This window comes from Mustela putorius, unplaced genomic scaffold (assembly GCF_011764305.1).
Source record: "Mustela putorius furo isolate JIRA1106 unplaced genomic scaffold, ASM1176430v1.1 tig00000407_pilon_pilon_pilon, whole genome shotgun sequence".
In the NCBI taxonomy this organism is placed as follows: domain Eukaryota; kingdom Metazoa; phylum Chordata; class Mammalia; order Carnivora; family Mustelidae; genus Mustela; species Mustela putorius.
In genome coordinates, this window is record NW_025421373.1 from 23748258 (window position 1) to 23819017 (window position 70760).

At 48.0% G+C, this 70760-nt stretch overlaps 2 protein-coding genes and 1 long non-coding RNA gene across 5 annotated transcripts in view; 2 read left to right on the plus strand and 1 right to left on the minus strand.

Annotated features, from left to right (window-relative positions):
• Window positions 1-5687: 5687 nt before the first annotated feature.
• CCDC69 (coiled-coil domain containing 69) lies at window positions 5688-43272 on the minus strand. Of its 3 annotated transcripts, none has more exons than XM_004737789.3 (9): window positions 43065-43272; window positions 26086-26155; window positions 23458-23564; window positions 22857-22944; window positions 12237-12310; window positions 11149-11250; window positions 10526-10645; window positions 9523-9620; window positions 5688-8800 (listed from the first exon to the last, which is right to left on the minus strand). In XM_004737789.3, exons 1-9 carry the CDS (start codon window positions 43110-43112, stop codon window positions 8623-8625), a joined length of 885 nt encoding a protein of 294 aa, XP_004737846.1. In that variant the 5' UTR covers window positions 43113-43272; the 3' UTR covers window positions 5688-8622. The 3 variants fall into 3 exon arrangements, with proteins under 3 accessions (XP_004737846.1, XP_044935522.1, XP_044935524.1); XM_045079587.1 differs by lacking the exon at window positions 43065-43272 and adding an exon at window positions 31918-32091; XM_045079589.1 differs by lacking the exons at window positions 5688-8800; window positions 43065-43272 and adding exons at window positions 8814-9081; window positions 31918-32128.
• Window positions 43273-50801: 7529 nt separating this feature from the next.
• On the plus strand, window positions 50802-59349 carry LOC123391937. The gene is made up of 4 exons (XR_006606624.1): window positions 50802-51239; window positions 51352-51452; window positions 53671-53844; window positions 59105-59349. It is a non-coding gene; the product is annotated as an uncharacterized LOC123391937 (long non-coding RNA).
• A 2240-nt stretch (window positions 59350-61589) lies between these two features.
• Window positions 61590-70760, plus strand: part of GM2A (GM2 ganglioside activator) — a 13127-nt gene continuing 3956 nt past the window's right edge. The window contains exons 1-2 of the mRNA XM_004737788.3: window positions 61590-61892; window positions 67472-67633. Coding sequence (XP_004737845.1) covers window positions 61800-61892; window positions 67472-67633 — 255 coding nt within the window. The 5' untranslated portion in view covers window positions 61590-61799. The remainder of the gene's footprint in view (window positions 61893-67471; window positions 67634-70760) is intronic.

The following is a 70760-nucleotide window of genomic DNA, read 5'->3' on the forward strand; positions in this document are numbered from 1 at the left end:
GCATGTCCAACTCTCCAGATGGTCCACTGAGTGAAACTAGAAAGTCAAGCTTCCCTTTTAAATCGTCCAAGGCTCCTTGAAGTCATTTTGAATTTCCCTCTGCCTTCATTGGAACTCTTTGGATGAAAAGACGAATCCATTAGGATACATCACCTTTGACAAAGGAGAAGCCATCATCCAAGTCTCTCTCTTACCACAAACAGCCACCTCACTCCAGATGCTGGCCATTCTACCACAGCCTAGGCCCAGTGAAATAAAAACTGTTAGATGAAGAAACACATGTATGTTCAAAACACACCCGAGTCCATATCATGTTCCCTTTCGAATCCAAGGGACTGCCTAGGAGAGAGATATTCCACATACCTTTGTAAGCCAGAAATGAACAGAGAAAATGGGATCTCCTGCCACGGGCTCCCTGCAGGGAAGCTTGGGAACTCTGGCCCCCACTCTAGGTGGCTGACATCTGCTTCAATGTGACTTTGTGGCTCCACTGGAGACCAGAGAAAAGCCCAGTAGGTTTGGGGTGAAAGAGAACTTTTACCTCCCATCCTGGCACGGAGGTGACATTGCGTCTAATGGGCCTGCTGTTTTTCCTGAACGCGGATGTCCTGGGACAAGCTGCATGACTGACTCAGACGCCGATTTCCAAACTTCAGGTCTCGTGGAGCCAGAGTGAAGAAGGGTTGTCAGGCGGGGCTAAGCAGGCACCTCCCACCGACAGCCCGCACACCTGCTCCGAATCCTGGGAGAAGGAGAGACACATGCTTGTTTCTCAAGTGGTAATTAACTTTCTTCTAAAGCTGACGAATGCCTTTGTCCTTTTTGGGAGAAGCAAATATACTCTTCCAAACAAACACTCAACTCTTCGGTTCCAAATGCAACATGAGCTGGGTTTGGTTTCCTTCCAGCTCCAGACCCCCACCCGGAGGACTCTCCTGAACCATCCTGACAGCACATTACCAGCAAACCTGGGAAAATGGGGCACAGTGCTGAGTGAGGGTCCAGCTCCAGGGATTGTTACCACCACTCCTGAGCCTTGAGAAACAGAGACTATACAGCTCATCACTCCCTCCTGTAAAGACAAGCGCCAGAGCCTCACCTTTCAGGGTCTCTCACCCAGCACCTCACCACCGCACTCAGCCAACAGGCTGCCCTGACCCCTCTTCCCGTGTATCCCACTTCAGCTCGCCACTGCCTCCAGTGGTGGCAAGCGCATTACCATGCCTTCCAGGGACTCTCGCACCACAGCTCACCGCTCCCTCCAGTGGCGTGAACCGGCACTGCCCGGTCTTCCAAAGACTAAAGCAGCTCCCAATGTCTCCGCAGGTCTAAAGCCACACTGGCACTGTTCCTCCAGATTGGGGACGTCTGAGCCACACTCCAGGACTCCACCTGCCACCTGGGAGGAAACCGTGACGTTTGGAGCTGCGCAGAATTCTCAGAATGGAACAAACCCATATGTCTCCCTGAGGCCACCCTTACGGTCAACGGCCCTCCCTGGCCACAAACTTACAGCCTGACCTGCTTCCTGATGCCTGTCCCAACTCAGCCCCCTGGGGAGCCCTCCTCAGCGCTGGCAGATCAGACCCGCCCTGCCCCTAGGCCCTAACCCAAACCCTAGGTTGGGTTTTCATGCTTCCATCCCAGAGACCTGTCCGCCAAGCCCTCTAGATTGGGGACCCCTGAGCTGCACGCCAGGACTCTGCCTGCCACCCAGGAGGAAACTGTGCCATTCCAAACTGCGCAAAACCCTCAGAGTGGGAGAAACCGCATGCCTCACTGGGGCCACCCCACATCCGGTGGTCCCCCTGGACACAAAACCTGACATGCCTTCTGATCACTGTCCTCGACTCAGCCCCCCAGTAATCCAGCATCACCACTGGCAGATGTGGCCTGCCAAGGCCCTAGGCCCTAATCCTAAACCTAGCCTGGGTTTTCAAGATTCTGTCCCCAGACACCTGGTCCCTCCAGATTGGGGACCTCAGAACTTCTGGTCTAGGGACCAGATTGAGCCACACCCAGAACCCCGCCTACCACTGAGGAGGAACCTGTGCCACCCGGAGCTGCGCCAAACCCTCAGATCAGGAGAAACCTGCATGCTCCCATTGAGGCCACCCCACCTTCAGTGCCCCACCGGGCTGCAAACATGGAAGCTGACTGTCAGTCAGAGCCCCTCCCTCAACTCTGCCCCCAGAAAGCTCCCCTGTGCAGGGGCCCTCAGGGGGGCTGCATGGGCCTGGCCCGTGTTCCCTGATGCCCACAACACAACCTAGCGAGAAAGTGCTCTAACTGTGGGCGCCAACATGGGCCCAATCACTGCCCCACACCGGCTAATTCTCACGAGCTTTCTGCTCAAATTGATATGATTTGGGCAGAAACTCTTGGGAACTGGCCTGAACTCCCCCTGGAAGGGAGAAACCTGCATGGTCCCCTAAAGCCACATACACAATCAGTGGTCACCCCCCGCATCCCCACTACAAACCCAGATTCTGTTGTGCGGCGGGATGCATGCCCTCAACTCAGCCCCCTGGGGATTCCTCCTCAGCGCTGGCAAATCGGGCCTGCCAAGTCCCTAAGCCCTAACCCTAAGCCTAAACCAACATCGATTTGGGCAGAAAGCCCATGAAAAACTGGCCAGCGTTGGGCAGCGATTCCGGCCGTGCTGGTGCCCGCGGTCTAGAGCGCTTTCTCACTAGGTGCCCTTTGCAAACATCCGGTAACACAGGCTGGGTCCCCGTGGCTTATTTGAGGGCCCCCGCCCAGGGGAGATTTCTGGGGGCAGTGTGGAGGGAGGGGGTTCAACTGTCAGCCTCCGTGTTTGTGGCCCGGTGGGGCGCTGAAGGTGGGGGATGCCTCGGGGGAGGGTGTCATGCAGTTTTCTCCCACTCTGAGGGTTTTGTGCAGCTCCAAATGGCATGGATTTCTCCTGGGTGGCAGGTGGAGTCCTGGGGTGTGGCTCAGTGGTCTCCAATCTGGAGGGCTTGGGTGCCAGGTCTCTGGGGATGGAAGCCAGAAAACCCAACCTAGAGTTAGAATTCTAGGCTAGGGGCATGGCAGGACCAATGGGCTGGCACTGAGGCGGGCTCCCCAGGGGGCTGAGTGGAGGACAGTGGTGAGACGGGGCATCAGGCTCCAGCTTTGTGTCTGGGGGGGGGCACCAAATGTGTGGGTGGCCTCAGCGGGGCATGCCAGTTTCTCCCACTCTTAGGGTTTTGCGCAGCTCCAAAGGGTGTGAATTCCTTCTGGGTGGCAGCCAGAGTCCTGGGGTGTGGCTCAGGGGTCCCCAATCTGGAGAGCTTGAGGGCCAGGCCTCTGGGGCTGAAGCCTGAAAACCCAACCTAGGGTTAGGGCCTAGGGGCATGGCAGGCCCTATCTGCCAGCCCTGAGGCCAGCTCCCCAGGGGGGTGAGTAGAGGAAAGGGCTTGCTGGCCTTTTGAGGCGATTCTGGCCTGCCCTGAGGGACTTCATGCTGGTGGGTCATGGAGCCCCATTAAACAACGTGTCTAGGTCAAGCTCATTCTTCTTCCCCCCTCTTTTCTTCCCAGACCCAGAGCACCTCTTTGTCCCCCTCCCCTCCGAGGATTATTATGAGCTGGTCCAATTGTGCAGCCATCCGCCAGTCCTGCTTCCCTTCCAGGTGACCAACCCTCTGGCCCAGGGGACACTGCCTCAGCAGTTCCCACTGGAGGAAGTCCCAGTGGATGGAATGGGACTGACATCTCCTTCAATGTGGAGAAGGGCTTCACCATCCACTGGCCCCTAGCTTCCTCGGCTGGCTCCCTTTTCTGCTTGGCTGCCTCAGTGGCTTGAGACAAATCTCTACCAAGTAGATGCTGATCTACACCAACTGTGCACGGGCCTAGGGCCTGGGTGGGCAGGGCAAGGGAGGACATGGGGAGAAATGCCTCCTTTAGGGACCTCAGATTTGGGTTCTTTGGATTTTGGAACTCTAAACAACCAACCAACTTTCAACAACACACCCATGTAGTCAACTGTCTTGTCCAGCCAGCAAGCCAATCAGCTATTGAACAAACTTGCATCCGGAAGGCTGTCTATCCACTCATTCTCAGTCATGCCACACCATTCCATTATCCGCCTTCCTTCAAATCCATCACCCTATTCACCCATTCTCCATCAGATGACCTGTTCCATCAGCTACCCATCATCTATCAATTCAACCAACCCAACCATTCGTCCTCTATGAACACAACCATTCCACTCATTCATTTCATTCGGTCATTCCAACAATCAGTTCAACAGGTTTGTCCCCATTTCTCTCCCATCCTCTCCATAGCACATCCATCTTCCTCCCCCACACCACCGACCAAGTTTCAGCAACATCAGTCCAATGGGGAGAGAACTTCAGTGTGACCTGTATGTCTCTGGGTGAGCTGGAAATTGCTGTGGTCTTTGTCTGGGGGAATATCCAGGGCAGAGGGGAAGAAAAGGCTGCAGATGTGTGTCTGTGGTGATGGTGCATTGGCCAAGAGCACGAGAGTGAGGGTCGGGAGTGATCATGTCCAAGTGGAACCACTGCTGGACTGCTACTCTGAGTGACCTTGGGCCTCAGTGTCCTTGTTTAATTTATTGTATAAAATGTATAATGTGTTCCTTTGTTCATTTATCCAATAATAATTACTGAGCAGCCACCATAATCCAGACACTGTAGTTCGTGCAGAGACCACAAGGATGAGGCACAAAGAGCTCTGGCTTCTGCTGTCTGCAAGCATACAGTCTACCTGGGGAGGAAGAAGTGGGAAACGACCATGATCATGGAGAGAGGACTAAACATCCCTGATGTATCAAGGATACATCAAGGCAACGTCATAAGAGCTTCTTAAAACAGAGTGGTCAGGGAGTCTTCTCTGAGGTGACATTGAAGCTGAGATCAGACTGGCCCAAACGGCATGAACATGGGGCTGGGGCAAGTGCTTGGGCCTTATGCTCTGTGTGTGTAATAAGAGATGGATGAAATCCTTTAGTAACTGTTCCCCGGGCACCTGCCGTGGGTCAGACCTTCCTAAGATGTTGTTGGACAGGTGGCAGTGATGTTCCTTCCTCTCAAAGACCGTACCCCCATAACCCTCAAACATCTGGAGAGCAACTGGGTCACACAGTAGATCAACCAGCACTGACAACTTCAAGAATCCTTAAAAGGGCTTCTTAGAAGAGGGGCGCCTGGGTGGCTCAGTGGGTTAAAGCCTCTGCCTCGGCTCAGGTCATGATCCCAGGGTCCTGGGATCAAGTCCCACGTTGGGCTCTCTGCTCTGCAGGGAGCCTGCTTCCTCCTCTCTCTCTCTCTCTCTCTCTGCCTGCCTCTCTGCCTACTTGTGATCTCTGTCAAATAAATAAGTAAAATCTTAAAAAAAAAAAAAAAGGGCTTCTTAGAAGAGATGAAATTCAACCTGAGCCTTGGAGGGAGGGCTGGACCAACAAAGACACGGAGAAGGTGAGCTCTCCAGAGGCCTTAGGAGGGAAAGAGTGGGGGGTCATTCTTCCACTTGTCCAAAATGGAAACTGAGACCCAACAGTGGAAAAGAAAGCACAGATGGTTGGGAGACATGGCTTTGCTGTACTAGTCCTTCCCCAGATATGTTCCTTGGATACCAAAAAGTTCAGCCTCAAACCCCCCAAAAAGGTATTTTTTTTTTTTCTCTTACCTTGGAGACTCACAACTCACACGCACATGTGACAGACTCAGAGGTCTGAGTCTCTCCAATTTAATATTGCTTGACTCCGTGTTTCCCAAACAATTTTCATAATAGAACCCTTCCCCCTTGGGGAGGTAGCACCCATTAACAACCACACAAAACCAGAGTGCCTTACCGGGGGATGAGGGGGTTGCTGCTCCCCGTCAAGCTACTTCCTGCATCTCCTTCAGTTGGAGAGGAGACCCTAGCTTGTCCCCAGGGACTTGAGAAGCTCACATTTGCCACAAAGAACCTTTCCTTTCAGGTGCTCTGATCTGCGTGTGTGGATTGGATGAGTCCCTGTCCCTGCCCCTGAAGGGAGTAGGCCAGTGTTGTTCACCGAGAAAGCCGGGTGCAGCAGGAAGCAGGCAGCATCCTGTATGTGGAAGAGGCCCTGGGCTGGGCACCCTGGCATCTACACCTGCCAGCCCAACAACCTTTAGGGCACGGGGACTGCCACCATCTGTATCCGTGTGACCAGAAGCCCTCACGTCTCCCCTGCTCCTTCCTAGCTCCCCCCCCCCTAGCTGCAGGCGTGCCGGTGTGGAGCAGTGGGCCCAAACAGGGGTAGGTAACCATGTGAACCTTGGTATTTTTGATGCCAAGGAGTTGTTACTCCCAAAAGAGTGCAAAAAGAACCTTTGCACTCACACTTATACTCTGCCCGCATATCACTATTTCCACGCCTTCCATCAACCTCACAGCCTCCCTCCAAGCCCTGAGCTGTTCTGACGGCCAGCCTTCCCTCCAACATCAGCCCCCACTCCAAGGCTGGGCAGAGCTAGGGCCAGTGGGGTACAAGTCACTCAGGCCCAGGACATATCGTTCAATGGACCCTGGTTCCTCAGTGAGGAGTCCCCTCCTCTCTCAGAAAAACACAGGGGCCAAATAAACACAATGCCATGGTTTCCACAGCTTGTCTTCCCAGGGTGAGCGCGTGACCACAGTTCATCTCCTTGCCTCTGCCATAAGGCTACAGGAGGGAAGCCCTGCTCCCCACAACTTGCCGCTTTTCCAGCCTAGCCCTTCTCAATTAAAACGATGCTTTCTAAAGTGCATTCTGCAGTCTGAAGTGCTTAGGTTGGGGTAGGACGTTGGTCAAAGGAGTTTAGAAAATGCTGGATACTCTGCTTCCTTCTTGGAAATTTGCAGTTCACATTAGTGCATTAAGGGTTCTGAGAAGTCTTGCACTTTGCAGATCTGTTTAACTTGATGGAATCTAGAGTTTCTCAGATTACTTGGCTATCAATTCTTTCCTTGGTCATGCCTATTAATGTGCAACGAATTAGCGTATCCCAGACAAACTTTGGGGAAAGATGCATGAAGTACATGTGTACTTCACTCGAGAGCTGTTTCCAAGGCTCCCAGATATATAACCTGTTTGCCCACAGCCAGAGAAGCAGCTCAGCACTCCCTTAGCCCTACTAGGGGAGAAATGGAGAAAGAGAGTCACATCTGAATTCCAGAACAAGAAATGGCTGAAGACCAGGTCTGGGTTGATGGAGCTAACTTCAGTCCTACTGGACTAGCCTTTCTTACTTGCTGGTCTGGGATCTGGGGCTGGAGCCGGGGAATCTCAGGGAAGGTCCTCCAGTTCCTGTGATTCTCAGTTTGCTCTGCTGCTGAAGAGGGATGAGAACTGGCTTCGAGAATCTTAGGTAGCTGATAGGAGGGAGTGTATGTGAGAGCATTGAATTAAAATGCTCTGTGCAGGGGAGAGGTTCTCTGTACAGTGTCCAGCTGACCTGAAGCTTCCTGAGAAGAATATTAAATCCACAGACAGTCTGGGCTGCACAGGCCTGCCAAGGCTGGTTTCTCCAGCCACCCCTCTGCACTGATGGGGAAGCTGAGGGCCAGGCTCTGGGGTCCTGGCATCTGGCATCAGGCGTGGTAGAAGGAGTAAAGGTAGGGAGCAGGAGGAAGAGAGAAACCAGAAGTCGGCGGGGGTGGGGGGTGGGGGGGCAGGTAGAGGAAGGAGGAGAAGGTAAGTCACACGTCTGATTTTTCCAGAGCCTGAGGAGAAAAACAAGCACAGCGAGCTAAAAGCGGGATGACAGCCGAGGTCCTGGTCCTGGCTTTGTGGGCTCCACTCCCAGTGTGGTTTCCTCATCTCTCTAGGGATGAGGTTCTAGCTCTGGCAGCTAGGTGTCTCCAGACCCACGAGGTGGCCCTGAGACAGAGAGACCTGGAGGGCTGAGGGAGTGAGCCTTGCCTGGTCAGGGAGGAGGATCTCTGGCTTATCCCCTGGGCTGACCAGACTCTGGGACCAGAAGCAGTGGCTGACCCCAGGTCATGTCTAGCCCCTGCTTTGGCTGGTTCGGGCCGTGGCACCGCCAGCCCGATGGGCCTCCAGCAACCCCCTTTCCAGCTGCCCACCTTTCCCTGTTGATTCCCAGGGTCTGGCCCACTTCAAAGTCCGCTGTCCCCAGCCCCCTGTCTGACCTTCAAACCAACCTAGAATGGGACATTGTAGAGACTCAAGTATCATTCGTTCAGGTCCCCTGCCTGTTTTAGAGGACAGGTAAACTGAGGCTAAGGGAGGGTCTGAGCAGAGGTGAGAACATCTGGGGAAAGCTACCAAGTCAGGACCAGGGGGCTTGTCTCTTTGTCAGATGACCTCAGCAGCACTTCCCCTGGAAAAAGGTCAGGACGTCCCTGATTTGAACAGAGAGAATAGGGAGGGACGGAAGGACTCCTTTTGCTTGTTCCCCGGGGCCAACTCAGGGAAGGCGCATCTGGGGCCTTCCATCACCCCATGGGTGATCCTGCATGGCCCAGGCCCCCAGGCCTCAGGGCACACACCCTGGCTCCCACCTCACTCCTGCCCTCCGCCCTTCCTGGGACAAGACGAGAGGCTCCTGCTGTCTTCTTCAGTAAGTCCTCAAGAGGGAGCCATGACCACAGGCGTCATGGAGGGCCCAGGCCCCGGGCCCTAGCTGGCGAGGAAGGAGACCTCCGTGGGGGTGACAGAGGCCAGGGGGAAGGCAGGGGAGGCGTCCGTCCCGAGAACCCGGTACAGCAGCTCCTCCTTCTCCTGCTGGAGCTGTTGTCGCAACTGGGACTCCTTCTCCAGGGCCTCGCGGGCGAGAAGCAGGTCCTCCGAGAGCTGTCTGTGGGTGCAGACAGAGGCCCCTGTTGCCAATGGGAAACAGCCTGGCAGCGGCTGCACCAACCAGCCCATTCCTCTAGGGGGCCTTCCACAGAGGGGCCGCCTGCCCGCATCAGGACCCCCACCACCCTGTCGTCCCCCTGGACGGAAGAGGTCATTGGATCCCTTGACAGAGCAGAGTGGCCCTCACAGGTAGACAGCTCTGGGTTCGGATCTGCCCCACCACTTAGCTGTGTAACCCTGAACAAGTCCTTGACTCCTGCCAAGTTTCAGTTTCCTCATCTGTAAAAGGGGAGTGATAACAGGTGGACAGGCTCTTAGAGTAATTATGAGGCTTAGGTGAGATAATACGTAAACAATTCAATGAATTATGTCTGACACATGATTGTGGCTCTCATTTACCAAGCCTTTAGAATGGGTTCCTTCATTCGTATATACTTATCACCCCAGCTAGACATTTCCTGTCCCCTCTTCCTGTATTGGGCTTTGGAGTGGAGACGACTCAGCCAGGATGGGGACAGATATCAATCAGGACACTAAGACCAAGGTTCCTGGACAGAGCTGGTCTGCTGGGATTCTTGACTGTCAAGGAAAGAGGGAGCCACATTCCCCAGAAAGGCCTGGGCCTATCTGTCGGTCCATTTCCCAGACTCTCCAAGACCCTTCCAACCGGAGATGGTGACCAAATGGTGGCAAGGGGAGACGGGGGCAGGGGGCAGCTACCTTGACAGAACCATCTGGTTACGGGCCCGGACATGGAGGTCCTCGTTCTCCTGCTGCAGGGTGGAGATTTTTTCCTCCAACATCAGATTTTTTTCTTTCTGTAACAAATCAGATGGCACTCAGAAAGCCACTGACCTCACATGGCACAACGGATGCCATCACCTCCCTCTTATCTGTGGTCACTGAAAACACTGACTCAGTCTGGGCTCGATGTTACATTTTGTGAAGCAGTAAGATTACTTTAAAAAACACACCCGAGGAGTGAACACAGAGCTGCCAGTTTTTAATTTTGCCACGTGAGACGTAGCAAAAAAAAAATATAGCTCCTCCCATCTAATGTCTCCATCAGTGCATAAGGGAAGGGATATTTTTGGTTCTCCGAAGTCAGGATATAATCTATATAAATAAAATTACATGTGTCTGTTAGGCTAGTGCACAAAAATGGTTGAACAAAATTCACAGGGAGCGTCTGAGATGGTCTGATTAGAATACAGGTTGTGCGGCACCCACGATTAGGGAGATTTCTTCTGGAGTAACATAATCTCCCTCTGGATGCCGCCCTAGGTTCCTGGGGCCTCCCTTCTCCTGGAGACAAAGCCATCAGTGTGCTCAATGCCCATCACTCCCCAGGCCTGTCCTTGATGATTCTGGCCTCCTTTCTGTCTGATGGTTCAATCTTGCCTTCTTCCCCACCCCCTACCTGGCACGTAACACCTGCCAGCCTCTCCCAATTAGCCAGGGTACCCCTGGGGTCACCCAAGTTAGAGCAGCAGGAATAGCCCAGAAAAGCCCAGGGCCCATATGAGAAGGGGCCCATCCTTGACCCAGACCGGCTGCAGACCAGCCTCAGCTATCTCCAGGGCTGGCGTGGGTGGCAGGTCCACGATGGTATGGCTTATGCGGGAACCTCCTCAAAGGGCCTTCCCTCCACACCCTTTACAAAGAAAACGCTCAGAAAGGCCAAGCCTGAGGCTGCGTCGCCCCCCAGCTGCCAGGCACAGACCACTGTTTCCATGAGGATCAGCCGCTTGTCCAGCTCATGAATACGCTCGTTCTTCATCTCGATGACAAAGTGTAAACTCTCCAGCTCCTGCTCCCAGAACTGGCTGGGGCTCCCATAATCCTAGACATGGATGCAAAATCATCTCATCAGACCAGCAGGCAGGGAGAGAGGGGTACGGGCTACCTGCTACTCTCCCATTCTGCCTCCAAATCACTGTCTGCCTCTCCCCAGTCACCTCCTTTCCTTGGGGCTCACGGTAAGTGCTTAACATGCTCCATTTCCTTCCAGCCTAATAATACCCTCAGCCGCAAGCCCCGTTCCCACCTTAGATGAGGAACTGTAGTTCAGAGCAGTTAAGTTGCTCGTGCTAAGGGCTAGGTTCCCTCTTTGCACCTAGTTCCTTCCGAATCCAGAGCCCAAGCACGTCACGACCCCCATGCTTCTCTCTCAGCCTTACTTTTCCCCTCAGTGACGCGGAGACCCTCTTTCTTCCAGGTCCTTGTGAAAGTAAGAGTGTCAGGTCTAGCCCTGGCCTTGAAGAGGACTTGGATTTTCCCAGTGCCCAGACCCTGACCTCCCTGGAGATTCGAGAATGAAGAGCTGCCAGCTTAACTGCCACCTGCCTGGATGTGTTTCTTATAGTCTCGGCTCAAAATGGACTCTTCTACCCTCTTCATCTTGGCCTGGAAGACCTCCAGCTGTGAGGACAGTCCATCGATGGTCTCCTGGAGAAGGGAGTGGGAGGGAGATGGCCAAAGGCTGGTTCATAAAGGCTGGAGGTGGACTTCTCATCCCAGAGAGGGCACGGTTTGGGTTCTTCCATGAATCTTCACCCTGCCCTACCCACCAACGCAGGCTTGATTTGCTTCAACCGCTTCCTGAAACATACCAGCCCCATCTCTGCTCATAAAGCCTTTAAGGACTCCCAGTGCACTTGGGGACCATGTCCGGGTGTTCCAGGCTGGTGGTGTTAGCTCGACATTGAAAGCCCACCCAAGCTGGACTCTGCACTTCCTCAGTCTTCCCTCTCCATCCTCCCATTGCCAAGTATATTCTTGCCTCCTACATTCCCCTTCCAAGAGCTTCTCACATCCTAACCTTACCCGATACCTTCACAATAGAGCACACCTTTCATATGGCTCATGGGCCCCACCACCTGGCCTTTGCTTCCTCATCAGCCTTAGTTCCCTGGTTACTCATACTCTTCATCCCAGAGGGATCTTGGACTTTTTTCAGTTCTACAGGTAATCACATTTCCCCCTCTTCTCTATGTCTTTAAGCACACTGGGTTTTTTTTTTTTTTTCTTTCTACCTAGGGCACTCCTCTTACCCTTCTTCATCAGAAGAATTCCAACCCATCCTTCAGGTTCCAGCTAAGATTTCATCCCTCTGGGAAGGCCCTGACCTGGTAAATTGACTCAGATGCCTTCCTTTGTGCTTCCGAAGCTCCCCGTGTATTCACCTGCCAGCCCGGTTGCACCATGGTACCTGGCCCATGAGGTCGCCAAGATCCTCCAAGCGCAGTTCTCAGAGAAATAGGCCAACCCTGATCTCATACCAAGTTCTCTGGAGCTAATAGCTCAGTCACCACATTGAGGGGCTGGATACACAGAAGACACTCACCTCTGTCCCTCACCCCTAAGTAGAGGCCAGGCGGCTTTCCCGCAGGTCCTCCCCTCCCCCGCAGAGATGGCCATGAGTTCCCTCTCACCTGCAGGGTCGCCTTGGCCTCCTGAAAGGAGTGGGTAAGGCCTTCCTTCTCCTGCTCATGCGAGGCCCGGAGGACTGTTAGGGAAAGGAGACCTCCGTGAGCTCAGACACCCAGGCACTTTACCCTAAAGCCTTCTGGCAGGCCCCATGAGGCCCAGAGAACCTGGGTGATCAGCTGGGGCCCACAGGGGCCAGGGGGCTGGGGATGGTCTTACTCATCTTTCATTTGCTGGGCGTGCAGCTGTGCCAGAAATATAGTAGAGATTTAATGAAAGCTCATGGAAATGGAGACAGATGATATCTTGGGAGGAGCTGTGAGCCCTACCAGATTGCGGGACGCACCCACGCTGCACTCTCAGAGGCTGAGACCCAAAGACCCTGCGGCAAGCTTGCTCATCTGACTCGCTGGCCATGACTGTGCACAGGGCCGATGTTTTGCAAGCTGGGTTACCCAAACTTGGAAACCATTAAATCATTATTTCTCAAACCAGGGCAGAGAACTGCAGTAAGTACATTTGCTCTGGAGCCAGGAAATCTACTTTGTTGTCGTTCTGCTTCTTCCACCACCGAGGAACCTTGAGAGGATCACCTCAGATATTAAAACGTTCTACTGCAGGCATCTGGGTGCAGAGTCGTTAAGCGTCTGCCTTCTTTATTTTATTTTATTTTATTTCATTTCATTTTTTCAGTGTTCCAAGACTCATTGTTTATGCACCACACCCAGTGCTCCATGCAATCCGTGCCCTCCTTAATACCCACCACCAGGCTCACCCAACCCCCCACCCCCCCCTTCCAAAACCCTCAGTTTATTTCTCAGAGTCCACAGTCTCTCATGGTTCATTCGTCTCTCCCTCCGATTTCCCCCAACTCCCTTCTCTTCTCCTTCTCCCAATGTCCTCCTTCTGCTCAGGTCCTGATCCCAGGGTCCTGGGATTGAGCCCCACATTGGGCTCCCTGCTTGGTGGAGAGCCTGCTTCTCCCTCTCCTGCTACCCTTCCTTGTGTTCCCTCTCTCTCTGTCCTTCTCTGTCAAATAAATAAATAAAATCTTAAAAAAAAAAAAAAAAAGTTCTACTGCGTCAACTGTGACATGAGTTGTTCTAAGGGATGACCCAAGGATGACGTGAGGAAAGGACACACAAGGGCTCTCCAGACTGGGTAGTGCTGTGCAGATTTGCTACTATTCCCCCAAATCAGTGTCGTTATATTTCTTATCCCACCTCCTCTACAGAGGCCCTTGTGGAAAATTCCAATGTTGTCTCAACCGAAAGAAGACAATAGGGGAAGTGACCAATCAATGGGTGGGATGAGAAGTAGGACAGAGAGGACAGGAAAAAAAAAAGTGTCATATGACCAAAGGCCTGGGTAGTGGGCCTGTGTCTCAGTGGGCCCTGACAGAGAGAAAACAACGTTCAGTCACATAAATGTGATAGAGCTGTCCAAAACTCAAGAGATCAGCTGTATAAAAATGACAGGCTGAATTTTTTCCAATTATGGGCCAAATCTGTTCATTTGCCAATCAAGACAATTTCTGATTCCAGGTAAGCTGGAGGATGTACACTCCATACAGTTTGTCTACTCAATGTAGCTATAAAACCCAGGCAGAATGGATGGAATAGCTAATTGCAGACTCTGAACAGTAAATGGTGGCAGGGGGATGTAGCAAGAAGACCAGAATCTGAAGTAGTGTGAACCAAGAGTTTTAAACAAGACTCAGAATCTCGTGTTTTCAAATATTTCAGGATATCATTTATAATTACTCAGCATGCAAATCCAAATGGCTCAGCATAAAAATCCAAAATGGCTCAGCATACAAAGAAGCAGGAAAATCTCAACTTGCCTGAGAAAGACATTCAGCAGATGCCAACACTGGGATGCTACAGATGTTGGAATTATTGACATAGACTATAAGACAGCTGATACAAAAATGTCTCATGAAGTAAGGGTGAGCACTCTTGAAGAGGATGGAAAAATAGAAAGCCCTAGCAAATATATAGAAGCTATTAAAAAGAACCAAAAGGAAAGTTTAGAACTAAAAAATGTAATTAATTTTAAAAAACAACAACAACTCACTGGGTGGGCTCAATAGCAGAATAGAGATGACACGGATAAAGAGGCAGTGAACATGACTATGGATCAACAGAGATTATCCAGTCTAAACAACTGAGAGAAAAACAATTGGGAAAAAATGGGCAAATCCTCAGGGACCTATAAAACAATCCAAAAACATCTAACATTTGTGTATCAAAGTCTCAGAAAGAGAAGAGAAAGAGTGTGGTACAGAAACTGTATTTGAAGAGAGAATGGTTGAATGCTTCCCAAATCTTGCAAAATATAAACCTACAGACTAGAAACACCTACTGAACCCCAAACAGGGAAAGCCCAGGGAAATCCACACCCAAACACATCTTTTTTTTTTTTTTTTTTTTTTTAAGACTTTACTTATTTATTTGTCAGAGAGAGTGAGAGGGCACAAGCAGGGAGAGAGGCAGGCAGAGGGGGAGGGAGAAACAGGCTCTGCCCTGAGCAGGGAGCCCAATGCAGGACTCAATCCCAAAATCCTGGGATCATGATCTGAGCCAAAGGCAGATGCTTATCAACTGAGCCACCCAGGCAACCCCAGACACATTATTTTTGAAAACTAATGACAAAGAAAAAATATAGAACAGACCCAGACAAAAACAATGCATTACTTAGAGGAAACAACAGTTTGAATAACTGTGAATTTCTTATTAGAAACCTTGGAGACTGGAGAGAATAAGAACATAAATAGGGAATGAAAACTGCCAAAATAAAAGAACTGTAAATCTAGAATCCCATAGCCAGTGAAAATGTCCTCAGGAACGAAGGTGAAACATTCTCAGAAGAAGAAACACTAAGATAATTTCTCATCTGCAGACCTACTAAAAGAACTGCTTAAAGAAATTCTTCAGATAGGGCACCTGGGTGGCTCAGTGGGTTAAGCCGCTGCCTTCGGCTCAGGTCATGATCTCGGGGTCCCGGGATCGAGTCCCGCATCGGGCTCTCTGCTCAGCGGAGAGCCTGCTTCCTCCTCTCTCTCTCTCTCTGCCTGCCTCTCCATCTACTTGTGATTTCTCTCTGTCAAATAAATAAATAAAATCTTTAAAAAAAAAAAAAAAAAAAAAAAAAAGAAATTCTTCAGATAAAAAAAAAATGATACCAAAGGCAACTTCCGAACTTCAAGAGTATAAGAAGAACAATAGAACTGGTGAATGCCTGGGTAATATAATAAACTAGTCTTCTCCTTTTTCTCCCCTCATGCTCTTTAAAATATGATTAATGGTAAATCAACGTTATAAACAGTGTAACACTGTCTGATGGGGCAGTCAATGTATGTGGAGGCCCCACCTAAGATCGGTACAACAAAAAGGAGAGAGGATAGGGATCTAGGGGATAGCAGGCTTTCTTTTCTTTCTTCTTTTTCTTTCTTTTCTTTTTTTTTTTTTTAAAAGATTTTTATTTTTTTATTTGAGAGAGTGGGAGTGCATAAGCAGGGGGTGAGGGAGAGAGGGAGAGGAAGAAGCAGACTCCCCACTGAGCAGGGAGCCTGATGTGGGGCTCGTTCCCCAAACCCAGGATCATGACCTGAGCCAAAGGGAGATACACAACCAACTGAGCCATCCAGGCGTCTTGATGGTAGGCTTTCTACATCCCCCTGGAAGCAGCAGAATGTGAATTCTAAGTAGACTCTTAACTATTTTGTAATTCTTAGAGCAATCACACAAAAAAAGAGCTATAGTAAAAAAGACCAGAGACAAGTTAAAAATGGAATACTAAAAAATGTTCAAATACTCCAAAAGAAAGCAGGGACAGGAATGTAGAGCATAAAAACGACAGACCTACATCCAACCATAGCAGTACGAACACAAACTAAATGGTCTAAACATGCTAAAGAAAAGACAGAGATTGTCAGACTGGATCTTTAAAAAAACACCCAGTGGGGTGCCTGGGTTGCTCAGTGTGTTAAAGCCTCTGCCTTCAGCTCCGGTCAGGATCCCAGGGTCCTGGGATGGAGCCCCACTTTGTGCTCTCTGCTCAGCGGCAAGTCTGCTTTTCCTTTTCTCTCTGCCTGCCTCTCTGCCTACTTATGATCTCTCTGTCAAATAAATAAATAAATAAAAATGAAAATAAAAAAAATTAAAAAACACCCAGCTATGTGCTACTTACAAGAAATTCATTTTACATAGATGTCACATGTAGATCACAAGTAAAAAGATAGAACAAGCAACATGAATCAGAGGAAAGCAGTAGTGGCTGTATTCATTTCAGATGAAGTGCACTTAAGAATAAGGAATAACATCAGGGATGAAGACACTGGCATTACATAATGATCAAGAGGTCAGTTCTCTAAGAAAACATGACAATCCTAAATGCTTATATTCCTAACAAAGGAACTTTGAGATCCATGAAGTAAAAACTAACAGAACTGAAAGGAGAAATAGACAAATATACAGAATTATAGTGAGGAATTTCAACGGCATAAAATCAGTAGAATATCGAAGAACTGAGCACTGTCCATATCCTGATTTAACCACTTTATGAACTACAACCTACAGTAGTAGAATAAGCATTCACAAGATAGGTCATATCCTGAGTCATAAAACAAGCCTTAACAAATTATAAAAGGAGCAACATACAAACTCTGTTCTCTGACCACAATGAAATCAAACTAGAAATCAGTCACAGAAAGAGAACTACTAATCTCCAGACACTTGTAATTGTTCAATGAGCCAAAGAGGAAGTCTCAGGGGAAACTAGAACATATTTTTAACTGAACAAAAGTGAAAATACAACACATCAATCTGTGGGATGCAGAAATACAGTGCTTAGGGAGAAATTCGTAGCACCAAATGCTTCTGTAAGAAAAGGAGAAAGGTCTCAAATCAGTAATATAAGCTCCTGGTGTAAGAAATCATAAAAAGAAGAGTTAATGGAATATAAAGGATCCAGGAGAAGGAAATAAACATAACAGGAATCAATGAGATTGAAAATGGACAAATTGAGAAAAACATCAATAAAACCAAAAGTTGATTTTTGGAAAGGATTAATAAAGTTGGTAAACCTTAAGCAAGACTGACAAAGAAAAAGAGAATAGACAAACTACCAATATCAAGAAATTAAGAAGGAATATGACCACAGACACAGAGGATATTTAAAACAATAGTAAGAGATTACTATGAGCAATACGATGCATATAAATTTGACAACTTAGATGAAATGTACCAATTCCTGAAAAACCACAAACTACCAAAACTCACCTAAGGTAAAACACATCACCTGGGAATCCCTATAATTACTAAAGAATTCGAATTTGTACTTAAATACTTTCTGGAATAGAAATGTTTGAGAACAGATGGTTTCATTCACAAATTCTATTGAACATTTAAAAATGATACCGTACAAGTTCTATAGAATCTCTTCCAGAAATGAAAGATGAAGGGACAGTTCTCAACTTATTGCATGGGGCAAGAAAACCTTGCAACTAAAACCAGACAGATAGTATAGAATAACAGCCCTCATGAACACAAACCCCTTCAGTAAAATATTAACAAATCAAGTTCAGCAATACATAAAAAAGAATACATTAATGTGACCGAATAGGGTTTATGCCAGGAATACAAGGCTAGTTCAAAATTTGAAATTCAAATCAGTGTAATCCATGATATTAACCATCCAAAGAAGAAAAATCACACAATTATATGGGTCATAGATCTAAATGTAAAACTTAAAACCATACATATTTTGGAAGACAACATAGAAGATCTTTGTTGCCTGGGGTTAGAATTTCTAAGATATGATACCTCAAGCATAATGAATGAAAGAAAAAATAAAAAATTTGGAATTTATCAACATTAAAAGCTTTGCTTTATAATATACATTGTAAAGGGAATGAGAAAAAAGAACACCCTCCAGCCTTGGGGAGAATATTTGTAAATACAAAGGACTTGCATCCAAAATACATAAAGACCTCTCAAAACTCAACAGTAAGAACAAGCAAGCTACAGAATGGGTAAGAGATTGGAATGGACATTGGACCAGATGATACCCAGACAGTGAGTAAGCACAAGAAGAAATGGTCAACATCCTTTGTCATTACTGAAATGCAAATCAAATCCATGATGAGATATCACCACACACCAGTTAGGGTGGCTATAACTTCAAAGAAAAATTGGCAAGTGTTGGGTAAGAAGGAACAGTGGAAATCCTATATGGCTCATGGGAAGGCAGCATAATGGCCACTTAGGAAACCAGTTTCCCGTTTCCCATAAAGCTCAACATATACTTATTATATGGCCGCTCTATCCTACTCCTGCATTATCTACCCAAGAGAAATGAAAATTTAGGAACACATAGAAATCTGTACATGAATGTTCAGAAGAGGATCTATTCACATTTGCCTCAAAATGGAAACAACCGAAATGTCCTACAAGTGAATGAGTAAACAATGGAATACAACCCAGCAGTGGGGAAAAAAAACTGAACTATTAATACATGTAACTTGGATGAATCTCAAAGACATCACGATGAGGGCTGCCTGGGTGGCTCAGTTAGTTAAGCATCTGACCTTGGTTCAGGTCATGATCCCAGGTCCTGGGAGGGTGTCCCACGTCTGGCTCCTTGCTGAGCGGGGAGTCTGCTTGTCCCTCTGCCCCTCTCCCATTCATGCTCCCTCTCTCTGTCTCTCTCAAATAAATAGATCAATAAAATCTTTGAAAAAAAAAAAGATGCCATGAGGAGTGAAAGAAGCCACTATCAAAAATCAGGTATTACTTTGTTTATAAAACAGCCTTGAAAGGACAAAACTATAGGGATGGGGAGCAAATCAGTGGGTGTCTGTGTGGTAATTCCACACAGAAGAATTGGAATAGTGGTGGAATTGAGGACAGAAGGACAAGCCTGAGGGGAACCTGGGTGGCTTAGTCAGTTAAGAGTCTGACTCTTGGTTTCCGCTCAGGTGGTGATCTCGGGCTCCTGTCATGGAGGCTCCCGTCAAGACTCCTTCGTTCAGTGCAGAGTGCTGGGTATTCTCTCTTCCTCTCCCTCTGCCCCTCCCCCTGCTTGTGTGCTTTCTCTCTCTTTCTAATAAAATAAAATAAAATAAAATAAAATAAAATAAAATCTTTTTTAAAAAAGGATAGTCTGAGAGAATTTGAGGGAGTTGGAACTATTTTGTATCAGAGTACGGTATGATTACGTGAATGTACACCTGTGTTAGAATCCAAAACAGTCAATTTTACTGTATGATAATTTAAAAAATAAAAAAAAGAGAGAAAATAAAAGACAACAAAGCATCGTCAAAGGTGAAAACCACCACTAGCTTCTCCCAATTATCTATGTGTTGTCCCCTAAACACATAAAATCCTATATTTTCCTTCCTACTATGTTTTTATTTGTTCATTTAACACACACCGGTGTACCATCTAATATAAGCCAAGTGATTTATAAATAGTAATGTAGGAATTCTAACTGATGGGAAGAACTCAAGACAAGCAGTCCCTTCTCCTGTGGGGTTTTTCCATGAGGAAAATTTTCTTATCAATATATTTATAATGCTGAAAATAGTATCAAAGCAATGCATAGAGAACAGAGCTGTTTTCCTACAACAGCATCCTGACAAGGGAAAGGTAGATTTTAGAGATATGAAAAGTGACCTGAGGTTCAAGGTAGCTTCTAGAGATACAGAAACAGAGCTGAGGTTGAGTGACAGGCCCAACATTGCGCAGCACTTTAGAATTAAAACATAGCTCTTCAGATTCCCAGGGCTAGGGCTTCAAATCCATTCCAAAACATTTTGTGCTAATGTTGCAATATGTTTCAAGAATCCTAAAATTGTTCAGACCTCTGTTCTAGTTATTCCATTTCTGGGAATCTAAGGACATATCGTGAAATGTGGGCACATCTTTATGCAAAAGACGTTTAGTGTGGTGTTATTTACAGCAGTTAAAATCTGGAAGTCTAGACTCAAGATATAAGGAAAACCGGGTATGCAATGGCCTAACTTTATCAACATTTACAAGCAGCATAATTATTTGGAAACATGTTGGAAACAATGTTAAATGAGAAGAATAGGATCTAAAATTTTACACATAAAATAATCCTAACTGAGGGGCACCTGGGTGGTTTAGTGAATTGATCATCTGACTTTTGGTTTCAGCTCAGGGCATGATCTCAGGGTTGTAAGATCAATCAAGCCCCAAGTCAGGCTCTGCATGGAGTCTCCTTGAGATTCTTCCCCCTCCTACTCCCTCCCCCCTGCTCCTCCCCCTGCTTGTGCTCTCTCTCTCTCTCAAATCTATCTATTTAAAAAAATAATCCTACCTATATTTTTAAAAGACAGTTCTCAAGAAAGACCATGCAAATACCAATGATGAAAGGAAATACTGGTATAAGGTCTGTTTCAGTAACATTAAAAATGTACCCAATGGGGTGCCTGGGTGGCTCAGTGGGTTAAGCCTCTGCCTTTGGCTCAGGTCATGATCTCAGGGTCCTGGGATCCAGCCCCGCATCGGGCTCTCCACTCAGCGGGGAGCCTGCTTCCCCCTCTGTCTCTGCCTGCCTCTCTGCCTACTTGTGATCTCTCTATCAAATACATAAAATCTTAAAAAACAAATGTACCCCAACCTTCTTCAAAGAAGACATACAGATGGCCAAAAAGCACATGAAAAGATGCTCAGCATAATTAGGCATTAGGGATATACAAATCTAAACTACCATGAGCTACCACTCCAGCTGCACTAGGATGGCAACAATAGCAACAATAGCAAGGGAAAATGACAAGGACTGGCAATTGGAACCCTTGGGCATTGCTGGTGAGGATGCAGAGTGGTGCCGTTGCTGTCGCAGACTGTTGGGCTGTCTCTCACAAAGCTGAGCACAAATTTGCTGAATGACCCCACAAACCTACCGCTGGGAATACACCCAGGGAACCGAAAGTGGGTGTCCAAGCAGGTGCTTGTCCTAGCGGCACTATTCACGGTTGCCAAAGGGTGGAGGCAGCCCAGTTGTTCATCAACTTTACAAAGTGTGTTTACGAAGTGTGGCGTGTCCATGCCAATGAGAACGGAGCATGCCTCAGCCATAAAAAGTAATGGACTAGCTTTTAAAATGGGAGGGGAAATAAAGAAATAGTGCAAATGTACAGTGCCACAGGGATATGCCCAGCAAACATCGTGCTGGGTGAAGAAGCTGGACACGGGGGGCCACAGATGGCATGATGTCATTTAGTGAGTGTCCCAAACAGACAAAACCATGGCCAGAGAGTGGACTGGTGGCTGCCAGGAACTAGGAGGCTGGGGAGGGGCAGGGAGTGACTGCTTGGTGGGGACGGCACTCACTGTCAGGGTGATACTGGATCAGGATGGGGTGACAGTGGCAGGGCACTTTGGGTGTATGAAATGTCACTAAGGGTAACTGTCTCACGTGTATTTTACCAAAATTAAAAAAAAAAAATACATGAACCTTGTCACACCACTTCTACTAGAAGGTTATTCTAAAGATAAAATCATGAATGTGGCCAGGATTTTACAAGACAGTGTTCACTGTGGAAGTATCATTGCTATTATAAACAATGGCAGAAGTTTGAAATCACCCAAATGCCTAACGAATGGGGCTCAGTTAAATGAACAAAGGCTGACACTGGAAGGCAGTGTAATTACTAAAACTTCTGCTATAGAAGTTTAATGACAAGATGTTAGTAGAAGTCAAAGTGAGAACAATTTATCTCCTCTCCAAAGTCTGTGTGTGATGTATGTAGATGAATATCCCAGGTACACACACACACACACACACACACACACACACACAATGAAAGGGATCTATATCAAAATAGTAACAGGGACTAGTTCTGGTGGAATTACATACAATTTTAATTTTCTCAATAAGAAAGTAATAATTACTAAAAATTGTTCACTAAGTATCTTATGAATTATTAGCTAAGTCTTATCTATGTGCATCAAATCATTTAATTCTCTTAAAGACCCTATGAACAAAGTTAACCCAATTCTTCAAGGGTACACAGCCAGTGAGAGTCAGAGGAGAGGCTGGGATCCCAACCCAGGGACTGTACCTGGAAAGCCTGAGGTCCTAACCATGACACTCTAAGATCATTTTGTTTAACCCATAGATTCTAAACTTTTATGATGGTCACATCGCATTATAAAAGGGAAAAAAAGTATTTGTAAAAAATAACCTAACTATAAATTTTAAGACCTGTCATTGTTGTAGGAAAGGAATATAGATATTTAAAAATTCTATTTGTCTAGATTTTTCAAATTTCCTTTAAGGAATATGAATTGCTTTTAAAATGGAAAGGGGAAAAAAAAATCTCTCCACTAAGGTTAGACAAAGCACGATGTCAGTTTTAAAGTTATGTCCAAAAGGACAAGTCCAAGGACCCTGAAGACTCCAGCCCTGAAGCAGCCAACTCTTTGTGGACCAGAGGCATGAGGGGGCAGCCAGAGGCAGGGGGAGGGCCCAGCGGAGGGAGGGAGGGGCTAGAGACAAGAGGTGGGAGCCAGTGGGAGTCCCCTTATGAACTCGGAAGGTGGGGACAAAAGAAGGGGCCCTCCACACCCTTGGTAGCCAAGAATCTCCATCCTTACCTTGCAGGGTCTCCTCATGCTCTCTTTCCAGAACTCTTCTCTGTTCATCTAGCTTCTCTCCAAGCTCTAGCTTCCTGTCCTCCTCCGCCTGAGGACAGGAAATAGTCCACAGCATGAGAATGAGCAGGTTCAATGCAGCCCCTCTTATTCACACACCAGCCCCTGGAGCTTCGTAGAGGTTGGTGATTAGAGTCCCATTCCCATCATCTGAGCAGTGGGAATGACCTGAGCTCAGAGTGGGCACAAGACCATCAGGACACAGCAGGTGTCGCTGACTGCCTTCTTTAGATCTTAGAAGGGGGCTCCCAGAGAGCTGTCTAGGTGGGAGGAATGTAGGAGTCTTCGAATCTTGATGCCCACTCCAGGCAGGAAGTCTTTCTACTGTGTTAGCGTTTCCCAATCTTGCATTGCATACGATGAATATAATGAATTATATGCAAGCAACTACAAATATTTATTCAAAAGATAAAGAAATTCCTTCTTGATAAAGGCATAAGAGGTAGTTAGAACACCAAAGTCCAAAGGTGGTCCTCATTCTGGCATAGGGCAAGGTTGGCTGAGCAAGAGGAAGAGAGAAGGGTTGTGTGTCACCTGGTCTCACCTGTTGTGCCCATTTCTTCCTGTCCTCTTCGTGTTGCAGGAGAATTCTGGTTATCTCCTTCTGGTACTCCTCAGCCTCCTCAGATGCGCAGAGCTGGACGGCTGGGGCTATGGGTGAGGAAGCAAAAAATTCACACAGAGCCGGGGTGAGGCCAGGGTCTTCCCTATGGGAAGCCAGGGCGAAGGGGTGAGAACTCCAGGCTCCCCCTCAAGAATGGTGTCAGTTGAGAGCAACCTCCAGCGGCAGCCACTCACATCTCTCTGGCTTTGGAGACACTCCTCAGTGTGGGGGCCAGTGGTCTCATTCTGCCCCCTATGATCTGCAGCAGAGCTGGTAACTCACAGGACGGACTCAGCCCATAACAATGCTCTTTGCTCGCACAAATATCTAAAGTGAAAAAAGGGGGGCACCTGGTTGGCTTAGTCAGTTAAGCGTCTGCCTTCAGCTCAGGTCATGATCCCGGGGTCCTGGGATCGAGTCCCGCACTGGGCTCCCTGCTCAGTGGTGAGTCTGCTCCTCCTCCTCCCTGAGTCCCCGACTTTGGCTTTCACTCTCTCTCTCTCTCAAATAAATAAATAAAATCTTTTAAAAAATGAAGTAAAAAAAAGTTGCCAAGACTTAATAACTGAGCAACATTTACTTCATACACAGATTTCCAAGTTTTCTTGAAGAAGCTGAAGGCCTGGCAGTGTGTACCTTCACACCAACCAGGACCCAAAGCCGAGGCACAGCTGTCTCCTGCTTCATCCGGGATGGGGCTCTGCTGTTTGCCACAGACCTTGCCTGTCTCTCCTGAGGGGCCACTTCACCACCCACTTTGCCTGCTGGGACCTGTGAGTGTCTGAGTGTGGGACCCCTGAACTTTAGCATCCCCCCCCCCACTAAAATGGAGGCAGAGGGGCTGCTGTGAGTGGGAAGCAGATGCAAACAGGAAGTCTAGCCCTTGCTTATGGAAAATCCAGAAACGGGCCCTGCCGATGCCACTCTGAGTCCAACAGGCTCTGGGTGTGCCCTAAGGCATGACCCACCCTCTCTGAGCCTCAGTTACCCAATATGGGAAATCGAGATAATAGTAACACCTAGCCCACAGGACTGTGGAGATGATCAAATCAGGAAATGATGGTGACAGAAATAACACCAGCAAGGTAAGGAATACTGAGAGCTTACTGTGCCCAGGAACATGCCAGCCTTGTTCCAGGGGCCACACAGGGAACACGCAGTCCTCACAACAACCCGGTGTGCTGAGGACTATGTTTATCCCCATTTCACAGATGAGGAAACTGAGGGACAGAGAAGTTATGCAACTGGCCCAGGATCACAGCATTCATAGTCCGGGGCCTGGGCTGGAACCTGCACAGTCTGATCCCATGGCAGGACCTCCTGATGGCCACCTCACCCTGCCTGCTGATGCACACAGAGCAGGAAGCATCATGCCAGGCATTTAGAAATAGCTCAATAAATATGCTGCTTTGTTTACTGAATGCTCTCTGGAGAGTCATTATTGCTCCCGACAACCATTAGAGGGGTGGCATCACGGATGTAGTTGGCATTGTCATTAATGGTCATATTATTTTTGCAGAGCACCAGAGACAGGGTTGGCAAAGAGCATGAGGAAAAAGCTGAGGAGTGGGGCTGCTAGCCAGGAAGCCAGCCCTGGGCTGCTTGTCAGGATGGGGGTTGGAGGGAGCGAGTCAATGCCCTGGGTCCTGGGGGACAGCCGTGGTCAATTTCAGAAAACCCCAGACTCTTACAAACCATTGGGTTCAGAGTCCCAAATGTTGGTCCACAAGACCAGTACCTGGACTAGCGCTGGCCAGGGAGAGGCTTAGAACAAAGACCATCACCACCAGGACGGAGTCTTCAACCCCACTCCCAGAGACTCTTGCTGAGCTGGTCTGCAGCAGGGCCCCAGAATGTGTATCTTTGAAGTTCTCCCAGGTAATTCTTGTGCACAGGCAGATCACAGAATCTCTGAATTCGGGTCCAGTTGCTTATCTGGTACTTAAACGTCGTCTACAATGGCCCTGCCAGTCTCCAGTCTGTAACTGAACCCTTTCAGAGATGGAGAGCTCATTTCATTACTAGGTAGCTCTGGCGGTTTTAAATCAACAATCACACAAAACATCCTTTGAGATTAAACTGAATTCTGCCTGCCTGTTTTTGCCACCTTGAGGCCTTTGTACTGACCTCTGGGTCACACTGAACAAGGCTTATCTTTCTTCTCTCTGAGGGCACTGCAGACATTTGGGGAGACCTGTTGTGTTTTATTGCAACATCTTCTTTCCAGGTAGAACATCCTTTGCTCCTTTAAGTCCTCCTTACAGTACTGGGTTCCAGATTCCTCACCAGCCTGATCTGTCTCCACTGTTCTCCCTCCAATTTTTCTGGATTCTCCTGAAAAGGTACTTTCCAGAAATAAACTCAGCACCCCAGGTGTGGTATCAGTAGCCAGGAAGAGGCAAGTACAAGTCAGGAGTATCACCTCCTTGATTTTAGACATGATACTGTTATTAATGTAACCTACCTAAGATCTCATGAGATAATTAAATAGCTGTATCAGCTTTGTTGATTATAAAGTAGGAAACCTCATGGAGGGTAGGGAGGGCATTTATGGGGCTGGCTACTCACCTGTATCCCCATTGAGGGGACCTAGTTCCTGTGGCTCTGGTCTGGGTGGCTGATCTGGTTTTTGGCGCCTCTGGAAGAAATGAGACAGCAATAAGGTAAAGGTAGAGGTCAGTGTAAGGATGGATGCTATAGTAGGATCCTTCCAAAGGCAAGACAGGACCAACATCCAGCTATGCCAGACCTTGCCTTGGATCTAGTTACTTAGGCTGCCTCCCTCACTAGCCAAAGGCAGCACTCCCTCTGTGGGAAAGGGGTTCCCCGAGTAGGATTTCTCATCATCGCCAGGGAAACCCTCAGTGGGGAGTTTGCTGCTGGTTGACCTCTCCTTAGATTCTTGTGATTTGTGCCATCATCCATGAGCCCCTCCCCACCTCTTCCGTCTTCCAGCTCTTGGCCAGACATTTTGCTATTACCCTCAACTCAATTACAGCTGAAACTTTCCAAACTCTAGTTCAGAGACAATGACCCTTTCCTTTCAGGAACTATGGTTACCACGACTTCTTTCCAAGTTCCCTGTATTCGGGGCAAAGCATCAGAACTCCAAGCTGTGGGGTGGAGGGTAGGGAGTGCCTGGGTGGCCCAGTCGGTTAAGCATCCAACTCTTGGTTTAGGCTCAGGTCATGATCTCAGGGTCCTGGAATCGAGCCCAGTGTCACTCCATGCTCAGCTCAAGAGTCTGCTTGTCCCTCTCCCTCCCCTTCTGCTCTTCCTCCTGCGTGTACTCTCCATCTCTCTCTCTCAAATGAGTCAATAAATTCTTGAGGAAGAAGAAGAAGGGGGAGGAGGAGGAGGAGAAGGAGAAGAAGAAGGATGATGATGATGAGGAGGAGGAGGAAGCGGAGGAGAAGTCTAGGCCATGGTTCTACCATGCTTATTAGAGGGGTGTTTTGCCAACGATAAGGAGGTAGTGGTATCTCCCTTGACAGCCGGGGGTAAGACACGATACTCATGATGTACTAGGCACTATGATGTCTTATCCACACTACCTTAGCTGATCTTCAAAATGATCCTGGAAAATAGGAATATCTGCAATTTACAGAAGAGGAGGCTGGGGCTAAGGGAGGTGAGGACTCAGTCAAGGTGGTTAGTGAATAACTGGCAGAGTCAAGGGCTTGAGCCACACCTATGGGCTTTTTCACCAACCTGGGCCAGTACTAGCTGAATCTGTTTAAAGTAGGAAACTGATGCCAAAGGGCTAAATCCCAAAGCAGAGTCAGTGGTTCCCAGATTTTTGAGTTTTGTAAATAATATATATTTTTTAAGATTTTATTTATTTATTTGACAGACAGGGATCACAAGTAGGCAGAGAGACAGGCAGAGAGAGAGGAGGAAGCAGGCTCCCTGCTGAGCAAAGAGCCTGACTTGGTGCTGGATCCCAGGACCCTGAGATCATGACCTGAGCCGAAGGCAGAGGCTTTAACCCACTGAACCACCCAGGCACCCCGTAAATAATATTTTTTTAATAGGAGAGTTGATATGGGTTGACCACCAAGGATTCTGAGAACATTATCTGCAGACTAACACCATCATTTCATAAAATAGAGGACCTTCTCTAATCTTCTAAAATACAGTAAGGAAAGCTCAAGACACCCTTCCAGGAAAGGGGAACTGACATCCTTACCCAATGTTATGCACACACTTAAACCTTTAATTTTCTCATTTTACCCCAGATAGGCCGAAAGTCAGCCAAGGCCTGACACTAGCCACTGGACCAGAATCTGGGATAAAAAATATAAATTAAGCCATTCTGTAACTTCTAAAGATGTCTTTGGATGTCTTCTTAAAATATATAACACTACTTTTTTTTCCTTTTTAAAGATTTTATTCATTTGAGAGAGCAGAGCAGAGGGAAGAGGCAGAGGAAGAAGGGCCTCCTTGCCAAGCCGGGAGCCCAATGTGGGGCTCGATCCCAGGACCCTGGGACCATGACCGGACTGAAGGCAGACGCTCAACCAACTGATCCACCCAGACATCTCAAAATGTTCCTGAATGTTAACTAGACTTACTGTGGTGATCACTTCATAATATATGCATACACTGAATCATTATTGTACACTTGAAACTAACGTAATGTTTATATTGTCAACTATCCCTTTAAAAAAAAAAGATGCTCTTAAAACAATGAAAAAAAAATTCTAGATCCCATTTTAAGAAACACTTAAAAGGGGCACCTGAGTGGCTCAGTCTGTTGAGCATCAGACTCTTGCTTTCAGCTCAGGAGATGGATCAGGCTCCGGGCTGTTGGGATTCCACACTGGGGGTGGGGTCTCCTTAAGATTCTCTCCTTCCCTCTGCCCCCTACCTCCCTCCCTCTCTAAAAGGAAAAAAAAAAAGAAGAGAAAAGAAAAAAAAGTGAGAGATATTTAAAAAAAAAAATAAGCCAGCCTGTGGAAAGGGTATGAAAATGTTCAATTAACTATACTTCTTACTCTGGTCACAGATTTTTATTTATTTTTATTTTTATTTAAAAAAAAATTTTTTTAAAAGATTTTATTTATTTATTTGACAGAGATCACAAGTAGGCAGAGAGGCAGGCAGAGAGAGAGGAGGAAGCAGGCTCCCTGCTGAGCAGAGAGCCCAATGTGGGGCCCGATCCCAGGACCCTGAGATCATGACCTGAGCCGAAGGCAGAGGCTTCAACCCACTGAGCCACCCAGGTGCCCGTGGTCACAGATTTTTAAACATCAGTTATCGCATACAATTATTAACAATTTCCTGAACTCAAGAATGATTGAGCTGCTGCTAGAAAGCATGCTTCTGGTTGGGGAAGGAAGGTAAGTCAAGGGCAGGCTTCTACAACCTTCTGTTCCTGCCCCACAGTGCCTGGCACAGAGCGTGGTGCAGCGGGAGCCCCTGGCAGATGGAACAAGACACGGTGCCTTTCCGCTGGCCCTCGGGGGCCGGCACCCCTGACAACGGAGGTCTCCTTCCACCCGGTGAAGGGTGAAGACCTGAAGACTCGGCTCTCTCCGCCCACGAGAGAGGGGATGACTGGCCCAGGCCCAAGTCAGGGAAATTGTCAAAGCAAGTCTGGGGAAGTGAAAGGAGCCAGCCTTTGTACCCTGAGGTTTTGGAAGGAGGGAGATCAATAGTTGTCTCATCCCCCATTGCCACCACTGGCTACGCTAACCTGGGGGTGTTTTCATGGGACTGAGAATTCCCAGATTCTAGTCCCAGCTCTTCTACAACCCTGGACAAATCTCTTCCCTCCTCTGGGTTCCTGCTCCCTCCTTTGCTAGGTCTAGGGTCAAGAAGGTCTTAGTGGATCCCCGTGGTGGAGGTCAGCCTCTGACCTCTGCTCCTCTCCATAGTACTCACATCTAAGTTTATCATAGGAAACCCAGGGATGCAGGACCTGGTCACACTGTGCCTAAACTCAACATTAGAACCAGGTCTCAGCACAGTAGAGACAGGAGCAGTGTAGTTAAGAACCCCGGGATTCCAGGGGTGCCTGGATGGCTCAGCTGGTTAAGCATCCAGCTCTTGGTTTCAGCTTAGGTCATGATCTTGGGGCTGTGGGATCAATCCCCAAGTCAGGCTCTGGGCTCAGCATGGAGTCTGCTTTTCTGCCTCTGCCCTTCCCTATCTCTAAAATAAATAAATAAATAAAAACTTAAAAAAAAAAAAAAAACCAACTTTGGGATTCTATAATCACCCACACCAGGATTCAAATCCTAAATGTAACACTGTGTGACTGCATGGCCTCTCCAAGCCTGGGTTTCCTCAGGTGACCGTTTTAAGGATTAGATGGGATAATGGCCCTAGAGTATCTGGCATATTCTGAGAGCTCAAACATTGCCTGAGTTTATTACGCTCTGTCTGGAAAACAGGGCAAGAACAAAGGCCCTGTAGTGCTTTGGTAGCTCTCCCTCAGACTGGCCTGAAGTAAGATCATTGAGCTCATGAAAAACTGTCTTCTGCCAGATCACCACTGCAGAAAGATGAAAAATTCTCCACCACTGGACCACAGGCAGGCCAGGACCCTGTGCTTGAATCCCCAGATCCTGATGAAATGACTCCCAGGATTACAGCTTCCAGCGACGTCCAAGACTTATCACTGGGATGCCTGGGTGGCTCAGTGAAGTGGTCAGACGGTCAGACAGTCAGTGAAGCATCTGCCTTCAGCTCAGGTCATGATCCCAGGGTCCTGGGATAAAGTTCTTCCTTGGGCTCCTTGCTCTGCTTCTCCCTCTCTGTCTGCTTCTCCCCCTGCTTGTACTCACTCTCTTTCTACTTATATGACTTAAAAAAAAGACTCCCCATCATTTGTCCTCAGGCGAACATCCTCTTCTTTCTCCCTATTTCTTTAATAAATATTTGTAAACATCTCCCTCCAATTATAGTAGTAGTAATAATAGATCTATTTATTAATTACTGGAACATTACAAAAACTTCCTTATGTTGTACTTTTTCAAATATATTATGAGCCTTTACGATATGGCATTAAGTATGCTGTAGATACATTAATTTGATCGACTCAAATATTACATCTTTGTGAACGAGTTCAATCATTTAACAATCTGCATGAAGACTTCATTTATTTCCATTTCTTAATTCCAAATTATGCTTTCACTAACCACTTGCTGATTTATATGATTTTTTTACCCATCCAAAACCACCGGCTTTACCCTCCGTAAAGGTTCTACCCGTGAATGCACCCACTGTTGGCGCACGACAAGGACAGTTTCATGGCAGCCCTGCCAACAGGGACTAACTAGTATTACTTCTTTAAAAAAATTGGCAAATTTGCTAGACCCAAACCAAACAATCCTGTTGTACTCCTGGCCCTAGTGGGCACATCACTGTGTTCGAGGCCATTCCAAGGCATTCATCCCAGTATGATGCACCCTCCATGGTTCCACAGGCTTCCAGACTGAGCACCTGTCACGTTTCCTCTCTGTCTCTCCCCAGCACTGAGTTAGTCCCCAGCAGCTCTGTGCCTGGGTGCCTGCTTGGACACCCATGTGGGGATCTACCTGGTTTCCTATGTTTCTCCAACGAGGCCAAGGGGACAGGGACAGGGGGCCCTCAGGGGGTCCTTGAAGACAGGGACCATGTTTGAAACCCACTTTGGATTTGTCCCAGCGTCTGCTATGATGTCCAGAAACTATTTCTTGAATGTGGTCTCTAGATCTCCTGGAATCTGTGCTTTACACAGCCTCCAGCGCCCAGTTCTAGACCCACAGGATCCAAGGGTGGTGGGTGTGCCGGGGAGCTCTAATCAGCCAGTCTATGCAGGCAGCTCTGATGCTCACAGGAGCCTAAGGACACAAAGCCCAGAGCTGAGCAGGAATTGAGCACATGGAAAATCCGAAGGCTGGGGCTCGGGCAGCTCCCTCCTCAGAGGCCACTGAGCAGAGATCACCCTATGGTGGGAGAGGACAGGAGCTGGGAGACAGACACAAGAATTTCCCCTTCCAAAAGCAGAGCAGGGAGGCCCAGGGCTGGGGTCAGGCATCCGGACTGAGCTCTGGAAAAGGGATAGCAGGGTCAGTGGGGTTTCCTGAGTCAACAGAAACTGGGAGAAGACAGCGAAAAGGGGCAGCTGGGAGCACAGGACGGAGGGAGAACCCAGGACTGGGGGAGACACCAGGAGACCCGGGTTCCAGCTTTCCTATGAGACTTTAGGCAAGTCCCTTGCCGCACTGGACCTCAATTTCTCTATCTGTCACACGTCAGGGTCAGTACAGGTGTTCTGTTCGTTCTTCCGGATGCCAGGACAGCCCTTCCACTATGGAGGCCGGAAACAGCGCTCTTGTATCTTGGTAACACACACCCAGTTCTGGTCTGGCCCAGGCCAGAGCCCTGCTTTGAGTCCAACCTGATACAAACCTGGTCTGCGGCAGGATGTGGCTGCCAGATATGGGTGCAGAGTCTGGGCAGAGTGGGAGCGCGGTGGCCAGAGCTGTGGAGAAGCCAGATGAGCTCACATTGGGTCCAGTGAGAACCCCCAAGGATATGCTTCTCTAACAATGACAAACTGGAATGCATCCAAATGGAGCTGACAACACGTGGAAGGAGCCCCAAACCAGATTACAGGAGCTACTGTTAACAATCGTTGGTCAGCCTCAAGAACAGGCAAGAAAACCTGGCTGCTGCCTTCAAATCTCTGCCTTCAAATCTCGTGAGGCAGAAGCTGCTAGTGTGTGGTCCGCAGCCTCGGAGGGCAGGCTTGTGGTTAAGGACTAGAAGTTCCAAGAAGTTTCAGTTCAACATGAAGTAGAATTTCAGAACTATCCCAGACAGAGATAGGCTGCCTTACCCTAGAGTTGGGGGTTTGGTGGTGATAGTGAGTTCTCCGTCACTGATAGCATGCAAGAAAGGCAAACTTCATTTTGCAGGTTGGATGGAGTGATCACAGAGAACCTTCAACTCTGACAGTCTATAATTCTATACAGCATCTTTGATGTTCAGCAAGTTAAGCCCTCTGGTAAGCGTAAAGTTCAGGTGGTGAAAGCCACCAGCATGAACACGACCTCGGAGGGCTCTGTTGAATGTTCTCCAGGTTGTGGTACTTTGGGGTGAATTTCCAGAGTCCTGTACTAAAGCCTTTGGGGTAGACGCCTCAATTTTCCTCAAACTGTGAGCTGCACCAGGCCACAGTGAGTAAGGCAGAAGCCGCTCAGACAGAAGCTGCCCAGCCATTCCTTATGTTGGGGCCTCTGCTAGGATGGGAGTCAAGAGCAGCCCTGAGGATGGCCCAGGCTTTCCTGACCACACGTGGTCTCACCTTGCTGTAGGGACCATCACATGCTTTCCAAGGGCCTTCGGGCTTTGTCTATTTCTGATTGAGTGGTATCAGTCAGAGTGGTCCTCATTATTTCTGCTTCTCTTAGAGAATTTAGTAATCAAAGGCCCCGTAAGCGTTATCTAGCTCTTGGGTGCCTGGGGGGCTCAGTTGGTTAAACATCTGCCTTTGGCTCAGGTCATGATCCTGGGGTCCTGGAATCAAGCCCCACATTAGGCTCCCTACTACACAGGGAGTCTGCTTCTCCCTCTGCCCCTCCTCCTGGTCATTCTCTCAATCTCTCTCTCAAATAATGAATAAATAAAATTTTCAAAAAAAAAAAGTCACTAGTTCCTTTCCTGTCCCCTGGTTTCCCTCAGCCACAGAGTTCTATCACACCCATTCTGGTTGAGGAATGCTTCCTGGGACCCAGAAGGCAGGGTTGGAAGGATTCCTGAAGACTGTTTATTCCAATCCCCGCTTCCTATTTCCAGATGGAGAAACTGAGGCCTGGAGGTGGGCCTCAGATGGGTGGGTGTCAGAAGCCACAAAGCAGGGGAGCAGAGCCCTAATAAGAATCCAGATTCAAGGGGGAGCCTGGAGGCCCTTCCATTTCCTTTATGCGTACACCAGATTGATCCCCATAGCCAAAGCTGAGAGGACAGACCAGATCTGGGGCCTCAGGGGACTCAGGTCACACCCCTGTGCTGTATCAGAGCTGCCTTTCCGGTGTCTAGACTCAGCATGGGTGGGGCCCCGCACCAGTGGTTTCAGAATCTTAACCACCCCGAGGCAGAGCCTATTGGCTGAATGGAGAGGCAGGAAGGAGGGGTGGGGTGGTGCAGAGGCCCAGAGGGCCCCCTCCAGAAGGGGGAGGAAAGGCAGGGCCTAAATGTTCAGGGCTGTTGAGAAATAGGAGCATTCACACCCAAATCACAGAGGCGCTGTTGGAAGATCACCGTAAAGACACAGGTCTCAGCTTCCCTATCTCTAAGATGGACGGGCAGAAGCATTTCGCCCAAGTAATGCCTGAATTTGATTTCATTTTCACCGTGCTAGGGACACTGAAGATTTAGTTCACCTCATTCATGTTTCAGCATGTGGTGTCAGCATCGCCCACTGCCTGCCCCGGGACAGGGTGGGCCTAACGGTTGGAGGGCCAGCCTGCACCCCTGAGTTCCGCTGCGGGGCACCGCGGATTCTCGGAACACCTGTGATGCCCCCAGCGCTCCCCAGGAAGGGCCGGATGTGGTCTCTAGTGCTTCTATCTGGTCAACTGAGAAGTGAGATCTCAGAGGAGGACAGAACCACTTCCCTCTTCAGCACCAGCCCGGCGAGGTCTTGGTGGACTGTGGGGGAGGCCTTGAGCTTGGGGCCCAGCCCTGTTCACAGACAGTGAGAGAAAGGCTTTCCGATGCACAATATCCCTTGTCTTTCTCCCCAGAGCCCACGTTTTCCTGTCCACTACAAGCTTCTTGGGGTGTTCACAGTTCTGGTCAGCTTTGAGGGCCTGGAGCTGGCAAAAGCCCTCAGCACCAGGTCTAGCATTTGGGTCCGCCTGAGATCCTGAGGGAGTGAGACAGAGAATGAAGTCAGCGGCCGAGGCAGAGGAAGAGACATGCTGAGGGCTGAGATAATATGCCAGATGTCTACCGCCCTCTCCAACCCAATGGCAAACTCCCACGTGGGGGTCTAGAGTCAAAATTCGGGCTTGCAGGGGGGCGCCTGGGTGGCTCAGTGGGTTAAAATCTGGGCCTGCCACTTGCTGTGTGACCTTGGGAAAGTACCTGACCCTCTCCTGGCTATGGTTGCTTCTTCTCTGTGGCCTGGAGTTGGGCAATGAGCATACATTGCAGTCCTTCTAGTGTTGACATGCTTCGGATGTAGGAGAAGGGGCAGAGTGAGGTCATCCTGCCACCTCATCCTGTATCAGTCCCAGAGGCTCATTTGCTCGGGGGCAGAGCAGGGCAGATGATCTGACACTCAGCTGTCAACCCCTGAGTGAAGAGAGCTTCCCCAGAGGACAAGAAAAGAGGCGCCCTTGCTCAGGAGGACCCGGGTGGTGTCCTGAGCCCTTCCCACCACCCCCTGTTCTCGAGCAGCCCCTGTGGGGAGGCAGTAATTGCCTGGAGTGGGGGAGGGGGGTGACGGGGAGTCAGTAGCTCCCCCCGGCCCCAGGTTATAGGCACGGGGTCCCACACCCCCGCAACCGCACTGCCCACAGAGAGGCACACATTAGCGAGGACAGCCATGCCTCCCCGGGGATCTAAGGGCATGTCGTTTGTAACAGGGACACACTGGAAGCCAGCTTCATGTCTGTCGTGGGCCTGCCTCGACACACGAAGGTACGTGACACTACACAAGGTCACGCATAAGTCTCAACCATGGAGGACATTTTGCCTGCAAAGTTAGAAAGGCATTGAGTAGAACATGGATATGCAAAATAAGTCTTTTTTCTCGGTACATCAATGCACACAAATGAACAGAGAAAAGCCCCTAGAAAAGCCCAGACGGCCAGCACTTGTCATTTCTAGAGAAAGGACAAAGACTGTTGTAGCCAAGGAGGGGGAGATTTAGTATTACCCGAATTCTTAGAATTTTTTAAACAAGGATGTATTCATGTTTTACTTGTGTGCAAAGGATTAACAACAAGAAGACATACCTCTCTTGAAACCTAAAATCAGCCAAGGCAGTCATTTTACAGATGAGGACGTCAAGGCCCAGGGGGAGGACCTCCTAGCTCAGATCCCCAGCCAGTGAGCGGCAGAGGCTAGAGTCAGAGCAAGGCTGACTCCCAGGGCGGCGCTTTCCCCCACGGGAGCCGAGGCTGGTGGCCGAAAAAGCCTCTGGGCCTTGCCCAAGCACCTCTTTGCTTGCCACGCTCCCCACTCTTCTGGGGGCAGCCATGGGTCCAAACAGGAGGCCTTGGGGTTCTTGCTGCCCACTTTGACTGACGGTGGAGGGTGAGAGCAGGGGTTGGGAGTCATTAACCTGAAGATGTACAAGTTTCCCAGGGCTGCTGTAACAAATCACCCCTGAGTCGGAGCCATAAAACAGAAATGGGTTCTCTCACAGTTCTGGAGGCTAGGAGTCCAAAATCAAGGTGTCGGGAGAGTTGGTTCCTCCTGGGGGTTCTGAGGGGGAATCTGTTCGATCCCTCTCTCCCAGCCTCTGGCGGGTGCCACAAATCCTTGGTGTTTCTTGGCTTGAGTGTCTGCAGCACTCTGAGCTCTGCTTCTGTTATCACATGGCCTTCACCCTGTCCAACTTGTCCTGTTCTTATGAGGACAACAGTCATTGGATGAAGGCCCACTGTAATCCAGTAGGACCTTGTCTTAACTGGATTCCATCTCCTAAAAAACCCATTTTCAAATAAGGTCACATCATAGATTCTCGGTGTACCTGCGTTTTAGTGGGGGTGTGCATTTTACCCACCCCCGTACAGACAACTTTTCTAATGTCAAGGCTACATCCTAAAGGAGTAGGCAGTGGGTAGGGTTGGGGGAGCCGTGGAGAAGGGGCAAGGAGGTCTACAAGGTTCCTCCTATACTCAGTGTGCAGTGGGGGAGAGGGAGACGTGGAAGTAGGTCAGGCTGTACATCACTTATCTGGGGGAAAGCCTGGACGTGGGATGGATGTTTTATGTATTGTAAGGCGTTTGGCCTAGATGTTCTGGAAGATTCAGGTTTGAAAATAAAGTGACAAGACAAACGATTCCTAGGGGTTAAAATTCACCTGGCAAGAGAAGCAGGATGACTTGTCTTCAGGTAATGGACAGATTTAGATCTACACATGCTAAAGATGGATGGGTTTTTTTTTTTTTTTTTTTTTTTTTCTTCTTGCTCCTACTGTCTGCCCACGCCGGGCTCACAGGAGCTCCTCCTCCCCCACCTATGGGTCCTGCTCTCCCTGGTAGTCCAGCAGGGCTCACAAAGTTCTGAGGGTGGAGGATGCTGAGGGGACAAATATGGGAACCCAGGGGCCCCCAAGATGTCAGAGCCAGAATTTAGGCCAACCATCGGGCTCTCCCTTTTACTACGGCTGGGGGTGGGGTGGGGGGGGAAAGGGTTGTCTCTATAATTTCCAAGTTTCTTTTTTGAACATGAATGTTCACGAATGTTATATGAAGACCTTTGAGAACCCCCTTGCCAGGCAGATTTCAGGCTGTTTTTTACTAGCTGATCTGTGAACACTGAGAGATCAGGGGGCATTGCCTCCCCTCTTAGGACCATCACCAACTTAACTTTCATAGCAGCCTGCTTCTGGGCAAGTAATGTGAAGTTTTATCTTTTCTGCCCTCTTTACAACAAAAAGGACATGAAGCATGGGCCCCAAACTCCGCATCCAATTGAGGCAAAGATGGAAGTCTTTAGGTGTTGGGGGACATATCCTACCCTTGGGGGACCTACACTAGCCACCTGGGAATTCAACTACAAAGGAAAAGAACAGAATTAAAACTGCTTACTTGTACAGAAAATGTGTTGCCAAAGACTGTGTCTCTAAGGCAAGGATTATCATAAAGTTTTCTTTCTTTTTTAAAGATTTTTAAAAAATTTTTTATTTATTTGACAAAGGTCACAAGTAGGCATAGAGGCAGGCAGAGAGAGAGATGGGGAAGCAGGCTCCCTGCTGAGCAGAGAGCCTGATGCAGGGCTTGATCCCAAGACTCTGGGATCATGACCTGAGCCGAAGGCAGAGGTTTTACCCACTGAGCCACACAGGTGCCCCATCATAAAGTTTTTAGTCTTGGGCCACTGGTACAGATGTCCTCTTATACAATAGAAATCTGGCTTTCAACCTCACAAGATTTTCAGAGTGCCTGTATATGGAAGCTGATACTGGATTTAGCTGGGAGGATTTTATGGGTTGGGCAAAAATCACCAGCTCAGAGGCTACATACACACCACTGTCTCCATGATGCTTGGAGGACAGGGCTCAGGGCCCAGGAAAGTCAGCTTCCTCTCAAGTTCTTCAACTGCCCAACCCTTGGCAAACCAAGCTGAAAGGTCAGATTTACCCTGTTCTATTGCTCAGGTGTCAGGAGCCCAGACTTGCCTCTATCCCACTCACCCCCACACAAGTGTCTAGCCCTACCCCGATAACCCTCAAAGCCCAGCCAAGAGGCCAGCTCTCCCAGGAGGCCTTCCCTCAGCCCCTCCGCTCCCCTCTGAGCTCAGAGCCACCCCTCCCCCACCCATTAGGATGAAAACCTGAGGATGCTTATGAAGAATGAGGGTAGGGGTGGGGAATGCAAACAACCAAGGGTCCAAACCAGTTACACAAGCCATGGAGCATGCACAGAATATTAGGTGGACATTGAAAGTCATGTTTCCATGGACTGTGTAAGAAGAAGGCCTCCAGCAAAATATTAACTAGAATATAACCTCTTCAAAATATAGTCCCAGGCGCACCTGGGTGGCTCAGTGGGTTAAAGCCTCTGCCTTCGGCTCAGGTCATGATCCCAGGGTCCTGGGATCGAGCCTCGAATCGGGCTCTCTGCTCGGTGGGGAGCCTGCTTCCTCCTCTCTCTCTGCCTGCCTCTCTGCCTACTTGTGATCTGTCTGTCAAATAAATAAATAAAATCTTTAAAAAAAATATAGTCCCAATCACGTAAAAATAGTCACCCTTATGTATATTATATATATATATATATATATATATATATATATATGAATGACACTGAAATGTACATAGAGGCTATATCTTAATGGTGATTTTTGAACTTCTTTGTATTTTCCTAAGCTCTGAAATTTTGCCTTAAATATTATAATAATCAGAATTAGATTTTTTCTTTTTTTAAAAAAAATTTTGTCATTTATTTGATAGAGAGAGAGTACAAGCAGGCAGAATATAGCAGGTAGAGGTAGAGGCAGAAGCAGGCTCCCCGAGGAGCAAGGAGCCCCATGTTGGACTCAATCCCAAGACCCAGGATCATGACCTGAGCCGAAGGCAGACACTTAACTCACTGAGCACCCAGGCCCCCCAGAATTAGATTTCTTAAGTCGAATCCTAAATATTTACTAGTCCGCGGCTCGCATCCCCTCTTCTAGTCTTGCCAAAATGTCACCTGACTTCTGCTTGAACTCCTCTGGAGATGGGAATCTTGCTACCTTTCTTCCTCATGAGAAGTAGAATTTGGCTTCCTTTAGCTTCACCGGAACTAATTCTGCCTTCTGGAACAACAGAGAACAAGGTTGCTCCCCACGTCCCCTTGGCAACCCTTCAGAGGTTCGAAGGCAACAGCCAGGCTCCAGGCTTCATGTCCCCAACCCCAACATTATTATCCCCTTGTCTCCCACATCCCTGTTTGCTTTTGCTGGGCACGATTCAGGCAGTGATGTCCGTGAAGTATGATTACGTCTCCCTCTGGCCTCACCCACATGACCTCTTATCAAGGGCATGCCGCTTCCCAGTCAGTGTACCAGGGGCTCTGCTGCGTGCCTTCTTTCAACTAATCTTTAGAGCAACCCTATGACCCAGGAGCTAATCTCACACCTCTCTCACAGATGAGGAAACTGAAGCATGGAGGAGCCAAGTCCTGTCCACAGCCACTTAATGGAGTGCGACTGAGCTAAGACCGAAGCAGCACCTAACACCCAGCCCGCTGTGCACAGGACGAAAAATGAACGCAGGACCCCGGCTCTAGAGCCTACCCCTTCAGTGTCCATGGTTTGTTTCGGAATTCTGTGTGCCCCTGCGGGCCTCTTCCAGGTCATTCTCTTCTGCATCCCTACCTCGCTCACTGGCCTGCTACCCAGAAGTGCTCCTGAAAGGATCCTGAAAGACCGACCCACTGAGAACCCGTTGCCTGAGGCCCAGCTGTAGGAGCTGTGGGAGCTGTGCTGAGTGGGTTTTCGGACTCTCTGCTCTGGGCTGTGGTGCTGAGGCCAGAGCCAAAGTCCTGGGGGCTGCGGAGTTCCGACACTACACCAGGTACACACACAGCCCGCCCATCATCAGTCAGACAATGTGGTCCTTCACCCCCAAGGAGAGAGATAGAAGACAGGTCCCTGTCATTAAGCTCAGAGCTGAACAGATGAACGCTTTTGGAATGCACAGAGTAACCCACACCCAGCCATGAGGGCCTGTGAGGGGATGCCATGAGGGGGGGAGGAGGAGGAAGAGGATGAGGAGGAGGAGGCGGGGAAGGAGGGAGATGAGGAGGGGGAGGATCTCCCTCCCTGCCCGGCTGAGGGAGCCCTGTAAGCTACTGGAGATGGAAGGCCACTCTGGACTACCATGTCATTCCTATAACCAAGTCCACAGCAAATTTCTTTCTTGGCCCCTCCCTCCCTCAAGTCTTCCTGGGGACATGACCACATCACTCAGGGTCTCAGTCAAGATGGGTTTAGGAAGGACCTGACAGTGCCAATAACTCCTCAGCGCTCACCTGCCAGGGATTCCCACTTAAGCACTTATCAGGGTTTCAACTCATCCCAGTAAGGCCCTGACTTAGCCTCAGGTTGGGTCTAAGCCCACCAGGCACAGGAGACTACAGGACTCAGCAAACCCTCTAATTCTTGAACTTGGAAGGACTGAGAGGTCCTAGTGGTCAGGCCTCTGTCCCCAGCTGGGGTAGTCCCCACTGAGCACGCTGGGTTCCTTCCTTGCTGCCGGCCACCTCTACTTTCCTCTGGCTCAGCCCCGGCTCAGGCTCTTCTCTCTGCCTCAATCGGAACTCCTCCCAAACCTTCAACGCTCAGTCAAGGCATCCCCACACCTCTTCTTCCCCCATCCAAGGAGTCCTCCTGTATCTCCCGAGACTGGGTGAGATACTACTGTTGCACGCCAGCCTGGCTCCTAGCCTGGCTGGTTGGCCCTCACTTGCTCACTCAAATAGTTGGGCAGCACCTAAAGCAGGCGATGAGCACCAGAGGGAGGTGCAGAAGACCAGGCTCAGTTGAACAGCTTTGTCATCAATGGACCCTACGACGCTGGACGCATCACTCCTGCCTGAAGTTCCAGGACTTCACCTGTGGTGTGGCAAAGAGCCGGCAGCTCAGCCGAACTTCTGGGGCTTTTGTAAGGCCTGTGGGATATGAAAGCTCTCTGCAGAGTCCACTCAGCGTGAGTCATGGTTGCCATGACCTAACCCTTCTGCAGGGTGAGCTCATTTTTGTACATCCCATCCTTGGGGCCCTGTATCCCTGAGGGGACTGACAGCTGGTGGGGATGGCCTTGTGAGCTCAGGCCTTGTGGGGTTTGGATGAGAAACTGGGCAGGGGCACAGTCTGGAGGGATGGAAACAGGCGTGAACTTCAAATGACCTGGCTTATAGGTCCTGCCCCACAGGGGCAGGGGCCTGGCATTGCTGGGGCCGGGAAGATATGCCAGACTTCCCTGAGGCAAGGGACTGAAAGCTTTAATGCCAAAAGGCTTTGGAATCAATAAGAAGCCACCAGAAGCACAGAGTAGGGATACAGATGAAGAGCAATGGACTAGGGAGCTGGACACCTGGGTTCCACTCTAAGTTACTCTGTGACTTTAGTCAAGACCCTTCCCTTCTCCAGGCCTTATCCTCTGATCTGTGCATCAGCACAGGTAGTACCCCGGGCCCTTTTCCAAGGGGATAGTCTGTGGGGGCTTTACTTGCCCTTCACAGCTCGGGGGGGGGGGGTTGTCCAGTTCAGGCTGTGCCAAGGACAGACAGGGACAGCTGGTAAGGCTCTTGGAAGGGCAAGGAGGCAGGGGAACCCATGCTCACTGTGGAAGTGCCAGGCCTGGAATGGAGCCCCTCTTCCGGTCTCCTTCTGACCCCGCCTAGATGGAATTCACTCTTGGCCCACTTTGCAGACAGAGATGTTGACACAGATATAGAGAACACAGAGTCTCAGACCCTTGGGAATCATCCTGCTCATCTCCCTCCCTCTCCATGTAGAGGGAGAAACTGAGGCCCTAAGAGTGGTAAAGGCTTGTTCAAGGTCATTAACATGTTTATGGTAGAGCCAGGACTGATGTCCACACATCGCTGGCTCAAAGCAGGCTCAGCTTTCTCTGCCCACCATCCCTATGAGCCAGCCCTCCGCTTCCACGGCTGCAGGCAAGCCTCAGTTTCCCTGTTGGAGTAAGGGAAGACCAGCAGGAGGGTTTCCCCATCAGAGCTTCGTGAAGTTTTTAGGAATAAAGGAGGAGCCAGAGGCATTGTACTTGGGGTGAAAACTCTTCTCTCTGAACTAGCACAGGGCAGGGAAAGCTTGCATTGGCCCCAGTAAAGCAGGAGAGAGAGAGAGAGAGAGAGAGAGAGAGAGATTCAAGTTTTATGAAAAATAACTACTTTTGGTTGCAGTGTGGGGCCTCTCTGGGTCTCCGAAGGGACTGCTCATCAAGTTTATGGGACCACCGACTCCCACCTGGCTGAAAAGCAAGGAGTAGTAGGCAGAAGGGTTAGAACTTGAGGGTCCTCCCTTCCCCCTCTGCGCCTCGGGCGTCCCCCCGAGGAAGTTGTCCTCTGGCTCCAGGCTCCGACCTTCTGTGCTGGTCAGAAACCAAGGGGCACCTGGTCCTACTGTCAGAAACCCGAGTAGAGTCTCCCCGGCCCTAACCCAGCTCCGAGGCCCCTCGGGGGAGGGACAGGAAGGAAAGGAAGGGCAGCAGCAGGCGGTAGATCTCCTCCCTCTCTGGCCCCTCCCAGTACTCCCAGGACAGCCCACACGCACCGGCTCTGGGGCCTGAAGAGGTTTGAGACCAGCGCTTCTCAAAGTTTAAAGCCTGTTGTAATCACCTGGACATCTCGTTAAAAGGCAGGTTCTAGGTTAGCAGGTCCCGGGCAGAGCCTGAGATTCTGCATTTCAAATAGGTCCCGGGTGGTGCCGCTGCTGTAAATCCGTGGACCACTCTGCGAGTAGCGGCCGCGGAGACTCTGTGCCTCAGAACGATGGGAAAAGCGGAGGGCCCAGAGAGGTCAAGTCACTTGTCCGTGGCCACACAGCTAGCAGCCCCAGACGGAAGCAAAAGGGCACCTGCCATACAGCCAAACATTTCCCCACTGGGGCAGCCGGAATTAGCTGCGCTTCCCGGGCCCAGGGGCCGTGTTGGTAAACTCGGCTGCCCCGCGTGGCTCAGCCCCGCACAGGCGCTAAGAGCGCCGCCCGGCGGAGCTTTCCCCGCCTCCCTCCACGCCGGCCTCTCGCCGTCCTCCGCCCGGCACCCCGGGACGACCGGAGGGGGCCGGCGGCGCCGAGAGTCCCTGCGGCGGAGCGGTTCCGCACCCTCCTCCCCTCCCGAGGCAAACTTCGCCGCCGGCGCCCATTACCTTTTTGGGGGCTTTGCAGCAGCTCAGCGTGCTGTGTCCGCAGCCCATCCTCCTCCGGGGACTCTCGGGCGCCGCTTCCTAACTCCGGCGGGGCCCCCCCGGGGGACCCAGCCGTCCCGGCCCCGCTGAACGCTGCGCGCCCGCGGGCCGGGGCTGCCGGCGAGACCCTGAAACTGAACCTGGAAGCGCAGACTTGAGCCGGAGCTGGGGCGGCCGCGCGCCGTAAATACCCGAAGAGCAGGGCCTTCGCGAAGCCCGCGGGGTTCGCGGTGCTGCCTCCCAAGGCAGGTGACCAGCATCTCTGTAAATGATAACGACCTTGGGCCAGGGCAGAAGAGTTCCCTAGGAGCAACGGATGCTTCTCCGGGCCCTCGCCAGAGAAAAGACCTGGAAAAAATTTAAGACAATTACTTAGAGAAAACACAACAGCTACCATGTCTTGAGCTGCCGGCTACATTGTACATATTACTTTATTTTTTTCCATCTCCTTGCAACAAAGATATTATTCCTTACATATTACAGGTTAGGAATATGAGGCTCAGAGACGTGATTTGCCTAAACTCACATAACTGGTGAGTACTAGAACTCAAATATATTCCAAATAAAACTGGAATTTGTTGAACCTAAGATTTGAACCACTTCCCTACAAATACATTATGATACTTAGTTTAATCGTAATACCTCCTCATTTCTGAGTCAATAGTTCTTTCCAGCTCACAAGCATCTGTAACACTCTGCCTTAGATAAATGTTACCCATTACAACTCATTGGGAAGCAGACAGGCAGATGCAGTGGGAATAAAGGACAGAACATGCCACTGCCTGGGGGAGAGAACTTTCATTTACCCCCACTTTGTCACTAAAACCACATGAGAACTTTCATTTACCCCCACTTTGTCACATGCCACAAAACCACACCTAACATTGAAAATCAGTGTGCATGTGTCTCCATGTGTCTATTAGCAAATGATACCAGGCCAGAGACACTTGGGAAGGTGTGCAAACGTGAAAGGGACTTACAGTCATGAATGAGGAAAGAGTCTGACACTACAAAAGAACCCCCCCACACACAGATTATAAAGCCAAGTGTAGTGGATTCTAAGGAAGGAAACTAAGGACCTAGCTGATATGAAGTTCTTGGAAGGAAGAATAATATAGGACAGTGGTTTACAAAGTGTGGTCCCCAAATCAGCAGGATCTAGACTACCAGACAGTTTTGTTAGAAATACAAATTATCAGGCTCCACCCAGACCTACAGATCCTAGACTCTGGGGATGGGGCTCAGGAATCTACAGTTTCACAAGCCAGGCAGGTGATTCTGAGCCCTGCTAAAGTCCAAGAACCACTGCCATAGGACGTGTTAAACAGGTAATGAGAAAAGAGTGTCTCCTTAAATTTACAATGTTTATTGAAACCGTGCTCAGGAATTAAATAAACCAACAAAGAGAAAAAACCCCAAACAACCTAAATATATAGGAGCTTGGTTAAATAAATTAAGATATTTCTATAAAAACAGAAAGTTATGTAACCAGTAGAAATACTGATGAGGATGAATTTTTTCAGTTTAAAGAAATAACATGGGTTGCCTGGGTGGCTCAGTTGTTAAGCATCTGCCTTCAGCTCAGGTCATGATCCCAGGGTCCTGGGATTGAGCACTGCATCTGGCTCCCTGCCCAGTGGGAAGCCTGCTTCTCCCTCTCCCACTCCCCCTGCGTATGTTCCCTCTCTTGTTGTCCCTCTGTCAAATAAATAAATAAAATCTTGTTTTAAAAAAAGACAAGAAATAACAAATCCATTCCTATTTTTAAAAAAGTATTAATAGTGATTACCTCTGTACAGGTGAGGTTTCAGATATTAAAAAATGAGTATATACTTATGACTATTGTACAACAATCACAATTGTGAAAAGAAAGTTTTTTAAAAAAAAATATGTTTCTAAATCCATTCATGAGACTGAAACTAGTTTTTCACCATCAAGTGAATACATGAGTTAGTATATGAAAACCTGAAGAAAGAGACAATGACTGTGAATTAACTAGGTAGAAAAGAAAAAAAAAAGCCGAAATGGCCAACAATGTGTTGGAAGATCATAATTAGGAATTGCCCTGTTTGATCTCAACCCATTGCTTCCCCTTTTGGAGAGTTTCCCATATGAACACTGAAGACTTGCAGTTTCCAAAACTGATCTGAAATGTTGAATGCCAACAATTGAAGTCAATGGCTTGGGCTGGCAGGTGGGACCTGGGAAGGCAAATGCTCCTCCTGGAGCCTCTGTTCTCAAGAGCTCTTGCCTCCAGCTTCTTTGAGCTTCCTGGGAGACCAGTGCAGTGACTTACCGTGAGTGAAGCTAAGTGTTGCTCGCACCGCAGGCCCAGCATGGGAAGGCAGGGGGCTCTGCGGCACACAGACATTCTGCACCAACCTCTGAGGCAGGCATCTCAACACCAGGCCTTCAAGTTTTGCCAAGACATGAGAAGAGCGTATACAGGGAATGAAGCATAGGGTCTTAAATGGGTCAACTCAGAAGTGACACCTGTTAAGTCTTCTCACATTTTATCGGCCAGAGCAAGTCACATGGTCATGCTCAACTTCAGGGGGATGGAACGGACAGTGTGTACGCAGAAGGAGAGGAAAACCAGAAATACTGGTGAACAGCAGAAATGTCTCCCATAGTGAGCCATCAACAAGCAGGTACGGTGTGCCCATTTCTTGGGCAAATAGGGTGACCAATTCACCCTGGTTTGCTCAGTATTTCTCCACTTTTAGTTCTGAAAGTCCCATGTCTCCTTAGTCCTAAAACTGCTGGGATGACTGGTCACCCTTCAGGCACGGCATGGTCAAAGTACAAGGAAAGGAGACTCAGTTCTTGTCCTTGAATTAGCTATAATCTGCTATTGTTTTCTAATGTTAGGCCTATACATAGAAAAAGAGAGGGAACAATACAAAACAGGATATAAAGCTAATGCTTAGTTGTGGAAAGTATTAGTATTAAAAGAAGATAAGAGACCGTGGTGGATAGGGTTAGGGAAGGAGGACTTCCCGGAGGAATACCAATGCCAAACGATGATCATGCTGAAAGGAATCCTACCATCCCATGTTGGTTTCTGTTGCCTGCAACTAAGACAATTTTTTTTTTTTTCAGCGTAACAGTATTAATTGTTTTTGCATCACACCCAGTGCTCCATGCAATACGTGCCCTCTCCAATACCCACCACCTGGTTCCCCCAACCTCCCACCCCTGGCCCCTTCAAAAGACAAATTTCTTTAATAATTTCCCTTCTAGGGTGCCTGGGTGGTTCAGTGGGTTAAAGACTCTGCCTTCGGCTCAGGTCATGATCCCAAGGTCCTGGGATCTCTCTGTTCCGCAGGGAGCCGGCTTCCTCCTCTCTCTCTCTGCCTGCCTCTCTGCCTACTTGTGATCTCTGTCTGTCAAGTAAAGAAATAAAATCTTTTTTTTAAAAAAGTATCTAAAAAAATAAAAATTTCCCTTCTAGGTGTTTGTGCAGGCCATGTTTTTGTCCTTCCAGCAATGGAGAGATCACTACCCATCTTCCCATTTCTAGGGGAAGAGGAGAAGCAGGGGGAAGCAATTACAAGAGGGAGGAAGAACACGAGTCCAGGCAGGGTAGAGATGGAGGTTGGCGAATTAGGAAATGAAGAATTAGAGTTGGTGGCTAAGTTGCATATAGGGGGACAGAAGTGGGGGACGGGGTGGGCTCTTTTGGGAAAAATTGGATAGAACACTATGGGGATTATCCTAAACTTCTTTCATAGGAGAAGTACAATATACCCATATATAAAAAGTTTTGTCTAGAATTTCAGGCAATTCAGGGGCCCCCGAAGCCCCTGCAGTAAGACTGCATATGCAACCTCAGTTGAGAACCTTTGAACTCAGTGATGCTAAGCGTCTTTCCAGCCCTGAAAGCTTTTTCTGTTCAGGTTGTTCTAACTGAACTCAGCTGTTCCCCCAGCGTGTTGTCTGCCCACAGTGACTTTCCATGTCACCTTTATCTGTGCATTATAGTTCCACTAAGCACCACAAAGCAGCTCAAATGCCCTCTCCTCCTGAAAGCCTGTGGCACCTGTTCGGCAGCTCTCTTGGCACACATGTGGTTTTCTTCTGAGTTATACTTGTTTGTGGGCTCTGTGTGTCCTCCCTCCTGAAGACTAAGGGTTATGCAGCTCTGTCTCCTCCCTCCTTACCCGATTGTGGCAGAGACTTCCAGTCACCTTACTCATCCTATTCTCCAGGGCAGCAATGTGTGGGCTAAGGGACTACTTACCCAGCCAACCTTGTATCTAGGGTCTAGGGGTGACTGGTGATATGTAAAAGGAAATTACTGGTTGGGGCATCCAGGAATATTTTTTTTTTTTTTAAAGTGAGAGAGAGAAGAGAGACAGAAGGAGAGGTAGGGAGAGAATCCCAAGCAGGCTCCATGCGCAGCACAGAGCCGAACACAGGGTGGATTGCATGATCCTAAGATCACGACCAGAGGCAGAATCAAGAACTAGAGGCTCAACTCACTGAGCCACCCAGGCACCCCTCCAGGAACATTTCTAATAAGGAAATGACTCATCTGGGAAGAAGGCTCCCCCTTTTCCTCGACCCCACCTCCTCTTCCTGCCTGGAATACAGACATGATGGCTGACTTCCAGCAGCCATCTTAGTACCCTGAGCAAAAAGATAAAAGGAGCCCAGATCTCTGATGAATTTATCCAGCCCCCATACCAGCCTTGATCAATTACTAATTTTTTCACACAATAGATTAAAAAATAAATTTGTTTAAGCCACTGCCATTTAGATTCTGTCACTAGCAGCAGAATGCAATTTCTAACCAATTCATAGGTCACTAATTAAGGTTTATTATATTGAACTTAATTGGAATATTTTCCTTTTAGAGACCCCAAAGGAAGTGAGGAAGTGAGGTAGGAAGTGAGGCTCTGCTGAGAAAAGTTTGTCAGGTCTTTGATGGAAATGTTTTGATAGCTTCCTCTTGGAAGTATATATAATCGAAAAAGATAAGAGAAAACCTAAAATTTTTGAGTCTTCAGGCTTTTTGTTGTTTTTAAGTCAGGTCTACCCTAAGTTGGGACTTGAACTCATGACTCTAAGATCATGAGTAGCATGTTCTACTGACCGAACCAAACAGGCACCCGAGTCTTTAGGCTTCTACTGGAGTATTTCTCAAGGAATGGGCAGGCTCATGTGCTTTGGAATCATCTCGAGTTCTCATTCTTTTCCTATCTATCTACAAGGAACTGGAGAACAGAGTCAAAGAATTTTCATACTAAAGTTTGAGCCTTATATCTCCAGTGGTTGTGGTGGGTCATCATCTCACCAGAGAGTCGAGTTGCTACATTAATTATATTAAATTGTGTTCAACTGACTTAATGGGGAGGTTTTGGAAGGGAGAATGGAGCCTGAGTAATGCTAATTAGTGAGAAGCCACCTCTGCCCATTTTCCCAGGAGTCCCGCGGCTTGGGATTTGTGGCTTCCATAGGAGAGCAGGCAGTAAGATTCACTCTACCATTTTCTTTACCAAGAGTTGATTCATGTCAGTAATCTGGTTAGTGCTTTCTCTGTTGGATAACGTTCAGAAGGAAGTTCTCAAGGATCTTATATGTAACACAGAGTAGGAGAAGCATAACATCACGCAGGGATTTTTCTCTAAGGAAAACTGCCCAGCATGGTAAGTGGGCTCTAGGGTCTGGAAACTACAAGTAATGAACATTTCTTCACATCAGTGGTTCTTAAATGTGGTTCAGTGATCAGCGGCATCCCCATCTTTTGGGAAACTGTTAGAAATTTTTGCCCTTCCCACCCTCCCAGACCAGCCGAATCAGAAACGCTGGGTGTGGGGCCCAGGCATCTGCATTGCACAAATCCTCTGGCTCATTCAGATGTGTGCTTATGTTTGAGTAGCTCTGACCTTTATGTCCTCTTCATGTCTGATGGTGATTTTTTTTTTAAATGGATATAGAGATAAGGTAGAGAGAGTGAGGTCCAGGGCTCAGTGAGTCTATGCGTCAGCTCCCTTTTCCATGGTTGAGACATCCTTGGCCGGGTTGATGTCTAGGTCACCCCTTTCTGTAACCTCCATGTGAAACACAGGGGACTGTGCTGTGGCTTCTGAGCCAGGCCCTGAGTCATCTCACCTCTAGAACTAAGAGTGAGTCCTTCTGCTGAAAGTCCTCTGATGAACAGTTTGTTGATTTCAATGTACTTGAATGAGCAGGACTGCAACACTGGCTGGGGCTTTCCGGATCAGAGATGGATATTCACTTCTCTGGCTGCATCCAAGTCTGAAATGGACCTGCCCCCTCATCCCCCTTATCAGAGGATGGCTTTTCCCTTCTGCATGCTCCCCATGCCATTCCATGTCAAACATATTTACTGTATGTCCTTGTTGGGTGGGATCCCACCTTCTCAGGGCCCACCTCATTCTTCAGTTTGAAAAATGAACACTTGTCCACCTATGTCAACTGCTATGGATTCACAATGTAAGTCACCCTTTCCCAACAGGTAACGGCTCCATGCCCCGCCCTCCAGTCCTCCTAGCCCTGACACCACCCTCCTTTTTCCATTCCAGTGAGACTGTCTTACCTGCAGGAAAGTAACTGGAGTGAGAGTCAGAAGATGGTGAGGATGGACACTTGGCTTTCCAAGTCCAAAACTGGAACACGCGATTTGACGAATGAATTTGTGACATTTATATTTTTTATTGACCTCTCCAAACAGTTTACGGGGATGAGGAAGTCAAATACGGGTAAACGGGAATGGCTCAGAAGAACTGTGAGAAAGGATGTAGGTCCGAGGGTCAGAACCAGGTCAAGATCCTGCAGTCCTGGGATTAAGCCCCCATGTCCCGCTCTCCACTCAGGGGGAAGTCTCCTTCTCCCTCTGCCCCTCATCCCACTTGTGCTCTCTCTCTCTCAAATAAATCAATAAAATCTTAAAAAGAAGAAGAAGAAGAAGAAGAAGAAGAAGAAGAAGCAGCTTACCTTACCTCTGCTCCAGGTAGACAAGTAATGTAACAAGGGGTACAGAGAATGCCCTGAAGCAGAAGGAGACACGAATTCCATCTGGGAGAGAGCAGCTCAGGGCAGGCTCCACCAAGGATGTGATGTTTGAGGGGGGCTGGGCAGATTAAGTAAGGGTTCTTCCTGTCAAGAAAATAATGAATGTAACTAAACTTAGTGTGGTGATAATTTTTCAATAGATACATGTATAAAATTAAAATTAAAAAAAAAAAAAAAGAAAGAAAATAGGGAAGGTCTTTCAAGCCCAGTGCCATGTGGGTTTTCAGGGAGGGCTCAGTGGCTCAGTGTGGCTGGAGGTCTGGTGAAGGCAGGGAGCGAGGGAGGTGCAGATAGACAGGCAGGAGAGGCCTTGAAGGTCCAGCTTTGACTTTGTCCTGTGGGCAGTGGGAGAGACACGATCAGACTGGTGTTGCAAATGGTCACTGGGGGCTCTGGTGGAGGGTGGACAGAGAGCTCGGGAGAGAACTGGTGCAGGTCCAAAAGGCACTTCAGACCAGAAGGATGGCAGCCCCCAGGTCCAGCTCAGCCCTGCCCTCACTGAGCTCCCTGCCTGCTATAATATGGTAACTACGGCGGGCCCACTGCAGAGTAGGGGTGCTTCCAGTAGGCGGTAGGCAGTAGGCGGTGAGTGGAGAGCAGTTTCCTCCCCTCTTAGCCTGGGAGGTGGCAGCTAGCAGCCAGCAGTGTTGTGGTTACCAGGGCCTTGGGTTACAACACATGTTTGTTTTCTAAAAAACGTTGCAATACCTTTTAAATCAGGGCCCTGGACAGGATCCAAGGACAGTAGCAAGGACCAGCCCCTTGGCACTTCTTAAAGAAGCAGCTGCAGAGGGTGCCAGCCTCAGGAACCTGGATTTCTGGAAGAGCCTGAGTTCAGGCAGGATTGGAAGCTGGGGCAAGGCTGGAAGCAGATGGTATCTCCAGCTCACCCCATTCCCTCTCTTCCTTCCTCAAGGCACTTTTGCATCCAGAGGACTTAAGGTGATCTGTCTCCCAAGCTGTCTTGAAAAACCAGAGGCAGCATGTGGAGACATCCAGGAATCTAAAGCCCATCTCCTTGGGAGGAGAGACCTTCCAGTTGGTCCAAGATTCAGGAGTCTGGTTTGAGAGGGAGTGAGCCCCCCATGGAAGGAGGTATGTAAACAGAAGTGAACATTGGTAGAGCATGTTGGAGAAAGCATGCAAAGACCTGCTGGGGTAGGGGTCCTGAAACAAGGGATACTCACATCCATTTTTATTGCCACAGGAAGAGATCTTTGCTGTGGTCCCTTTTCAGAGACAGAAGTTACTTCTGAACTGGGTAAAGACTGAGATTCTAGACACTTCCATCTGGTGCACTGTTGGTGGGTATGTAAAATGGTGCAGTCACTATGGAAAACAGTGTGGAAGTTCCTTTAAAAATTAAAAATATGGTAATATGTTCCAGTAATTCCACTTCAGGATATATATCCAAAAGAATTGAAATCAGGATCTCAAAGAGATGTCTGCACACCCATGTTTATTGCAACATTATTCACAATAGCTAAGGTATGGAAACAACTCAAATGTCCACTGACAGATGGACTACAAGGGGGAATATCAGCCTTGAAAAAGCAGGGCATTCTGCCACTTGTGACAACATGGATGGACCTGAAGGACATCATGTGAAGTGAAATATACCGGGCAGATACCACACGAGTCTACTTATATGTGGTGTCTCAAATAGGCAAACTCATAGAAGCAGAGAGTAGCGAGGAGGTGGTTCTCGAGATCTGTGGCACAACATTGTGCCTAGAGTTAACAATCCTCAGGATGCGCTTAAACGTTTGTTAATAGGGTGGCTCTTATGTTAAGTGTTCTCACCACAAAAACAAAAAGAAAAATAAATGAGCACTAGGAAACTTTGGGAAGTGATGGAAATGTTTCTCCCCTTGATTGTGGTGATGGTTTCAGGGGTGTATGCATATGCCCAAACTCATGGAATTGCATACATTAATTATGTGCAGTTCTTTCTATATAGATTATACCTGAAGAAAGCTTTTATTCATTTTTAAAAAGATTTTATTTATTTATTTGTGAGAGAGAGAGCACAAACAGCAGGCAGAGGGAGAAGCTGGCTCCCCAATGAGCAAGAAGCCCAATGTAGGATTCGATCCCAAGACCCTGGGATCATGACCTGAGCTGAAGGCAGATGCTTCACTGACTGAGCCACCCAGGCGTCCAACAAAGTTGTTTTTTTTTTTTTTTTTAAGACTTTCATTCTGATCCTTGGCTTGCTACTGATTTGCATTTTGACTCTGGATAACTCACATGCACTCACTTCTCTGTCCTCACATCCTTGCCCCATGTTTGACCCAGTGCCTGGCACGGAGTGAACTCAAGCAAAGATTTGTTGAACAAATGATGAATGGATTAATTGACCGGATTGGGTCCAAAGTTGAATCCGGATCCATGGGCTTCAGAGGTTATGCGAACCTCTTGCAATTTCATTCACAATTGTGTATGTATGAATGATCCCATTTTTTTCTTGGATAGGGTCAATCACTTTAATCACCATTACCATCATTTATTGATGATTTATTATGATGTGCTAAGTCTACATCTTATCGCATTTAATCATCAGGAACCACCCACTGTACTAAAGTGAAAACCCAGGTTTGAAGAGTGTTCAGGACTTGCTTAGGGTCATATGCTGGGTGAGACTGACGTCAACCAGACTTCCGATCCTGAGCTCTAAACCACTGTGAAGAATTACTGCAGCTTCTCAAAGAGATCTATGACCCCCCAGGTGAAGGGAAAACATTCTAGGACCCCAGAGCTTTATTTCTTTGTGGGACTGTGGGGAACGTGGGACAGAGGGCGGAGGTGGAGGAGAGAGCCAACCAGCCGGAGCAGGACCGTGCCCACGCCCCCGCAAGGCTGCTATTTAGAGCAGTCCCAGAGCCCCCAGAAAGGAGGATAAGGGGGCAGGCAGGGGAGGGCGGTTGTAAAAGGAGCCCGAGGAGGGGGAGGGGGCTATCTCCTCCCCCGCCCCCGCTGCCTCCAGCTCACTCTGTCGCCTGATGTCTAAATAAGGCTTACAGGCACATTCTAGGCAGCTAAAAATAAACTCCTGCTCCCCCTCCTGCCCTTGGGCTCTGGCGACCTCCCCAGCCCCGTCAGGGTTCCCCTGGGCAGGACCAGCTCTCCGGAGCACGCCCTCAGCTACAGAAGCGTGCTTCGCGGGGGACCCCAGGGCTCTGATGGGCGTTCTTCCTACTGCAGGAGACACCTGCGCTGGATGTCAGGATTCCTGAATCCTACTCTCGGCTCTGCCCGTACAAACCTGGACAAGCCCCTCTTTTCTCTGAACTCAGTCTCCACACAGATAAAATGCGGGCATTGGAATAATGATGTAAAGCTCTGGCAGTTTTGAATGAAGTCAGGATCCCACTCTCTGGGGTCAAACCAGTTGGTCCACGGAGGTTCTTTAGGGTACATCCGTCTTGCAGACTTATTTTTAGCTCACGCGGCCTTCTGTAGCGATCTGAGTTAGCTACCCACACTGAACGATTTGAAGAATTCACATAAAATTCTGTATTTCCAGCTTCTCTTGAAAAATCAGATCTGTCCACCCCGGGCCCGCGGAGTGCCTGCTCAGAGAAGCTCGAATTGGGCAACTGCCTCCCCCTGCCGGTGGGATGAATGTACTACAGGGAGGTGCCGACAGCCTCACCTAGCCCCGCAGGCAAGAGGATGAGAGGAGCCCAGAGCGATTGCGGTGAGTACTTAGAGCGCAGGCTCATTCCGTTTGACATCCCAGGGGCCTGAGACACTGGCATTGCTCTGTCCAGTACATGCTTGTTGAATAAATGATCCAGACAGTTAATGGAATGCTTTGGAACCTGTAAAGGACGCTTGCAGAGGTTGTGACGATGGTGCTGGCTAGCGGACATCTGATGCCGCTGCATTGCTTAACCCCTACCCCAGAGTCCGGGCCCCAGGTCCTAAAGATGTGGGAAGCAAAGGCAGAATGTAGATAAAATTAAATGTCCTTATAACCTGCCGCCCATGGACAAACACTTGAGGCAGGAAGGGTATAACCTTCCTCCAGGAAGCTCCCAACTGTCTTAATGTTAATTCCTTGCTAGAGGGAGAAACAACCTTGGTTTGACTATAACAAGGTCTCAGGTTTCCTGAGGCTTCTTTCAGCATATGAAAATCCTTTTGGAACTTCCCTTATATTTACATCCCCCAACCCTGAAGTATATAATTAATTGCTCCACACAATCCTGGGGCAGCAGCAGCTTTTTCTGTCTCCAGATCCTGTCCCTGTACTTTGATAAAACCACCTTTTGCACCAAAGATGTCTCAAAAATTCTTTCTTGATCTTTGGCTCTGGACCCTACCAACCTCACCCCTATTCTAAAACTACATCCCCAAGAAGGGGCAAAATTCTTAGACTCCCCCCCTCAATCCCCAACCCTGTTGGGAGTTACCAGATAATTAAGGTTCTTTTAAAGGCATTGCCTGGACCTCCTGAGAAGTCAGTGGGATTGTTCTTGGTTGGGAAATTACTGACAGAAACGGCCAGGATCTGTTAAGCTCAATCCTTCAGAGTTACTTTGGAGACACGCGGGGAGCAGAGAAAGAAGCAGGAGGGAGGAAGGGTAGGAAGTGTAGAACAGAGATTTTCAAAGAACAGGCTTCTGATCAGCCTGCTTGTATTCCCCTCACTCACTGGAGCTGGATGATGCCTCTGGACCGACTCTCAGACATCACAAAATCCATCTCACCTCAGCATGCAGTAGCGCGATGGGCAGAGATGATAACCTAGGAATGCCAAGACAAAGCCTTCCTGCTCTATCTCAGTAAATCATGAGGAGTCACCTGATGCTTTCCTCTGAAGGAAATAGTGATTCTATATCTTATCTCTGTCAATCAATGGTAGAGAAAAGTCAATCAGTCTGGACCCTTGCTACTCTCATTGTGGTCCTCCAACAAGTGGCATTGACTTCAAGGAGACTTTGTTAGAAATGCACATTCTTGGACTGCACTGCAGACCTGAGGAATCATAGTCTGCTTTTTAACGAGATCCCAGATGTTCTGCATGCATTTCACAGTTAGATAAAAGCGGCTTTAGACCAGTGGTTCTCAATGTTGGCTTCACCTTAAAATCCCTTGGGGGACTTTTCTTTTTCTTTTCTTTTTTTTTTTTTTTAAGATTTTATCTATTTATTTGAGAGAGAGAATGAGAGAGGAGAGCCTGAGAGGGGAGAAGGTCAGAGGGAGAAGCAGACGCCCTGCCAAGCAGGGAGCCTGATGGGGGACTAGATCCTGGGACTCCAGGATCATGACCTGAGCCTAAGGCAGTTGCTTAAACAACTGAGCCACCCAGGCGCCCTCCTTGGGGGACTTTTAAAAATGCCAATGTCTGGGTGCCTGGGTGGCTCAGTCTGCTAGGCACCCAACTCGATTTCAGCTCAGGTCATGATCTTAGGGTCGTGAGACTGAGCCCCACATCGGGCTTCACCCTCAGTGGAGAGTCTACTTGAGATGTTCTCTCTCCTTCTGCCCCTCCTCCTCTAAAATAAATAAATAAATAAATAAATAAATATTTTTAATAAGGGCTGATATCTGGGTCCCACTTTTGCATGCAGCCTGGGCATGGGCTCTCAGGTGATTTGTTTAAAGCTCCTCAGGTGATTTCCATGTGTGCCAGTATTGGTACCACAGTTCTATGCAAAGGCTCGAAGGTGATAAAAATCTTTGGGAATCGGAGCCATGCAAATTTGTACAGGGGCCTCCCACCCTGGGCCCTCAGATTCAGGCTGGTGGAAGGGCAGCTAGGCCTGGCTGGTGCTCAGAGACACCTTCCGCAGGGCAGCCCTGCCAGCCAGACGGAGCCAACCCCTCCCCCAGGGCATTGTCAGGCCACCCAAGGCTCAGGTTTCCAGCAAGTGGGGTGGGAAGAATGTGGTGCTCCTCTGAGCTTTGGCAATCCCACTCAGGGGTATTGCCCTGACCCGGGAGACTAGAAGGCATTGCCTAAAGACAGAAATATCATTTACCATTTAGAGAAAAATTTTTGGCTTCAATGCAAAACTGTTTATTGACTAGAGCGTCCCCTTACAATACGCGCTTGTGATTTTACGGGGCGGGCTCTGAGCCTTTCATTGCATGAGTTGTAGATAACTCATGACCCTGGAAAATCATCTTTGTTTGTGGACATGTAAATGCATGTCCTGTGGAGGTTAAATTGACTTCCCTCCTCTACCACGAAGGAGGCAGCTTTACCTCCAGTTGCACATTTATCTCAATATTCCTGATCTATGAATGTGTTTGTGTTTTAGACTTTCCTTTGCACTGGTTGTAACATCTGTATTCCTTACTGAGGAAGTTAAATAAAAACTCTCATGTGTGCTCATTTTCTATCTGTATGAGAGCTATGATTTTATCTTCTTTTTGACCATAATCCTTTACTAACGAGCCTAGCCATGATTTGAAACCGATGTCCAGGGGTGCCTGGGTGGCTCAGTGGGTTAAGCCTCTGCCTTCAGCTCAGGTCATGGTCTCAGGGTCCTGGGATCGAGCCCCACATCAGGCTGTCTGCTCAGCGGGGAGCCTGCTTCCCCCCTCTCTCCATCTACTTCTCTGCCTACTTGTGATCTCTCTGTGTCAAATAAATAAATAAAATCTTTAAAAAAAGAAAAACAAAAACGGATGTCCAGACTACACGTGGGTTGAAACCACACAGAGACCAGGCTTTAATAGAAATGAGAGATCCAAGTATGCCCACGGGGGCTGTGAAGACCTCTGAGCTCAGATGCCATGGAAAGGGGCAAGGACAGCTCAGCTTCAGCGGACTGTTGCCTGTGGGAAGGCAGGCTGGTGTGTCTAGATTCTCTGATTGTTTCAGAAAAAGTGGGAAATCCACAATTTAATGAGGAATCCCTTGTTTTTATTATATACTGGCAACTAGGCAAATTTCTAAGAAATACCGTGCAAACAAATCACGAGTTTGAGGCTGGAGTTACCGGTCTGGTGACTTCTGATCTGACTCAGTGCCCACTTCATGGGAATTTAAAGTGATAAGCACTCATCATCACACTCGGGGCACTCACGCTACCAGCCTGTGTGTACCTGCTGGGTCCCCGGCAACACTGACTCACCACACAGGGGCACAGCTGGTAGGTCATCCTGGGCCCTGTTATTGGAGGGCTCAGACCCAGTTACTCTTCTAGGAAGCTCATGACCATGAACGTTAGAGTGATAACAACTTCTAGTTTTCCAGCCCATCACTTCTAGGATGTGATTTCTTCCAGGACAATTGGCTTGTTTTAATAATTGCTACTTTTATGTACGTGGGCACCTCTTGTGGGCCGGGTGATTCACATCAGCGGATGTCACTCTTGGCTACATATTTGAATTGTCTTGGAATTAAAAAATGCACTGAGGCCAGAGATTTAGAGATATAATTGATCTGGAGTGTAGGCCTGGGGATGGGGATTTTTAAAAGCTGTCTTGATGATGGTATGTAGCCCTGGCTGGGAACCACCACCTGATGGTCTTGACCATGTTTACTCTTCCCGTTGACTCTTACCCAAATGTTTTTCACTTCTCACAAGGATCACCAAAAGTCTGTCTCCTCAGAGCATTCCCACCAGACTCAACCTTGCCACACTTTGTATTTTTCGTCTTCCAGGATAATTACTCTTAGATAGTATCTTGTTTATGTCCTTCCCTACAGCCTGCCTTTCTGGAATGAACTTTGTTGGGGATAGGGCTTTGATTATAAGGGTGGGGGCAGGAGCTTTATATAGTTCAAATCTTTTTATAGTTTCAATCTGTAAGCATTTGTTGAATGAGTGAATAGTTTAGCACCGACAAGTAGTTGTTTATTATTATTAATTATTCTTTTAATCTTTGTTTTACAAATGAGGAAAGCGAGGCCAGAGAGGATAAGACCCCTTCCTACGCTCTTGCTGGAAACGGCCAGGGTCTGCCTGACATGGAACAAGTGCTCTGAACAAGACACCGTCCTTGTGGTTTCACCTTCTATCTTGGTTTTAGATTTGGTTTTCAGTCACTGTGTCTGTGGACTTCAGCAGCTCCTCCAAAGCCCTTCAGATGGGAGATCAAATACTCTCATCCACAAGGAATGTGCCAGCTCACAGAGAGATCCTCCAAGATGGCTGAAAGCATTAGCCTTTGATGCCCATGATCAATAAGGGCTTGTGTGAAAGAGTGTGTCTGATGCTGAGAGACTGGAGTATTCAGGAGTGGGGAGGAAGTGGGTCATGGGGTTGAAGGGCCTTGACAGGTACAAAGATGGAGAAGGAATGATGCTGGAATGGAACCAGTGCAGCCCCCTTCCTAGTTCTTAATGAGGCTCTAGGGCAGACCATCATAAGCTTCCAGTTCCCCCATCTATCACCAACACAAGTGCCAAGGAGTATAGGCACATGGGCACCTCTCATACCACTGTGGGATTAGCTTCAGGACAAGTGAGTTTTAATTTATCTTGTGGTGTGGGACATTGGGCAAATCCTCTACCTGAAGGGGCCTGAAAATGCACCTACATAAAATGAAAAGGCTGTTCTAGATGAGAGCATGAAGAGCTTATCAGAATGGGAGGAAGGTGTGTAATTTAAAAAGCATATTAATTTTAGCCATTCTGACAGGTGTGAGGTGGTATCTTATTGTAGTTCTGATTTGCATTTCCCTGATGTTGAGCATCTTTTCATGTGTCTGTTGGGCCATCTATATGTCTTCTTTGGAAAAATGTCTATTTGTGTCTTCTTCCCATTTTTAATTGGATTATTTGTATTGGGGGTGTTGAGTTGGGTAAGTTCTTTAGGTATTTTGGATACTAACCTTTTATTGGATATCTTTTTTGCAAATATCTTCTCCCATTCTGTAGGTAGCCTTTTAGTTTTGTTGACAGTTTCAACAAAAGCTGTCCTTCACTGACCAGAAGCTTTTTATTTGGATGTAGTCTCAATGATTTATTTTTGCTTGTGTTTCCTTTGCCTCAGTAGACTTATCTAGGAAGAAGTTGCTATGGCTGGTGTCAAAGAGGTAGGTGCCTGTGTCTCCTCTAAGATTTTGGTGGTTTCCTGTCTCATCCATTTATAATTTATCTTTGAGTATGGTGTAAGAACATGGTCCAGTTTCATTCCTCTGCATGTTGCCAACACCATCTGTTGAAGAGACTGTCTTTTCCCATTGGATATTCTTTTCTGTTTTGCTGAAGATGAATTGACCATATAGTTGTGGGTTTATTTCTGGGTTTTTTATTCTGTTCCATTGATCTGTGTGTCTGTTTTTGTGCCAGTATCATACTGTTTTGATTACCACAGCTTCAAAATATATGTTGAAGTCTGGAATTGTGAGGCCTCCATGTTTGCTTTTCTTTTTCAAGATTGCGTTAGCTCTTTGGGGTGTTTGTGGTTCCATTCAAATGTTAAGATTGTTTTGTTCTGGCTCTGTGAAAAATGCTAAACAACAACAACAAAAAAGATGTTGGTGAGGATGTGGCAAAAGGAATTCCTACACTGTTGGGAATGCAGACTGCCACAGCCTCTCTGGAAAACAGCCAGTAAAGGGCTACTATCTGAAATCCATAAAGAACCTAACAAACTCAACATCCAAGGAACAAATAATCCAATCAAGAAATGAGCAGAAGACATGAAAAGACATTTCTGCCAAGAAGACATACAAATGGCCAACAGACACATGAAAAAGTGCTCCACATCACTCAGCATCAGGGAAATCCAAATCCAAACCATGATGAGACAGCACCTCACACCAGTCAGAATGGCTAAAATGAACAAGTCAGGAAACAACGGATGCTGGCAAGGATGTGGAGAAAGGGGAACCTTCCTACACTGTTGGTGGGAATGCAAGCTGGTTTAGCCAATCTGGAAAACAGTTTGGAGGTTCCTCAAAAAGTTGATAATAGAGCTACCCTACAACCCAGCAATTGCTCTACTGGGTATTTACCCCAAGGATACAAATATAGTGATCTGAAGGTGCACATGCATCCCAATGTTTATAGCAGCAATGTCCACAATAGTCAAACTATGGAAAGAGCTCAGATTTCCATTGACAAATGAATGGATAAAAAAGATGTGGTGTATATATATACACTGGAATATACTCAGCCATCAAAAAATGATATCTTGTTATTTGCAAAGACGTGCATGGAACTGGAAGGTATTGTGTTTAGCGAAGGAAGTCAATCAGAGATAGGTAATATCATATGATCTCACTGATAAGTGGAGTTAGAGAAACGAGACAGAGGATCATAGAGGAATAGAGGAAAAAATGAAGCAAGAATAAACTAGAGAGGGAAAAAAACCATAAGAGACTCTTAACCATAAGAAACCTAAGAAACCATATGAGGGTTGCTGGAGGGGAGGAGAGTGTAGGATGGGGTAGCTGGGTGATAGACATTAAGAAGGGGATGGGATGTAACGGGCACCGGGTTTTATATAAGACTGATGAATCATAGGCTTATACCTCTGAAACCAATAATACATTATATTGATCAATTGAATTTAAGTTAAAAATGTTTAAAAAATAAAAAATGCAATGCTTTTACATTTTAATAAGATTTTTAAAAAGTCATTTAGTTAACATGTAGTAGTTTAGTGATTCATTGGTTTCATATAACACCCAGTGCTCATTACATCAAGTGATAAAAATACCCCGATATCTTAATGCGAACAGTGGGGAAATTGGTAGAATTCTGTTAGTTTTGCAAGTTTTCTGTAAATCTAAAATTAATTCCAAAATTTAAAAAATGATATATAAAGAGACGATTGGGTAAGTTTTAAATTGTATTCATGCATTCATTTATTCACCCAAGATTGATTGCTCATTATGTGTCAGGTCCTAAGTCACGTTAGGGACCAAAAGTCATAGCGCCACTCCTTGTAGAGTTTACAATTTAGTGGTGATTTGGCAGGAATAATATCCCTATTGCTTTTTTAAAAAGCAAACTCAACTACAAAGCATTATAACTTAACAAAATCTTGGCTGTGGGCTATATAAGCAGAATATTTGCTCTATCATTTTTTAGCTTTGTGACCTTGGCAAAGCTAACCTCACCGTGTGTGTTTTCCTCAGTGGTAACCTGGGGCAAAAAAAAAAAAAAAAAAAAAAAAAAAAAAATTCCCTCATCGGTGTTTAACAGTACTTAGCATGCATTAAAGCACTTACTATCGGTTATTACAATTATGATTATAATCATTAAAAAGACACAGTGATTCGTAACACGATACAGGAGAGCGTTAACAGGGACAGGGAGGGTGACATTCAGTCAAGGAATGTATCCGGGTTTGAAAACAAAAAAGCTTTTCAGGCAGGGATGGTCACTGTCAGCGTGGGTTTAGGAGGAGCAGCTTCTCCCCGCCCCCCGTGCTCTGGCCCCGCCCCAGGCCCCGCCCCCTTTATCAGCCGGCTCCGCGGTCGCCAGTCAGAAGGAGGGGCTTGACGCCCACGCCCAGAGGGAGGGGCTGAAGGCGGAGACTCAGTCCGGCTGGAGTCCAGAGAGGTCAGTGCAGCACCAGGCCTTGAAATCTCCCATTCCCCACCGGGCGGAGCAAACCTGGAAGTGGCCTCGCTGTTTTGCATAGCAGTGACCAGCTTTGCATAATCAGGCAAGGCCAGCATTTAAAGGAGACGCTACTGCCACAGACCTAGTAGACCCGCGCAGACCCACTGTTTGCGATGATGCTGAAGATGCAGGCTCTTCTTCTGATGGCCTTGGGCCTGCTTCTCGCCGGCCCTGCGGCCCATGCACACGTCTCCGCCCGCACCCCGGTGAGCCCCCGTTTCCTCTGGTGGCTGCTTCCAGCTTGCGGGCCCAGTTGGGGTGGGATTATGGGGGTGACTTCTCCGGTTTCTAGAATTCCTTCTCTTTTGTAGAGACTCCTAAAGTCACTAACTGTGGGACTGTGAGTGGGTCCTTTTCTCTCTCCGAGTTTCGGTTAGCTCATCTGGACAGTGAAGGTGGACTGCTCCAAACATTTGGGAAGGGTTAATCTAATCTCCCTCAGGTCTCTACTCTCTTGTCCTCTTCTTCCTGAACGTTTGAATGAAATTTGGCAGAACTGCAAGGCTAAGGAACTGCTTCCAGGCCCAGAGCTCAGCCTTGTTTACCTGCCTCCTCCCTTCCACCACCCATAAAAAGACCTGGCACCCATCCCTTCTTCTCTGTACTGCTCTGTGTCTCCGCTTGTCCTGATGGGTGGGTGGGTTTGAGAGGCTTGTTCTTCCCGTGCTCCAGATCCAACCCTGTGACCCACTGCTTCTAGTTGCAGGCCACAAAGAGTCTCCAGCTTCCTCCTTCACTTTTCACTCACCCCATGCTCCAGACCCTTGGAAAAGGGAAGTTCTGTCATTCTGGGATCTGGAGCAGCCTAGTTCCATTGCCTCTTTGCTGCATAGCTGTGGGCAAGACACAGATGGGCATGATGATACCAACCAACCTGCCTTTCTCAGATGGGTGTGAGTGAAAGGAAATGCTTTTGTGGATAGAAAGGCTCTAAAATCTTAGGCAAATAAAGTGATACAAGCCAGTAGGCTTGGCCTCATCCTGCCCCAGGGGCAAGGGGTCCCATTTTATTTTTCCTGTTGAATGAAGGCATAAGGACCTGTTGGCCTTATGTGCCCAGAGGATTCCCAGTTTGACCCCAGATGTAGGCTGAGACTGTTTCTCTTGGTTCCAGGGCTGACCGCTATAAAGGCAGAGTCTGGCTAGAGCTCCAACTTGCCCTACATCCCCATTCCCTTATATGTCTTGGCCATGGTTGCCATCCCAGACCAGAGGGCTTTAGATAGATCAGCTGTTTTGGGAAGGCCCTGAGATATCATAGTATTCACCCACCTCACTCAGGCCCCTATAGGATACGGGCCCGCACACCATTCATTGTGCAGCAAGAGGCACTTTGTTTTCTCTGGGCTCATGGTGATTCAGAGCCCTATGCCTGAGACCATGGGCCAGATAAAGGTAGTGGGGTGATCGTGAGCATTTAAGTATTTGGAAACCTGAGTTTTATTTCCTTTTCTGGCATTAACCAGTGTCGTGTCACTGGACTGTGGCCAGCATTAGACGGGAGCGAGAATGTCTAATCCCGTGCTAGGCATACAGTAGGTGCTTAATAGATTCGGTGATACTGTATAATGACTGTCATTTATTGTGCACATACTCTGTGCAATGTGTTGAGCTGTGTGCTTTTATTCCTAATAAACTTTTGTGGGGCAATGCTTTTTTTTTTTAAGGTTTTATTTATTTATCCATCAGAGAGACAACAAGAGAGAGAGCACAAGCAGGGGGAGTGACAGGCAGAGGGAGAAGCCGGCTCCCGGTTGAGCAAGAAGCCCGATGCTGGGCTCCATCCCAGGACCCTGAGATCATGACCTGAGCTGAAGGCAGATGCTTGACTGACCACGCCACCCAGGCATCTCTGGGGGAATGATTTTAGATTTATAGAAAAGTGCAGAGAGAGTGTGGATTCTCATAAACTCCTCATCCCATTTCCCCTAATGTTAACATCTTCTATTACCATTGTGCATTTGTCTGAACTGACAAACTAACATCGGTTCATCACCATGAACTAGACTCCAGACTTTATTTGGATTTTACCAGTTTTTCCATGAATGTCCTCTTTCTGTTCCAGGATCCAGTCCAGGGCTCCACAGTATATTTCTCATCACATCTCCCCAGGCTACTGTGGTCTGTGACAGCTTCTCAGTCTTGTGTTTTCATGGCTTAACAGTCTTGAGGAGTGATGACCTGTATTTTCTGTACAGACTTCTCTTTTTCCCAGTAGCTCTGTGAGAAGATATAATTGTGCCCATTTAATAGATGTGGAAACCAAACCTCAAGAGGGTAACTTACCCATGGTCTTAGCTGAGGGGTGATTGGCACCGAGGTCTGTGATGTCTACCTGTATTTTTGCCTCCAGACCTGTGCCTTTCTCCTCTGCCCTATGTTCCCTCATCCCACGTATTGGCCTCTCCCGGGAATGGTAAATACAGTGGTCTCCCCCTTACCTGTGGTTTTGCTCTCTGTGGCCTGGATGTGCAGTCTGGGAGCAGATGATCCTCTCTGACATCATCGGAAGTTTAATAGTAGCCTAATATTATATCACAATGTCTGTGTCATTCCCCTCCCCTCATCTCATCAGACAGGCACTTTCTCGTCTCACATCATCAACAGGAAAAAGCACTGAGTGTAGTATAGTAAGATATTTTGAGAAAGAGAGAGACCACATTCACATAACTTTTGTTATGGTTATGATGGTTCTGTTTCATATTAGTTATGGTTGTTAATCTCTTACGGTACCCATTTTATAAATTAAACTTGATCATAAGGATGTATAAAAAATGCATAGAAAAAAACATAGACTATATAGGGTTATATGGGGTTCAATGCCGTCTGTGTTTTCAGGCATCCACTGGGGATCTTGGGACGTATCCTGCACAGATAAGAGGAACTCCTGTGCCGGGTCTGGCTCGTAGTGAGCATTGCTAATCCTTCCTGCCTCTGTTTCCAGATGAGGCTGGACCCAGCTGCAGAAATCACTCCCACAGAAACCTCTGGGAAACTGCGTTGTTATGCCTCCCCCAGGACCTGAAGGGCAGGGAGCTTGGGGGAAGGGAGGGAATTTTTCCTCTTTAGCAGGACACTCTGGATACCTGCCCCAGCCTGGAAGGAGTCCTTGCTGTGAAGCAGGTTGCCTTAGAATCTGTGAAAGCAGCCCCAGAAAATGGCTAGTCCTCCTTACCAACCCTTCAGCCCAACTCTTAAGTCCAGGCATGCTTTCATTTGACAGCGGTCCCCGAACTGGTCTCCCCGTTCCAATCCATTGGATTGGACAATCCACTTGTCCCTCTCCAATCCATTCTCAGCCATAAACCAAAGCGCGGCACTCTCTTGCACCGGGGTTCCATTGCAATATAGTAAGTCCAGGGTCCCAGTTATGACGTACGAGGTCATACATTAAATGACCTTGCCATCCCTCTAGCCTCATCCATGTCATTCTTCTGCTACACCTAGCCCTATAGCCTTCCTGTAGTGCCCAGACCAGCTAAAATTCCTACCACAGGGCCTTTGCCCATGTTGTCTCTATCTGGAGAGAACATTCTTCCTCTCTGTACTTACATGGCTGACTCCTCATCCTGCAGGAGTCCGACTTAAGTATCATTTCCTCACCGCCTTATTTAAGTATTTAAGTAAGCCCTTTGTTACTCTCACCATGACCTCTGTGCGTTTCTTTTCTGGCTCTCAGAAATCATGGTGGGTAGTATTTATTGGAATTAGACTCTAAGCTCCTTGAGGCAGGGCAAGAACATTTCTTTCTTTCTTTCTTTCTTTTTTTTTTTTTAAAGATTTATTTATTTATTTATTTATTTGACAGAGAGAGAGAGAGAGAGAGAGGGAGGGAGGGAGAAATAGCGAGAGAGGGAACACAAGCAGGGGGAATGGGAGAAGGAGAGGCAGGCTCCCCACTGAGCAAGGAGCCTGATGCGGGGCTCAATCCCAGAACCCTGGGATCAAGACCCAGGCGGAAGGCAGATGCTTAACCACCGAGCCACCCAGGCGCCCCAGGGCAAGAACATTTCTAATTGTTTACCACTATTAACACAGACTTAGCCCAGGGCCCATGATCATTGCTCCTTAAGTATTTGTGGGATGAATACTGAAGGAAATCTTTATGGGTACCTGCCCTGTGTGAGGGGCTGTGGGGCATGCAGGCCTGAATCAGACCCTGTCCTGTTTTTCTTACTCCCGTGACATTTCATTCCGAGGGACAGAAACCCATTCCAAGAAGCTCAAATAAAGGGAAGTTTACACCAGGTATCCAAGGAATCTCACTGAAGTAATGACAGGAAGTGGAGGCTGGGCCACATCCTGGCTTTCATTCTGTGAGCCAGCCCAGCTTTGGGCCTGGCACTGTGTTAAGATCATGAAGCTCTCATGCTTGTGCTCATCCTCACAATTGCCCTAAGAGGAAAGTATAAAGCCTTCACTTCAAAGATGTGGAAATTGAGGTGCCAAAGGGGAAACGGCCTCACGGAATCATGTGATATGGTGGCTGAGCCACGCTTGTTGACTAAGGCTCTGATGTACCCTAAATCACCGTCCAGAGTCATGCCTTCCACTGCTACCCCATACTGCCTGGTTAGACAGGGGTGAGGGTGGGGAGGGGACACCTCCGTTCTCTCCCCCAGAGACGAACAGAGCCCTTAGTTCTTGCCTCTTCCCAAACTTTGGCTTGGTCATGAGTCACAGGTCTAGGTATTCTAGCCTCATGCCAAAGGTTATCACCCAATAACAGCGCAAAGTCCTATAAGTGATTTTTGTTTCAACCTCCATGTCCCAGAGGCAGTGAGAATCTGTCAGCCTAGCTTGGGTTAGGTGTTTCCTTTCAGCTCAGTTGGCTGTGTTGACGATGGGGTGAGCTCAGGGGTGTGGGGCTGACTGGGTTTCCTTCTAAGATGGGATGTGCATGGTGGGAGTGCCTGACGTGTCTCTTAAATGGCCTTCGGGGGGGGTGGGAAAGGGGTGAGTGGGTGGGCAGAGTCTGCCTGATATTGAAAGTGTTAAAGATCATGGACAAGTAAGCAGGGTTCTGTGGGAGTGGGGAGTCAGCAGTTTTGTGTAGCCAGACAAGATGGTGGAATTCTAAGACCTTTGTGGGATATGGAGGAAGAGGAGGAAGTGGCTGAGCAGAGGCCAGGAAGGTGATTCAGATGGGGCAGGGCATGGGCAATGGGATGGGGGGCAGGAAGCACTAGTTAGGACTGGGGAAGCTTGTTCACTAGGGTTCATCAACAAGCACCCCACTGGGGGTCTCTCTGCATATGTCCTTTTACCTTCCTGGGCTGATCGCATACTCCTTGAGGGTGGAGTTTCCCATTGTGTAAAGTTCCCTATTATTCCTGGCCCTGGATTGGGCATGGGTTATGACATGAATAAGGTCCTGGGCATGAGGCTGCAAAGGTGAATCCTCCGGGAGCTTCTCTCTAAGGAGGTACCAGGACTGGCTGGAGGGGGTGGGGGTTCGGGAATGGGAGATCAGAGAAGGTACCTACCAAGGGTAGATGTGGTTAGTCACCTGTTTTGAAGCTCAAGGTCTGGTATATTGTGCTTTATAGTTTACGGCACACTTTTGGGAGATTATGTTTTTGGAATCTTTTAGTATAGTACTACCCAGGAAATGGGGACCACAAGTGTTATCCTGGGCTTCTAGGTACAGACTTGCAGGTAAAGCTCAGGGTGGGGAGGTACCTCGCCCAGTGTCACACCCTCAGTAGCCTGTTCTGTTGACGCTTCTGACCTGCGAAGTTTCCTTTTGAAATGCTTCTTTTCTTTCTGCCTGATTTTTCCTTAGCCACCCCAGGTAATTAGCTTTTTCTGGGAGAACTGCCATGAAAAGAAGGACCTTGTGCTGCTCAAAGGCATGACTCTGGAACCTGACCCCATTGAGTATCCTGGGAATGTGACTATCAGCGCCGAGCTCCATGTCCCTGTCCCCCTCAGCAGTCCTCAGAAGGTAAGCATGGGCATGGTTGAGGAGGTGCTGGAGGGAAGGTGCGGGGGGCCATATGGCAGGGACCCTGAAGGATGTATGTTCAGGGACCTGTGGGTAATTGTGCAATCCCGATTTCTCAGAGCAACAAAGGATGCATAGATGCGTAGACTGTCTAACAGCCCCAGTCGGGCAATGTTGTTGTGGTGCTGCTGTTGATTATAAAACAGACACATCACTACATAAGTGACATCGAGTCACTTTGGAAATCACAAATTGCCAAAAGGTGGGGAGAAATATATCACCTGAAATCTCTCTACCCAGTGATAGGGGTAAACACTTTTAACATTTGGTAGGCTAGGCTTTGGAACTGTCCCCCAATCAATCACATATAATACACATATTCTTTAAAGACTTTATTGATTTCCAGAGAGGGAGTGAGACTGTAGATCTGTCCTGGTGTACTTAACAAATCTATTATCAGACATATAGTTTGTTTCTGTGGTAGTTTTTTGTCTGTTTGGTTTTATTTTTTGGCTGTTAGAAATACCTTTGCTGAAATTATCCTTGTAATGTATCTCTTTGTCCTTCTCTGATTACCTAGACACAGACTTTTTAGGTCTTTCTGGTGCCTCCAGATTTTTGAATCCATGTATGCTCTCCAACAGATTTGCCTTTTTCCACACATCTGTTGATTCTGAGCATTTTCTAATAACATTTTCCACTATTTTATGTCATCCCTGGGGAGGTTTGATGTCTTTTCATTAATTTTGTTGCCCTTTGTGTTTCCTTTGAGATTGACCAGTTTGATCATGTCTGTTTTCTCTGTTGGGGGTGGCTATTTCCATACTTTTTCAGAATAATAAAGGCTTTTCATTATCTATTTAACACCATACATTGTTATCCTTCTCACTACTTTGAATTGCTGCCTTTATAGCATATTCTTATATGCCCTTCTGCTTGTCCTGTTGCAGCTCTACTCTGGCCCCAGTTTTATTCTGATTCTTTGAAAGGTTTTTGATTTGGAATCTATCCCTGTAACTACCCTTCAACCTGCACGAATCACAGCCTCTACCTCGTAGGCTGCTTGTGGACAATTGCTGGATTAATAATGTGGAGAGTACTTTGCATAGGGCCTGGTCCACAAGACCTGCTCAGAAAATGTTAACTCTTGTTAATTGTTCAATTAGTGTCTTTTCCTGCCACCCTGGGACCCAGACAGAAGCCCCAGCTGTGTGTGGACCGCTCTAGGGCCCTGCCTTCCTTGGTACCTCCTTCTAAGTCTTTTCTGGGCGAGATCATTGCATTTTTTTTTTTTTTTTTTTAGCTGAACTTCAGCTGATAATCTAGCAGGGTCACACAAATGCCATTTCCATGCTCCTGCTGGGTCTGGGATGCAGCACTCTGGCAGATGCTCTCATGCCATCATTAGGCAAAATGCTGGCATTTCTGTGACACTGTGCATCTGACTTGGAAGGAAAAAACTCACAATCTCCTTCTGCCCCCAGCCTGCTTTTCTTGGCTTCTTCAAAGACCATTAAGATGGACACCACCACCCTCTTTCCTATCCCTTAATTACCTGTCAAATATTTGGGCCTTTGCACTTTTTAAAAACCGTGCTCAGGTTCCTTTCACCCTACATTTCTCCTCTGTTATTTTTGGTTTTGTTGTTTTACTTTTCAGGTAATGTGCATATTAGCTATTAAATGAAAGCCACTGAACACATGTGTAGGAAAAAAGATGATTAGCCTCGTTTTACAGATAAGGGACACTGAGGCTCATAGAAGGGTGCAACTTGCCCCAGGTCACGTGGTTATCAGCACATTCAAGGCTGGGTGTCCTTATGTTGTATTGTTCCCTGTTCCTCAACTCTTTCAGGCAGGGAGGTGGACTTAGCGCCTGATATGTTTGGAGAATGCTCCAGAACTTTCTCTTGCTCAGCAGAGACCCCCTTTTGAAAGAGTGTCAGGACTTCAGCCCCGTATGAGCTTGGGAGGCATCAATGGCTTCCACCTCTTGTTACTGAGGCCTAGAGAGGAGAGTGAGTGTTCCAGACCCACGGCCCATTAGCTGGAGAACCAACACGTCCTCTCTTCCTCTGACCTTGCTGAGGTGGAATTTTTTTTTAATGTGGAGTCTCATGTCGGACCTGGATGGACTTATCCCCAGTGGCAATGTTGAGAAGCTGGGTGTCCCAAATTCCATGAGCCAGGAGCTGGGGCCACCCAGGAGCTCCCTTTTCCTCTCTTGACTTGCTTCATAGGATCCGGAATAATTTATAACTCCCTTCTGTGGGCCCTCTCTCAAGTTCCAGCCTTTGGGACCCTGGTTTTCCCATCCTCAAGAATCATAAATTGCTGTTTTATTTGGCATATACCCTTATGTGGGGCTTTTAGACATGGCTTTCAGGCCTGATGGTTTGGCTTTTTTCCCCTCTAAAATCATGTACCTATAGTGCCCCTGCCCGAGGCCTGTGGCCTTTATAACTGCCCCCTTCCCAGGGCATTACATGACTCCCCTTCACTTCCTATCAGTGTGTTTTTATCTAGAGCTTCTGTGTGCCTATCCAGGTGGGAGAGGCCAAGAGAAATCATTTTAATGTGTAAGAAATTTTTATGCTTAGGATGTCACAATGGGTCAGTGTCTTCGAGATCGTGAGATCCAATTATTCAATCGTTAGGATGGAGGAGTGGAGACCTAATGGGGAAGGGACTTGCTTATGGGTCCTGGCAGGTGCAGTGTTCCTGTCTTGATTACCTGTCAGTGCCTCTGTCTGTCTGGTTGTCGGGACAGGTTCCATGACAGAAGTTTATTTAGATCGAGCTACCTAACTGCAACAGAAGTCTTGGGCTAGAGAGATTTATGGTACCTTTTTATCCAGCCTTGAGTGCTTTCCTGAGCCATGAGAGCAAGTCGGTTGAGAACAAGGGCTGGGAAATGAGCCATGGTTTGCGGTCCCCAAATGATAGGCATGACTGCTGCCTCAGAAGTGCCTGTTGCCCCCCATTCCATGCACCGCCACTGAGGACCGCTGATGCTGTGCTTGTCCTGGGTGGGGGAGGCATGGCTCCTGGCAGATACAGCCCCACAATGGGAGGACACCAGGCAGGACTTGGCCCCCACTGGTGCCCTCATCTGGGCTTTTCTGCTT

What these genes read in the sequence shown, in the direction of transcription:
- CCDC69 (XM_045079587.1), bottom strand. Translation starts at nt 32,076, where the DNA reads ATGCATTCCAGTTTGTCATTGTTAGAGAAGCATATCCTTGGGGGTTCT. An exon ending in CACATCCTGCCGCAGACCAG is followed by an intron (nt 26,156 to 31,917) that starts GTTTGTATCAGG and finishes CATTTCTTCCAG; the next exon opens with AGGCGCCAAAAACCAGATCA. An exon ending in GGAAGAAATGGGCACAACAG is followed by an intron (nt 22,945 to 23,457) that starts GTGAGACCAGGT and finishes TCCTGTCCTCAG; the next exon opens with GCGGAGGAGGACAGGAAGCT.